General features: G+C 44.2%; 1 protein-coding gene and 1 pseudogene across 1 annotated transcript; one reads left to right on the plus strand and one right to left on the minus strand.

Moving 5' to 3' along the window:
• Positions 1-38159: 38159 nt before the first annotated feature.
• Positions 38160-39422, minus strand: LOC123065245 (ERI1 exoribonuclease 2-like; annotated as a pseudogene).
• Position 39423: 1 nt separating this feature from the next.
• On the plus strand, positions 39424-40352 carry LOC123065246 (signaling peptide TAXIMIN 2). The gene is made up of 2 exons (XM_044488587.1): positions 39424-39854; positions 40015-40352. Exons 1-2 carry the CDS (start codon positions 39730-39732, stop codon positions 40136-40138), a joined length of 249 nt encoding a protein of 82 aa, XP_044344522.1. The 5' UTR covers positions 39424-39729; the 3' UTR covers positions 40139-40352.
• Positions 40353-72089: the final 31737 nt, after the last annotated feature.

Here is a 72089-nt window from a genome sequence, read left to right on the forward strand (position 1 = left end):
AAACAAGTGAAACCCACTAATGGACTCTGGCGCATCGCACACGATGCATGTTTGTCCGCTACTCCAAGCAACATGCAACAAATAGTGATTCTAGAAGTAACCCGCTGAAAATAGTGAAAGCCACGCGAAAAACCACACTTGCTCGCTATACCCTTTGGAAAACCGCTCAAAAATAAACCACCCTACCTCGTCAACCTTTTTTTTACTTTTACCTTTTCCTTTTTTCTCTTCAACTTTTTATTATCGCCATTTTTAATTCATAAAGTTTTTACTTGACTTCTTAATTGATTAATAGTTTGGTATTTTTTGTATTATTAAACTTCAAGGACATTTTGTGAAATGCCTGAACATTTTAGATAGTCATTAAACCTTTCAAAATTCATTTTTTATATTCACACAGATTTGTCTAATTTGATGAATATTTTTTTAACCTCATGAAGGCTTTTATAATTCCTAAACATTTCAAATTCAGAAACATTGTTAAATCTGCGGAATTGTGCATCAATAGTTCCTGGACATTTTTAAAATCCATGATATATTTTTAATCTTATTAAAAAAACTCATGAACATTCTAGTAATCCACGAACATTTTTTAACGTACATTTATTTTTCAGTTTGGCGAAAATACTACTAGTTGATTTTGTTTCATTGAACCAACAAATTTTTATTTTTCAGAGGAGCGAGCGTCACAATAGAAAAAATAACAACCAGAGTTTGCAAAGAGAACACTATTGGGCCGGCCCGCCGGAAGTTATAGGAGCATTCCTGGGCTAAAGGCACTGAATAAAGTGTTCCTGAATTCTAAAAAATGCATACGCACTAATTAGCGAAATTGAGCGGCGGGCTCTCACATATGCATGCATGCAGTGTTGTGGTCTAGAATTTTGACATGACAGATAGTAATGACATATTCACGTGAGCAAGAGATTTCTTGTCTGATGAGTGTGCATGTGCGCTTATTTTGGGTTTTCAAATTTTTAAAAAGTCATATCTTTCAAACCGTGCATCCAAATTCAGATCCGTCTTCACCGCTGGATTCCTCGCGGCGAAATCTTTGAAACTAGATTCCCCATGAGTATGTTTTGACGTAAAAAAAATTGATGCCAACTTTGGTGCTATATGGTGCAACTTTAGTACTGCATTATGCAACTTTAGTACTGAATGGTGCAACTTTTTTTACAAACTTAGTTTTTGTAGCTGCATGATCCAATTTTCTATGAGGTTGCAACCTACCAACCATGAGAATGTAATGTGCAACTAGTCTACTGCCCCGGCCAACAACCTAGTAGTCGATGTGCAACCCTCATCCTTACTCGTGGATGTGTAGTTTTTCATGCTTTGCACACCCTGCCCACCCCCCTACCAGTGCTATGTGCAACTTAGTCTGTTGTTCACGCCAACAACTTATTAGTCGATGTGCAACTCCTTTCCCTCCCTTGTTGTGGATATGTAGTTTCAGTTGGCGGAAGCAATATACGGAGTTGCACAAGTCCGCCAGGCAGTTGGCCGGGCCAACATACGAAGTTGCACATCTCACATGCAGGATAGTTTGATGGTTAAAACTCCACATTCATGAGGATAGTGAAAAGTTACACATAGACAGGACGCTAAAGTTGTACATCTCACTAGCAGGGGTGGTTTGGCCTAGGTGCTAGCAGGAAAACTACACGTTCATGTGATACAAGAAAAAGTTGCACATCACTATTAGAAAGTTGACTGTAGCAGTATCCTAAGTTGCACATCCACTGGTAGATAGGTGGCTGATGCAGCAAACAGTGAGAACACTCAAACACGGTTGTGGGGGGTGCACACGCGCGGCGACTACCAGGCATGCAGTTGGCCAGGGCACTGGGGTAGCAGATGAAATTGCATATTTCACTGTTAGAGAGTAGTTGGGGTGGTGCCACTAGTGAAAACTGCATGGCCTAGGCAACAAATGAAGTTACACATCTCACTAGAAGGAGGCAATTTGGGAGTGGAGGTATCATAAAGGAAAACTGCACGTGTACGGTGTACGAGAAAAGTTGCACATACCTCTCAGGTAGTTGTACATCGACGACTAGTCTGTTGCACAAAACGGGGTCAAAATTGCACACAAAAAAATTCATCAAAACATACTCATATGGGATCTAGTTTCGAAGAGCACGCTACGAGAGTTCCAAAAGTGAAAACGGATCTTAATTCCGACGCACGGTTTAAAAGTTATGGCTTTTCATAAATTTAGCAAATTAAATTAATGCGTTCACATGGATGGTTTTATAATTCACTTTCCTTTTCCCTGTTTAGGTGATTCTTTTTCTAATATGAAATGAAATTTTATTATAGAGGAGTATTAATTAAGGGATCAAATTAGATCAGAGGACCAAATTCTTTCGTTTTAGGCCGGCCGCTTCGAACAGTCAGGGAGCAGCCGGCCGGTGCATAGACCTGTCTTAAAGTGTTTCCTACCTTCACCATGTGTTTCTCAAAAAAAAAATGTTGCGCCATGTTTGGCTGATTGTGGCCTTTTTATGTGCCTTTTCTCCATCGATTTTGGTAAGGTTTTAGAACCTTTCGTGTATGTATTTTTCCTATATATATTTTTGCCAGTATTTCTTTTTTTGCGTGTTTGTTTCATTTTCTCTTTTTTTACTCTTAGTTTTTATTTCATTTTTTATTATATAAATTCATGTATATTTATAAAAATCCTGAATTGTTTTTCAAATTTGCATCTTCCTACATTCTCCCTCAAAGCATTAGAATAAAAAAGGCACCAGCCAGCGAACGACATGCAAGCAAGCAGCAGCAGCTAGTGCTGCTTGAGCCCGGTCCAACAACCCTCGCCAGAGTGCGACACCTGTATTAGTGCGTGGAGCAGGAGTGATCGCTGAGTAAGACATCGGTATCCGAAAAAATTCACAGAGAATGAACATAATTATCGATATGGAAAAATTTCATGGAGAAGCAACATAATTAAAATAAAGCTTCTACCAGTAGTATAACAATCCGGAGACTGATTACAATAAGAATAGCCCAATAGTGACTTTTGAGTTGGTGACCAATTCACACCTAAAATAGACTAGAATCAGCTGAGCTAATTACACTCTGCTCTAATGACTGACACAATTGACATAAATAATCACTATTATTAAAGGAAAGTTGCTAGGTTTGCCTCACCTACTCCTGGGTTTTTTCCTTCCCACGCCCCCTCTCTCTTGGTTTCCTCTAGATTTTTTTAGTAATTTAAACCGATGTTGCACAAAACAAATCCAACGTACATAAAGTAACTTGAAATAATCTAAATCAAAACGATACTTTATTTCTTTGTCATACTCATTCTCTCCTCTTAGTTCGCTTGCTATTTTTTCACGGTCGCTGATATATACCCCAAAAAAGATTGGTAATCAATTCAGGGATAAGAATCAATCAGAAGACGGTAATCTTCATAAAGATTGGTAATCAATTCACGGATAAGAATCAATCACAAGATGGTAATCAATCTCTATAAACCAAAACTACACAGATCATGCACAATGACAAAGAATACTCGGGATCAACTTCCTAAACTGAAGGCACCCGGTTTTCCAGGATTACTAATCTCTCACACTTTGTCACTATGTCCTTCCAAACAAAGCGACGGCCCACACTTTCCTAACACACCATCATTCCCTCCTAAAAAACTCTTTTTTCTCGAATATGCATGAGTGTGCATATCATATATTAAAGAAGAAAGGCGCAGAACACCTCCACTAGTCATTTACAACGCATCCGTTAAGCTACTCCCCACCAATGGACATGCAACTCCACTCCACCCTACCGTTAAGCTACTCCCCACCAATGTTCCACCGGATTAGACCTGCAGACACAGTCTACGTTCCCTTTGATGAGTCCAGCCCGTGACCAAGCCCCGCCTTCTGAGGAGATTTTATGCAAGAGAGCACCAATCGATGGTGAGGCACCGTCGAACACCACCGCATTTCTGTGCTTCCACAATTCTCGCATCGTCAGCAGCAGGAGTGTGTGGAGGTCCTTTTTGGTTATGGTGGGTAATCCTTGTTTGCTGCAAAGCCAATGCTGGAGGGAATCCTACGGAGTAGGTGTCCAGTCCGGCTTCCCCAATGCCCGACAGAACTCCGCCCACACCGTTCTGGTGAAGACACATGTTAGCAACACATGCCCTATTGTTTCTTCCTCTTGATCACAGAGTGGGCATTTGTCTTGATGCGGTAATCCTCTCCTGGCAAGTCGATCGGACGTCCAACATCTATTGCGGAGAGCGAGCCAATTGAAGAATTTGCATTGTGCCGGAGCTCGCGATTTCCAAGTCAGGTCCATAGTGGGTATGATCTCTCTGCCCCAGAACCTGGCTGCATATGCGGATCTCACAGTGAACTTTCCACTCGTCTCCCAAGACCAAGAGAAGCTGTCCGGAGCGTTGTTCGTTGGTTCCCAATTCTGAACCCTCTGCCAAAGCTGTAGGAATTCCTGTAAAGCATCCGCACCCAAGTTGGGGCCAATATACGTGGCCCACATCCCGTTCTCCACCACCTGCCCAAGCATGCTTGTCCTTCGACCACGGTGTGGCACCAAGTCATAGATAGCTGGTGCAATCTCCTGTATCCTCCTCCCGTCCAGCAATCGATCTTCCTAGAAGCGAGTGTTCATTCCATTCTGTGCATTGCATCTAGTGGCCGCCTGGAAGAGTTTCATCGACTTGTCAGGCACTTTGATTGAGAACTCTGTCCGTCCTTTGTAGCCATGGCCACCTGGCCAGCATAGCCACGTTCAGCCATCTCATATTGGACAGGCCTAGGCCTCCTGCCCATTTTGGAGCGCACACAGCCTCCCATGCCACTACGTAGTTACCACCATTTGCTTCCGCTTTCCGACACCACAAAAATCCTCGGCACACCTTGTTCATTACCGCGATCATCTTCATAGGGAGATCCAAAACCATCATAGCATGTATGTGCATTGCGCACAAGACAGAATGAACCAATTTGGCATATGAGAAGCCTTCCACTTCGGCAACCGGTTCGCCATCTGATCTACAAGATATTGAAGTTGTGTAGCTGATTGCTTTCTTAAGGACAGCGGTAATCCAAGATATCGAACCGGGAAAGAGCCCACCGGGCACCCAAGCTCAGCGCTAGCCATATTGATGCTTTGGTCCGAGCATCGTATCGACAATAGCACTGATTTTCTCATATTAATGTGTAGTCCTGACGCCTCCCCAAACAGATCAAAGATGCATTTACAAATCACAAGGTCCATTGGCTCCAGCTTTACAAACAAGACCACATCATCTGCAAAAATAGAGATCCTTTTCATCATTCCAGTTGTCACCAGAGGTCGCAAGAGCCCTCTGCCCGCGGCCCAATCAAACAATCTTTGCAATGGCTCCATAGTCAGTATAAAAAGCATCGGTGATACGGGGTCACATTGGCGCAAGCCATTGCAGTTGTAGATGGTGTCGCCAGGCTCGCCGTTTAGCATGACCCTTGTGGTCGATGTGGCCAGAATTCCACACACCCATGCTCTCCACCTTGGACCAAAACCGAGCTGCTCCATTACCTCCAGAAGAAACGACCATTGAGCCGGGTCAAATGCCTTACAGATATCGAGCTTCAAGAGGACCGTAGGGTTTTTCAACACATGCAAACTCCTAGCCATACTCTGCACTAACATGAAATTATCGTGGAGCGATCTTCCTTTGACAAAAGCACTTTCATGATTCCCGACCAGATTCGGCAACTCCGCTGAAAGGATCGAGATGGACCTAGAGGGGGGGGGTGAATAGGTACAATTACAAATTTTAATTGTTACTTAGCAATTTTAGGCAATAAAGCGGAATATGAAGTTTAGCCTAACAATTGCAAGTGTGATGTTATGAGCTAAGCAAGGTAAACAAGTAACACAAGTGGAGAGTAAGCAAGCACAATATGATATAGGTAAAGACAAAGAGACAAGTAACCACAAGTAGGAAGTTAGGGTTAGGGATAACCGCAACTCCGAGAGACGAGGATGTATGCCGTTGTTCACTTCCTTGGAGGGAAGCTATGTCACCATTAGAGAGGTGGATGTTACCATGAAGGCACACCAACACCACAAAGGCTCACCCTATTCTCCCTTTGAGACAACACCACGGAGGCGTTTCTCAACCACTAGTGGTAGACCTTGGGGTGGTCTCCAAACCCTCACAAACATTTCCGGGGGTAATCACAATGGTTGATTCCTCTCCGAAAGACTCCTACCGCCTAGGAGTCTCCAACCTCCAAGAGTAACAAGAACGTTGGGAAATGCTCAAGAACTTGCTCAAATCATGAATTCCTTTGGTGAGAAGAAGGGGAAGGAGTGGATCTATTACTTGATTGGAGAACTTCTCTCAAATGTTCCGAAATCCTTTGGGGATCTAGGATTTGGTGTAGGGAAGCAAGAGAGGGAGTGAGATGTGTTCTTAGAAAGCTCAAAGTGAATGGTCAACCTTATCCCGTGGGAGGGAGGAGGCTATATATAGTGATAGTGTAAAATAGACCGTTGAGCCACACAGTGTGCTGGAGCTGTCGGACGTCCGGTGGCTAGCTACCGGACGCCCGGTGACTCAGATTGGACCGGACGTCCAGCCGGGCCGCTGGTCGTCCGGTCGCTGGGAGGCCTACCAGGCCACAGAAGGGGCATGAGCCGCACAGCTAGCGGACGTCCGAAGGACGCCGGTCATCCGGTGGCCAGACATCCGGTGAGGTCGGAAATCCGTTAATAAGCGTTCTGTTGGGTCAGTACCGGACATCCGGAGAGAACAGCCATCCGGTGACCGGTCATCTATTGAGACCGGACATCCGCTAATTTGTATTCTGTGAAGATGCACCTGACACCCGGGGAGAGTCGGATGCCCGGTCGGCTGTGAGAGATCGGACGTCTGGTGATAGCTGAACCTACTAGCTTAGCATCATACCAGTTTTTGTGCACAAGGTAGAGGATGAAACAGAGATGTTGTGAGAGGACATTTTTGTGGGTTTTGAGCAAGTTCTTTCACGAAATACAATGATCCTCTCTTAATAGTGCGGGATGCCTATACTCAAGAACAAATCGAAAAAGGAGCCGAAGCTTTTGTCTTTGTCTTGTATCTCTGCTCTTGAGTGATATATATATATATATATATTCATGATCCACACACGGTCCTTGGGACATAATCCTGAGATGTACTTGATAAACATGATTAGTCCCAATATGCATGTTGTCATCAACATCAAAATACGATTAAGGGCATGATTGCACTTTCAATCTCCCCCTTTTTGGTAGTTGATGACAACATACATGCACTTCTCAATATGTAAAAAAAGACTTTGAATATCGAAAGGATTTGTGTGGAGCTCCCCCTAAACATGTGCATAAACAAAAATAAGCATGAAGAGAGCTCCCCCTCAATATAACACGACCAAATCTCATAAACAAGATAACAAGATAACATAAAACCAGAATAGGCTCCGTAATGGTTCATCACTCATAGCATAGTACATAATAAGATAGTACATAATATCATAGCATTACATAGATAAGTGCTACTCCCTCTTGGCATCAAATACCCAAAAGGGATCATAACATCATCACATAGCATCATCATCATCATCATCATCATCATCATCATCATCATCATGAGCACCACTGCCACCAGCCTCGTCAAAGAAATCAACCCACTCAGGACCCGAGGGAAAACCAAAGTCAGAAGGTGGTTCGTTAGGAAGACGTTCATCGTCACTCACATCGTAAACTCCGGAGTCTCTCAGACGAGCCTTCAGAGCATTCTTGGAGGTGACCATGCGAGTGACACCGTCGTGATTTTGGGAGAAATGAAAGGTAAACACCTTCATCATGGCAGAGTGAGCCTTCCCAAGAAATCAAGCTATGCGCCCAAAGGCTGCAGATCCGGAAGTAGTAGAACGAGCAGGAGGAGGAACACTAGAAGCAGTCCGACGAGCAGGAGCAGAGTCCTTGGAGACCCAATCATCCGCCATGTGAGGTGGAATGACCCACCACTCATGTAAGTGAGTGTGGGCAATGGGAAACGGAGCTACACTCTCAATGAAAGCCTGAAGAAAGGGAGCATGAGGAAAAGCCCGCTTGTGCTGAAAACAAGCGAGACGAATCTTATGCCACAAAAAATGAGGGACATTGATCTTCCCCTTTGGAGACGCATAGAGGCGATGCATGAGATCAATGTAGTAGCTATTGCAAGAGCCCTTGTCACCCATCTTGGGATAAACGGTGTGAATGACACACTGATAGATGATGTAGAAAGGTGAGCGCCAGATGGAAACTTGGTTCAGGCCCTTTTGTTTCTCATCATTAGTCATTTCACCCAAAGGTTTGAGAAGATCCGCACAGACACCAATGCCCTTGGGCCTATGGTTTGGATCATCCTTATGGATTTTGAAACCGGTGTCAGGGAAACCAAGGGCAGCAACAAATTGAGAATAAGATGTCGTGAATACGGTGTCGGAGGTCATCCAAGTGACAGTGTTACTTGGACCAAAGTAACAGGTGTCATAGAATTGACGAATGGCAGCTTGGTTAAAATCATGCTAAAATGAAAATGGAGCAGCAAGATTAGATGACTCGATGAGCTCAATAGCCCCCGAATATTTCAACGGTTGTGCACGAATATGCTGTAAGTCAATGCAAAAAATGCAAATATAGACCCTTAGGAATGATAATAGTGGTAAAAATGGCTGCCTGGACATTAGTGCGAAAACGAGCGTCTTGGGAGTTGCTAACAACAGAGAATTGGTCAATATCAGGACGAAGGTTAAGATAGGAAGCTATGGGAACCTCATTGAACCTTTTAATTTCGCGGTCGAGAGGAAGTGGAGGTTCAAGTGAGATGCGTCGGGCATCACCTTGAGGTTGCACCGAAGGAGGGGGAGGCATGAAGGTGGGCCGTCGAGTTCCCGGCTTGGGGGCAGTGGTGCGAACAGCAACAAACTTGGCCCACTCCGTAGACTCTAGCTCATCTTCATAGTCGGATTCCTCTGTTGAGGAGTCGCTAGCAGAGCTGTGAGGGTGGGCGGGGCGCTTTCGAGGACGGCCCCGCTCTTGCGAATCATCGGAGCCACCACAACGAGACAGACGAGATGGCCCACTAGTGACCTGCTTGCGTGCGGAGTGCTTGGTTCTTGGCATCTTGACCTAGAGGAGGAAGAAAACCCAAATCACCGATCCACCATCATAGATCGAAGAGAAGTTCGATTGATGAGGGGAGAAATAAGAGGAGGTGCTACCTCGGAAGGACGAACGAGAAGAGGAGGGGATCCACAGGGCGGCGCCGGAGGCCCGACGGCGACCGGGATGACCCAGCCTGCGAAGAAACGGCGAGGAGCACGGCCAGTGCATGACCACAGCGAGGAGAGTGAGTGGCGGCGGCGGAGAAGAGATGGGGAACGGGCGATGTTAGGTTTAGGAACTGCTCAAAAATGCACTCCGCTTTATATATGCGGGCCAGAATTTGACCGGACGACCGGTGTGGAAGAAACGTCTGGGGCCTGAGAAGACCGACCAGATACACCAGTTTGCGGACGACCGGCAAAAAATGGACGTCCGACGCGATAGGACAGGGGCGAAATTAACGGAAGTCCGGACTCACAGGACGTCCAGTATGAGGACAACAGAAGAGATTTTACGGACATCCGGCAAAAACGGACATCCGATGGCAGGTAGCACAGGAATTTTTCTTTTAAGAGGAATAAGATGCAAATATTTGTGCTAATGACAATGATAGGGAGATGATGATTTCAGTACGTATTAAGACGCAAGGACACAATATGAAGCAATAAGTATCCTATGCCAACAACAATAACACATATCGCTCAGACAATGTTCTAACGGGAAGAGTGGTGGCTGATGCCACCATGTGTGAGTATATGTGACATGGCACCGCAAAGATTTGAACTTTGGGTGCATAATCACTACTCCATCATTGAAAGCACCATAGTTAGAATAACATGATAGCTTTGAGAGTGTTTGTTCTTTTTATGCATTACATATGGTGAGAGTACTCATGAGTTGAGTGTCTCCCCTAAATATATGCCTACATCAAGACAAAACATGATGAAGATGCATGAATGGGTACTAGATTTCACATAATGTTGTCAAGCTCCAAGATACCAAGTTCACGCCTAAGTTGACAAAACCTTGCTTCATCCAATGGCTTGGTGAAAATGTCTACAAGTTGAATATCTGTACCAACATGATCAATATGAATGTCTCCCTTCTCCACATGATCTCTCAAGAAATGATACCTAATATCAATGTGCTTCGTGCGGGTATGATCTTTGGGATTCTCAGCAATATTGATGGCACTTTCATTATCACACAGAAGAGGCACATGTCTATAGGTGATACCGTAATCCTTCAAAGTTTGCCTCATCCGTAGTAACTGAGTTGCACAATTGGCGGTTGCAATGTATTCAGCTTCAGCGGTGGAGAGGGCAACACAGTTTTGCTTCTTTGAGGACCAACTTACCAAGGAGCATCCAAGAAATTGACATGCACCGGAGGTGGACTTCCGTACCACTTTGTCTCCAGCCCAATCCGCATTTGTGTACCCAATGAGATCAAACTTAGCATCCTTGGGGTACCATAGACCCAACTTTTGGGGTGTGAACAAGGTATCTAAGAATATGCTTAACCGCCTTTATGATGACTTTCCCTAGGGGAAGCTTGAAATCTAGCACACATGCACACACTGAACATGATTTCTGGTCTAGATGCACAAAGATAAAGCAATGAACCAATCATAGAGCAGTAAATAGATGGGTCAAAAGGGATACCATTCGTGTCTTCAGTGAGTACAATTTTGGTTGGCATGGGTGTCTTACATGGACTAGCATCAGACATGCCAAACTTCTCTAGGATATCCTTGAGGTATTTTGCTTGAGACAAGAAAATTCCTTCTTGAAATTGTTGAATTTGAAATCCGAGAAAGAACTTCAAATCCGTACTGAGTGAGATTTCAAAATTCGTGGTCATGGAGGCTGCAAACTTCTTGCACAGATGAATGTTAGGAGAACCAAAAATGATATCATCTACATAGATTTGGCATAAGATCAAATCACCCTTGTCCCTCTTAGTAAAAAGAGTGGGATCGATCACCCCTCTCACAAAACCATCATCGAGTAAAAACTTCTTAAGATGATCATACCAAGCACGAGGTGCTTGTTTGAGGCCATACAAAGCCTTATGAAGTTTATAGATAGTCTTTGTGATCGAGATCAACGAACCCAGGTGGTTGTGATACATATATTCTTCTTGTAGAGGACTGTTAAGGAAAGCACTCTTCACATCCATCTGATGAAATGTAAAACATTGAAAGTAGCATAAGCAAGTAAGATGCGAATAGATTCAAGACGGGCAACGGGGGCAAAGGTCTCTCCAAAGACCAAACCTTCAACTTGTGAGTACCCTTGTGCCACTAACCTTTCCTTGTTACAGATGATTACACCATTCTCATCTTGCTTGTTCTTGAAAATCCATTTTGTTCCAATGACATTGTGCTCTGTAGTTGGCCTCTCGACTAATGACCACACTTGGTTACGTTTAAAACTGTTCAACTCTTCTTGCATAGCAATGAGCCAATTTTTGTCCATCGGTGCATCTTGTACCTTGAGAGGCTCAACACTAGACAAAAACGAGAAGTGAGCACAAAAGTTTGTCAAATGTTTACGAGTGACTCTACCTTCCGATATTCCAGTGAGAATCTTGTCAACGTCAACACAACCGGCCACACGAGGCATGATGGAGGTTAGGGTTTCACGAGGTTCAACTTCATGCTCATCATCCACGTCCTCAACATATGAATCATTAATGTGTGGTGGAAGATCTTCTTCTTGCATTTGTTGAGGTTCATGATCAATGATTGCACTTTCTTGTTCTTGCCCTTGATGATGATCTTGTTCTTGAAGATTGTAATGAGGAGGAACTTGATCATCTTCTTGTACTTGGACTAAGGGCCTTGGTTGAGCAATAGGATCTTGAGGAGGTATGAATGTTGAAGTAGTTTGATGATGTGTGAAGTTCCATCTTCTTCTTCATCATCATGAGGTTCTTGTTCCATGTGGAAGAAGTGCACCAACACCCATGGTCAAAATATCTTGAGAGGAATCTTCTTCACCTATATCACTTAGATCAACTTGCTCCCCATGGAAGCCATTAAATTCATCAAACACCACGTCACAAGTTTCTACAATACATCCATTGGATTTCTTGTAGACTCTATAGTCGTGAGAGTTTGATCCATAGCCAACAAATATACCCTCAATTGTTTTGGATTGAAAATTTTCTAACTGTTCTCTTCTGTTGAGAATGAAACATTTGCACCCAAATACCCGAAAATACTTGACATTTGGCTTGTTCCCAGTTAGGAGCTCGTATGGAGTCTTCTCCAATATAGTGCGGAGGAAGGGCCGGTTTGATGCATGACATGCAGTGTTGACAGGCTCGGCCCAAAAACTATGTGGTGACTTGTATTCATCCAACATAGACCTTGCCATCTCCACAAGTGTACGGTTCTTCATTTCGGCTACACCATTTTGCTGAGGAGTGTATGGAGCTGAATATTGATGCTCAATCCCTTCATCACTAAGAAATTCCTCCAAGGTGTAGTTCTTGAACTCAGAACCATTATCACTCTTTATTGCCAAGATAACTTTATCAAACTTGCATTGTGCTTGCTTGGCAAAATCAATGAAGGTGATCTTCATCTTGTCCTTGGATTTGAGGAAAAACACCCATGTATATCTTGAGTAATCATCAACAATGACAAGCCCATACTTTTTCCCACCAAGACTATCCTAGGAAGGAGACCCAAAAAGATCCACATGAAGGAGCTCCAAAGGCCTTGAAGTAGACACAGTATTCTTGGGTGGGTGCTTTGATTGATGTTGCTTCCCGGCTATGCATGCACTACACACACGATCTTTCTCAAAAGAGACATTGGTTAGTCCAAAGATGTGATTACCCTTTAAGAGATCTTGAAGATTTCTCGTGCCGGCATGGGCTAGCCGGCGATGCCATAGCCACCCCTTGTCGGCCTTGGCCATTAGACAAGTTGCATGGAATGTGCTCTCTTTCGAGAAATCAGCCGTGTAAAGGTTGCCATTCAACTATCCAACAAAGGCCACTTCCAGAGTATCTCTCTTAAAGACTTTCACATCCGTTAGTCCAAAGAGTATATCATAACCAATAGAAGCTAATTGGCGAACAGAAAGCAAATGATATTTAAGAGATTGAACAAGCATGACATTTGCTAGAGACATGTCATTTGTGATAGCCAGCTTGCCCAACCTGAGTACCTGTCCTTTTGAACCTCCACCAAACATAATGCTCATAAATGGTTGGATAACTTCCATGAAATCATAGAGCAATTTGCTATCTCCGGTCATATGATTGGTACATCCACTATCAATCACCCATTTTACTCCACCGGAGAAGGAAACCTACACACAATTATGACTTGGTTAGAGGCACCCATTTTGCAATGGGACCTCTCAAGTTAGTCACAATGGTCTTAGGGACCCAAATAGCATAGAATCGGAATGCATTTCGAGGACCAACAAATTTAGCATAAACTTCTCCATCCTTAGTCTTACAAAGTACATAGGATGGAGGCTCGAACTCTTTTGGCTTGTTGAGAGTGGGCATGCCCCTTGTGGCCTTCCCACTAACAACCTTACCTTTCTCCTTGTGCCCTTCTCATACAAATGTTTCCTTTAGAGGGGTTGTGCACTTTTGAGAGGATGGCTTCTTCTTGCTTGTGCTTGGGTCAAACCCGAGCCCTTCTTTGGCAAACACCTCATTGTGTTGGCTCAACACCTCATTAAGGTTCTTTTGTCCTTGAGCACATGTCATGGGACCTTTCTCAATTTGAGATTTGAGAAAGCTATTCCCCTCAAGAATAGATGCTAGATCACTACTAGAGTTAGTAGTGCAAGCCTCAACATTAATAATAGGAGAAGAGTAGGCCTTGGCTAGAGTTTCAAGATAAGTAAGCTTGAGTGTCTCAAAACTCTATGTAAGAAGGGTGAGCTCTTCTTCCTTAGTCTTGAGTGACACAGATAGGAGCTCACAATCCTTAGAGAGAGAAGCATGAGACTTCACAAGCTTACTCTTATCATTTATCAACTCTTCAGAAGAGTCCTTAGCCTTTTTCAAGGAGGCAAGATATTTAGCATGAACATCAATGTTTGCACCAATTTTTAAGCATAGTTCATCATTTCGTGCTTCCTCATATTGGACTTTCCGCTCAAGGATTTCATATTTTTCCTTTTCCTCGGTGACGAGGGTTTCGAGTTCCTTAATGGTGATGGTGTGCTTACTCACCATCTCCATACGCATACGAAGCATAGTGAGCTTCTTTCCTTTGAGGGAGCACATGAACTTATTAAGTTTAGCAAGCATAGGATCATCTAGATCATCATCCTCATAACTATCCTCCACATCAAGATACTCATCACTAGGAGTAGAAGGAGTGAAAAGAGGAGGGTTTGATTGTGAGGTTACCTTGACCTTGTCAGAAGAGCTTCAGTCCTCTCCATCTTCTACCACGACCTTTGCCATTAGGCACTTGTGAGCGTTGCCCTTGTAGTCTTTCATGTAGTTGTAGGTGACCACATCACCACTCTTGTTCACTAGCCTCAAAGTGTTTTGAGAATCTTGAGCAACTCCGGCAACACCACTAACATCATCCAGATCGGATTCTTCATGAGCAACCGTTGATTTCCCATCTCTCTTCTTGAGCTTGGAGTTCAAAGGATTTGGCAACTTCTTCTTGGGAAAGGTCTTGGGGAACCTTGTTTTATCTTCTCTCTTCTCATAAGGGCACTCGTTGGAGAAGTGGTTGGTTTCTTCACAGTTGTAGCATTTCTTCACTTTCTTCTTCTGGAACCTTCCTTTGAATTTTCCCGCGCTATTTTTTTTGACAAAGAGAGCAATGTCTTCATATGACGGGCTCTCATCTGAGTCAATGTCATCACCATCCTCATCTTCATCATCATCATCTTCTTCTTCTTCTTCTTCTTCTTCTTCTTCTTCTTCTTCTTCACTTTGCTCTTCTTCACATACATGCTTGGCCTTCAATGCAAGATTGATCTTTGATATTGAGGTACCATGCATGGCAAGATGTTTTGTGGCATTTTCCTTTGACTCTTCAAATAGTTGGAAAGTGGATATGATGTCATATGGAGTCATTTCCTTGAATCCATGGTGTTGTATTATGTCCCACACCATTTGGGTGATGATATGGAGCAAGAGCATGAAGCAACTTATCCACAAGGAATCGCTTAGTCAAGTTGAATCCATCTTGAGTATTGTCACATTCACATGACTCAATGTCGGCGGTGAGAGTCATGAGATGCTCAAGTAGTTGCTTGGGAGATTCACCTTTCTCCATACAAAAGTTTTGCAATTGACCCTTGGCAATTTCATATTGAGCAAGCCGGAGAGTGGAAGTACCGGTCTTGGTCCTCACAATGCTATCCCATAATTCCTTAGCACTTGCGATATGTATATATGGTCTCCTTTGCTTATCAGTCATACCTCTTCTTATGCACATGGTTGCTGTGTCGTTGAGATTCTAGTCATAAACCTCTCTTGGTGTAAGATTCTTCGGGTCAACAGCTTGGTAGCCATACTCCAAGATCTCCGACATCTCATCATTTCCATATCGAAGATGATACTGCATAGCAACTCTCCACAAAGCAAAATCGGTAGTGTCATAAAGTAAAGGAGGCTTGCCTTGAGGGTTATACTTAGGTTTCTCTATTTGAGGTCTTGCATAAAGCCAAGGAACACTAGAGTGTTCATTACTAGGAGGTTGTTGGCCAAGTGAGGGAGTAGGCACAACTAGCCTCGAGGTTGCACCACCAGAAAGTGGTGCAAGCATCGTGGTTAGTGTGGCTATCCTCATTTGGACCAAGGCCTCAAGAGAGGCATCATGCTCCTCCTTTTTCTTAGCAAGAGCTCGTTCCAGATCCTCTAAAGTGAAGTACTTGGCTTCCGTGGAAGCCCCACCCGTACTCTTCGGATCTGCAACAAGGGGAGTCCCATCGGGGTTCATCTCGCTCTAGGGTGGTTAAGCCACAAGAATAGAGCACGAGGCTATGATACCAATTGAAAGGATCGAGATGGACCTAGAGGGGGGTGAATAGGTACAATTACAAATTTTAATGGTTACTTAGCAATTTTAAGCAATAAAGCGGAATATGAAGTTTAGCCTAACAATTGCAACTGTGATGTTATGAGCTAAGCAAGGTAAACAAGTAACACAAGTAGGAGAGTAAGCAAGCACAATATGATATAGGTAAAGACAAAGAGACAAGTAACCACAAGTAGGAAGTTAGGGTTAGGGATAACCGCAACTCCGAGAGACAAGGATGAATGCCGATGTTCACTTCCTTGGAGGGAAGCAATGTCACTGTTAGAGAGGTGGATGTTACCACGAAGGCACACCAACGCCACGAAGGCTCACCCTATTCTCCCTTTGAGACAACACCACGGAGGTGTCTCTCAACCACTAGCGGTAGACCTTGGGGTGGTATCCAAACCCTAACAAACTTTTCCGGGGGTGATCACAATGGTTGATTCCTCTCTGAAAGACTCCTACCGCCTAGGAGTCTCCAACCTCCAAGAGTAACAAGAACGTTGGGAAATGCTCAAGAACTTGCTCAAATAACGAATTCCTTTGGTGAGAATAAGGGCAAGGGGTGGATCTATCACTTGATTGGAGAACTTCTCTCAAATGTTCCTAAATCCTTTGGGGATCTAGGATTTGGTGTAGGGAAGCAAGAGAGGGAGTGAGATGTGTTCTTAGAAAGCTCAAAGTGAATGGTCAACCTTATCCCATGGGAGGGAGGAGGCTATATATAGTGATAGTGTAAAACAGACCGTTGAGCCACACAGTGTGTTGGAGCTGTCGGACGTCCGGTGGCTATTGGACGCGTGGTGACTCAGATTGGACCGGATGTCCGGTCGTTGGGAGGCCTACCAGGCCACAGAAGGGGCATGAGCTGCACGGCCAGCGGACGTCCGAAGGACGCCGGTCATCTGGTGGCCGGACATCCGGTGAGGTCGGAAATCCGTTAATAAGCGTTCTGTTGGGTCAGTACCGGACATCCGGAGAGAACAGCCATCCGGTGACCGGTTGTCCGTTGAGACCGGACATCCGCTAATTTTTATTCTGTGAAGATGCACCGTACACTCGGGGAGAGCCGGATGCCCGGTCGGCTGTGAGAGATCGAACGTCCGTAGATCTTCGGACGTTTGGTGATTGCTGAACCTACTAGGTTAGCATCATACCCGTTTTTGTGCACAAGGTAGAGGATGAAATAGAGATGTTGTGAGAGGATATTTTTGTGGGTTTTGAGCAAGTTCTTTCACGAAATCCGATGATCCCCTCTTAATAGTGCGAGATCCCTATACTCAAGAACAAACCGACAAAGGAGCCGAAGCTTTTGTCTTTGTCTTGTATCTCTAATTCATGATCCACACACGGTCCTTGAGACATAATCCTGAGATGTACTTGATAAACACGATTAGTCCAAATATGCATGTTGTCATCAACATCAAAATACAATTAAGGGCATGAATGCACTTTCATCCGCCACAAGCCTTGATGCTAGCACCTTCTCAAAGATCTTAACTGCCCCATGCACAAGGTTGATTGGCCGAAAGTCTCCCACATCCAGTGCCACTCCTTCTTAGGTAGTAGGGTCACTAGAGATTTGTTGATTGCCGCCATGCCTCTTACATCCCCATTATAGAAGCAGCTCATCGCCGCCATGAAATCATCCCGTATGATGTGCTAGTAGATGGCGTAGAATCGTCCCGTAAATCCGTCCGGCCTTGTGCTTTATCTTGAGGCATGTATTTGATCATCTTTTCCACTTCCTTTGCCGTGAACGGCTCCTCCAAATGCGCCAGATTGAGAGGCGACAACTCAAGTGCCTCCAAGTTGAGCGCGTGCCTCCGCACCGCGCATGATCCAAAAGCTACGGAATAGTAATCATCAACTGCCGAAGCCACCTCCTCTTGGCCTGTGAATAGATTTCCATTGTGGCGCACAATTTGTAGCATGTTTTTTCTCTGCCGGTGACTTGCCTGCTGATGAAACAGGCATGTACTCCATCTCCTTCTTTCAGTTGCAGCATGTGCAATCGCTGCCTAGCAATAGTTCGTTCAAGAGAGCATAGCCCCAAGAGCTTTCTTTTCAAGCATTTATGGAGCTCCATCTCCGCAGCCGACAGTACTCGAGAGTCCATGGCAATATCCAGTCTGTTAATCACCTCAAGAGCTATGCATATTTGCAATTTCACGTTACCGATCCACCGATCGCTCCATTTCTGTAGAGAAGTAGCCGTGTCCCTTAGCTTGTTTTGCAGCATAATGTAAACATTTGAAGCCATCGGTGTGGAATTCCATGCCGCCTGCACAATCTCCATAAAGCCCTCTGCTTTGACCCAGAAAGGTTCAAACTTGAACCTTTTACATGTGAAAACCTCCATGTTCATGTCCAACAGCAGCGGGCAATGATCTGATATGGCCGTCCCAGAGCTGAGAGAAAACAAATGGGGAACGCCTCATCCCACTCATTCGAAATGAAGACATGGTCTATCTTTTCAAGAGTTGCATGCTACCTTTCGTTCGACCAAGTATAGCGCCGACCATTGAGATATAACTCCTTTAATTCAAGCATGTTTAGCTTCGCACGGAATCTGCCCATCATTCTTCGGTTGATCATCACATCACTCTTGTCCTCCTTATTTACCAGTAGGTTGAAGTCCCCTGCCACGAGCCATGGCCCAGCGTGCAAGTCCCTGATGTCCGCCAATTCCTGCAAAAATTCCACCTTATCTCGCTCATCCCGAGGGCCATATACACAAGTGAGCCACCATTCCTGCTCACCCAGCGACTTAATGATTGTCGTGAGCGTGTTGTCCGCATAGTGGTGGTTGGACAGTTGGGTGGCAGTTTCATCCAACGCCACCAAGATCCCACGACGAGTCCCTGCAGCCGGCAAGTAAAAGAACTTCCCAAATTTCTTACCCAAGCATTGATGCACAACTGCCAACGACACGCCCTGAAGTTTTGTTTGTTGCAAACACACAATGGCCGGGTTCGCCGCTACCACTACTTGATATACTGCACTTCTCCTAGCCGGAGCATTAAGACCAGGCACATTCCACACGATCACTTTCAAAGGTTGTGAACTCATTTGGAAATCCTACATGAACCACCGTACCACCGCGGAGCCGCTACACCACAAGGGCCCCCTCAGCTAGCGGCATTACCGGCGACTACCACCCGAATAGGGCAAGCAGGGCTGCTATATGCGCGTCTGAGGGTGTGCGGGAGAACAAGTCCACAAACATGCGAAGGGCCTCCTCCGAAATCACCTCACCCTCATGAGCCAAGCATAATTTCCTGATGAGCACCTGCCGCTGCCTTGTAGTCGCGTGCTTTGCGAGCCTCGCACTGCGCCTCGCTGGCGTCGATAACCCACAAGTATAGGGGATAATTGTAGCCTCTTTCGATAAGTAAGAGTGTCGAACCCAACGAGGAGCTAAAGGTAGAACAAATACTCTCTCAAGTCCTATCTGCCACTCATACGACTCTACGCACGCTTAGTGTTCGCTTAACCTAGAACAAGTATGAAACTAGAAGTACTTTGTAGGTGTTGTTGGATAGGTTTTCAAGAATATAAAGAACACGTAAATAAAAAGTAGGGGCTGTTTAGATAAAGATGCAATAAAGTAAATATAGTGAGTGTGGAAAAGTGATGGTAGGAGTTGTGAAATTATCCCTAAGCAATTGACTACTTTACTAGACCGATAGCAAGTTTTATGTGGGAGAGGTATAAGATAACATACTTTCTCTTCTTGGATATATGCACTTATGATTGGAACTCTAGCAAGCATCCGCAACTACTAAAGATCATTAAGGTAAAACCCAACCATAGCATTAAAGCATCAAGTCTCCTTTATCCCATATTCCACAAGCCCCTTACTCGGGTTTATGCTTCTCACTCAAGCAACCCACTATAAGCGAATCATGAACATATTGCAACACCCTACAGTGGGAATCCCTTACGCTTGCGCGACATAGAGGGAACAATAGGACAGCAACATAACCACAAGCAAATTAAACCAATCATAGCAATTCATCAATCACCGGAAGGACAACGAAAATCTACTCAGACATCATAGGATGGCAACACATCATTGGATAATAATATGAAGCATAAAGCACCATGTTCAAGTAGAGGGTACAATGGGTTGCGGGAGAGTGGACCACTGAATATAGACGGGGGAAGGTGATGGAGATGTTGGTGAAGATGATGGAGATGTTGGTGTATATCGCGGTGATGATGATGGCCCCCGGCGGCGTTCCGGCGCCACCGGAAGCAAGGGGGGAGAGCCCCCCCTTCTTCTTCTTCTTCCTTGACCTTCTCCCTAGATGGGAGAAGGGTTTCCCCTCTGGTCCTTGGTTCCCATGGCGTGGGAGGGGCGAGAGCCCCTCCAAGATTGGATCTGTCTCTCTGTCTCTGTCTATTTTTGCGTTCTCAGATTCTGCCCCTTCACCGTTTCTTTTATATCTGGAGATCCGTAACTCCGATTGGGGTGAATATTTTGCCCAGATTTTTCTCATAAAATTAGCTTTCTTGCAGCAAAAGAAGAGTGTCAACCGCCTTATGGGGTGCCCACGAGGGTCCATGGCGCGCCTGCCCCCTGGGGCGCCCCCCTGTCTCGTGGGCCGCTCGGGCACCGTCTCGCGTTGATTCTTCTTCCCAAAAATCACAAATATTTCAAAATAATTCTCCGTCCGTTTTTATCCCGTTTGGACTCCGTTTGATATTGGGTTTGTGCGAAACATAAAACATGCAACAAACAGGAACTGGCACTGGACACTGGATCAATATGTTAGTCCCAAAAGTAGTATAAAAAGTTACCAAAAGTATATGAAAGTTGAATAATATTGGCATGGAACAATCACAAATTATAGATACGACGGAGACGTATCAGGCGTCGCGTCCACCCTCCTCTTCTTCCTAGGGTTTCCACCTTTACTCACCAGCACCTAGCTCACTGGCCTCGACAGAATTGGCGAGAGCGAGACCCTCAGCTGCTCGCACATCGCTGCCACATTGGCTTGCAAGGTAACAGCTACATCCTGTAGCACTGGCGTGCCTGGCACCACGTCTGTAGCATGAGCATGCGCATACCCATCCTTAGGCCTCTCCTCCTCTGGTTGCACTTCCAGCATGTTGTATGCTTGCGCCTAGGGAGAGACGTGCATGGGCGTGTCCTATCCTCAACTCTCTCCTCCTTCAGTTGCACTTCTAGCATGCCGTATGCATGCGTGCTAAGAAGACGCGTGCATGGGCGCGTCCCATCTGCATGCAGATCGCAGTTTTCTGATAAGCTCACTTGGAACAACTCCCATGCCCTGTTTTGTCCTGTGGTGGGCCCAAAGGAAAAGGTATTCCCATCCTCCTTGGTTAGACCCAGCAGATCCACCACATACGAGCTGACCTGAATAGCCCCACCGTGACTCGGTCCACCGCAAGGCCTCGGATCTCGGGATCCATTGTCGTCTACGGTCATGCGATTCGAATCCGCAACTCCAATCATCGAGCGCCACCTGGAAAGTTGCACCAAAGCCGGGGAAATGGCATGTCCTGCCGCCTGCGGTCTTGGTCGGGGAGCCATGCACGATCCCACAAGCGGACAAGGGGTGGCAGGACAAGCCGAACTTTCCACCCCATCCGCTTGACTGGCCGCCACCCAGGGCTGCACGTGTTCGCTAGCGAGCGGCTGGAAGCCCCAAACGACCTCCCTTTGGCAGGGCCCAACTTCCAAAGCAGGCCCAGCAACGACAGCCATGCAACTTCTGCTGACGTGCCCACCAGTCGGATCTGAGGCGGTTTCAATCCGTGCCTGCCTGCCCGACGGTGGCGCTGCCGTCGAAGACCCAGCTGTGCTTGCCATGGCCCGACCGGAGCCACCACGTCCGGGGCCACCATGGCCATGATCTCCACCACCCCAAGGCCCACCTCTAGCCACGCCAGAGCGCCGGTCGTCATCTCCCGTGGGTGGCGAGGGCCGCGGTGGCGGTGGCGGCAGCGATGCATCCACAGCATCAGAATCCAGCAGAATAGGCTCCACAAGGACAACAATGTCAATCGAATACCAAAGGGTGCTCGCACACTTGCCAACTGCTGCATGGCTGGCCGCCGTGCCCGCCCACATAATCCGGCGTGGCTCGTCAAAAAGGCATCCGGTGCTATTGAATTTGCCTCAGCCGGTCCGTGCGCAGCCAGACTCGGAAGTCCGCCATGTTGAGACGACGCGTAGTGCTATCATCCATGCCCACCACATAGCCAAGACCACACAGATCACACATGCCGTCCTCTGGCACTAGGCATGCACATGCACACCTTGCAGCGAGACATGGACGAGGAACGACAAATGCGCCGCCATGGCCTGCGCCTGCCGGAGCCAACTGCGGAGCTTTAGCTCGAACCAGGAGGAAGACACCCTGCCCGCATGCACCATGCGTTCTCAGATGGCCCCGTCATGACAGAGCACCAAGAAGTCCTCAGGGTAGAATGACCGGATTGACATGTCCTCTGGGCCGATGCCGAACTCAGCATGGAGTGCCTCCGTAGCCGAGGACAGGTCCATCGTGGGGCAAGTACCAGTGACGGTGACAAGCACGGCACAGAAGATCTCCGCCTCCATCCATCGGATGTCGTCCGACACCTCCAAGAATCACGCCTCCACCAGCTCAACATGAACACGCTCCCCCAATGCTTGGGCCACGCCAGTCGGGTTCAAGGTGACAGAGAACTCCGGGCTGGAAAGAGGCTAGGTGCCATCGGACATGCACGTGCCATAGATGCAGACGGAGCCCTTACCACATCATTCCACAGCCAAACAGCGCCTGGCGGCGGGGGAGGGGGGGGGGTAGGACAGTGGTAGAGCACCTCAGCGAGACAGGGGACAAGGAGGCCGGCGCCTCGGCAGCAGCGACAACCCTGGGCCGAAGGGCCGGCGGGGGATGCAGCTGCTCAACCGGCCACAGGCTGCGGGGCCGAGTGCAACCAAGTGAGATGTGGCCTTCCCCACGACACCGAACAAAGAAGCTTGGATTCCGGCACTGTGCCGAGATGTGGCCGTCATCCTTCCAAAGTTGTAGCATCACCCAAATAGAGCCGCCAGCACCCTGGACTCTGGCGGTGGGCGGGGCGCGACCAGCGCGCGGTGGGCATGGCAGCGCCGCGAGGGAGGGGTACAGCGGACAGGCGGACCCCTCGGACGGCGGCCCCTCTTGGTTTGCCATCCACCCTCCACCGAAGACGGGCGAGGAGGCCCTGTCCCACCACCCTAGACGAGCGGGCCAAAGGTCGTGCCCACCACCAGAGTGGCAAGGATGGACCGGAGCTGCAGGCGAGGGGGGGGGGGGAGGGGGCTGAACAAGGAAAGAGGGCCCCTACCGCTACGCCGTTGAAGAGGCGGGAGAGGAGAGCTCAGACGAGGATGAGCCGGAGAGCGAGACCCGCGAGGCCATGGCGCGGGGGAGGAGGGAGTGGTCTCCAGCTCCTAAGTGGGGCACAACGCGAGCAGTGGCCGCCGGCGCGGAGCGCAGCGAGAGCGGAGGATCCTAAAAAACTCCATTCTTCCCCTTCTCCACTACACGCACACATCATCACGGGAGGGTGTCTGAGGAGCCTAGGGACATTCATACCGAATTTCACCCGGATAAGCAGACTTATATATGTCGCAACCATCTTACCTCCGTCACTACACCGTATCACGGCAACAACTCCCCAGCCTAGTTGCCTCGCAGTTTGTTGGACGCGGCACTGAGTTGGCATGGTAAGAGCATCTCCAACAGCCGCGCTTTGCGCCGCGCGCAAAAACCTAGTTTGCCGCGCGCCGTTCGGCTGGTTTTGCGCGGCCGCCAGCGCTGGCTCCAAAAGCCACGCTAAAATGCAGCGCGCGCGCCTGATACGTCCATTCTGCATCATGCTTTTATATCAATATTTATTGCATTATGGGCTGTTATTTCACGTTATGTCACAATACTTATGGCTATTCTCTCTTATTTTACAAGGTTTACATGAAGAGGGAGAATGCCGGCAGCTAGAATTCTGGGCTGGAAAAGGAGCAAATATTGGAGGCCTATTCTGCGCAACTCCAAAAGTCCTGAAACTCCACGGAATATCTTAAAAGAAATAAAGAAAAATCGTCGCCAAAGATGAAGGCCAGGGGGCCCACACCCTGCTCACGAGGGTGGGGGGCGCCCCTAGGCGCCCCCTACCTCGTGGGCCCCTGGTGGCTCTCCGACGCCCATCTTCTCCTATATGAAGTCTTTTGATGAGAAAAAAATAGAAGGCAACCTTTCGGGACGAGACTTCGCCGCCACGAGGCGGAACCTTGGCAGAACCAATCTAGGGCTTCGGTAGAGCTGTTCTGCCGGGGACACTTCCCTCCGGGAGGGGGAAATCATCACCATCGTCATCACCAACGCTCCTCTCATCGGGAGAGGGCAATCTCCATCAACATCTTCACCAGCACCATCTCATCTCCAAACCCTAGTTCATCTCTTGTATCCAATTCTTGTCTCCAAGTCCGGGATTGGTGCTAGTAGGTTGCTAGTAGTGTTGATTACTCCTTGTAGTTGATGCTAGTTGGTTTATTTGGTGGAAGATCATATGTTCAGATCCTTTATGCACATTATTACCCCTCTGATTATGAACATGAATATGCTTTGTGAGTAGTTACGTTTGTTCCTGAGGACAAGGGAGAAGTCTTGCTATTAGTAGTCATGTGAATTTGGTATTCGTTCGATATTTGATAAGATGTATGTTGTCTAACCTCTAGTGGTGTTATGTGAACGTCGACTACATAACACTTCACCATTATTTGGGCCTAGAGGAAGGCATTGGGAAGTAATAAGTAGATGATGGTTTGCTAGAGTGACAGAAGCTTAAACCCTAGTTTATGCGTTGCTTCGTAAGGGACTGATTTGGATCCATATGTTTCATGCTATGGTTAGGTTTACCTTAATACTTTTGTTGTAGTTACGGATGCTTGCAATAGAGGTTAATCATAAGTGGGATGCTTGTTCAAGTAAGAACAACACCCAAGCACCGGTCCACCCACATATCAAATTATCAAAGTACCGGACGCGAATCATATGAACGTGATGAAAACTAGCTTGACGATATTCCCATGTGTCCTCGGGAGCGCTTTTCCTATTATAAGAGTTTGTCCAGGCTTGTCCTTTGCTACAAAAAGGATTGGGCCACCTTGCTGCACTTTATTTACTTTTGTTACTTGTTGCTCGCTACAATTTATCCTATCACAAAACTATTTGTTACCACTTTTTTCAGTACTTGCAGAGAATACCTTGCTGAAAACCGCTTATCATTTCCTTCTGCTCCTCGTTGGGTTCGACACTCTTACTTATCGAAAGGACTACGATAGATCCCCTATACTTGTGGGTCATCAAGACTCTTTTCTGGCGCCGTTGCCGGGGAGTGAAGCGCCTTTGGTAGGTGGAATTTGGTAAGGAAAAATTTATAGTGTGCTGAAATTTTCTGTCACTTGTTACTATGGAAAGTAATTGTCTGAGGGGCTTGTTCGGGGTATCTTCACCCCGTCCAGTAGAGCAAAGAGTTGCTCCTCAACCTACTGAACCTACTGAACCTATTGAAAATGAAACTCCTTTTGAAATTCCTTCGGGTTTGATGGAAAAACTGCTAGCTAACACTTTTACAGGAGATGGAACAAAGCATCCTGATGAACATCTACGCTATGTGGATGATGTTTGTGGACTATTTAAGCTTGCAGGTATACCCGATGATGTTGTTAAGAAGAAGGCTTTCCCTTTATCTTTGAAGGGAGATGCATTGACATGGTATAGGCTATGTGATGATATGGGATCATGGAACTATAAAAGATTGAAATTGGAATTTCATCAAAAGTATTTCCCTATGCATCTTGTTCATCGTGATCGTAATTATATATATAATTTTTGGCGTCGCGAAGGAGAAAGCATCGCTCAAGCTTGGGGGAGGCTTAAATCAATGTTATATTCATGCCCCAATCATGAGCTCTCAAGAGAAGTAATTATGCAAAGTTTTTATGCTCGGCTTTCTGATAACAATCGCACCATGCTCGATACTTCTTGTGTTGGCTCTTTTATGATGAAGACTATTGAATTTAGATGGAATTTATTGGATAGAATTAAATGCAACTCTGAAGATTGGGACCTCGACGAAGGTAAGGAGTCAGATATGACACCTAATTTTGATTGTGTTAAATCTTTTATGGATACCGATATTTTCCGTAAGTTTAGCACTAAATATGGACTTGACTCTGAGATAGTAGCTTCTTTCTGTGAATCTTTTGCTACTTATGTTGATCTCCCCAAGGAGAAGTGGTTTAAATATCATCCTCCCATAGAAGTAAAAGTAGCTGCACCTATTAAAGTTAAAGAAAAGACTGTCACTTATAATGATCCTATTGTTCCCACTTCTTATGTTGAGAAACCACCTTTCCCTGTTAGAATGAAGGATCATGCTAAAGCTTCAACTGTTGTTCATAAGAGCAATATTAGAACTTATACACCTCCTGAGCAAGTCAAAGTAGAACCTATTATTGCTATTGTTAAAGATCTCTTGTCTGATAATATTGATGGGCATGTTATTCAATTCTGTGGTGAAAGTGCTAGAATTGCTAAACCTTGTGCTAGAGATAAACATAGACCTGTGGTAGGCGTGCCTGTTATTTCTGTTAAAATAGGAGATCATTGTTATCATGGCTTATGTGATATGGGTGCTAGTGCTAGTGTTATACCCATTGACTTATACAAAGAAATTATGCATGATATTGCACCTGTTGAGTTAGAAGATATTGATGTTACAATTAAAATTGCTAATAGAGATACTATATCTGCAATGGGAATTGTTAGAGATGTTGAAGTCTGGTGTGGAAAAACCAAATATCCCGCTGATTTTCTTGTTCTTGGTTCTCCACAAGATAGCTTGTGTCCCGTTATATTTGGTAGACCCTTCTTGAATACTGTTAATGCTAAGATAGACTGCGAAAAGAATGTTGTTACTATTGGCTTGGATGATATGGTTCATGACTTTAATTTCTCTAAATTTAGTAAACAACATCGTGAGGAAGAATTGCCTAGTAAGGATGAATTTATTGGTCTTGCTTCTATTGCCGTACCTCCTAGTGATCCTTTAGAACACTATTTGCTAGACCATGAAAATGATATGTTCATGAATGAAAGAAGGGAAATAGATGAAGTATTCTTTAAACAGGAACCTATTCTGCAACACAATTTGCTTGTTGAAATCCTAGGGGATCCTCCTCCACCCAAGGGTGATCCCGTGTTTGAGCTTAAACCATTGCCTGATAATCTTAAATATGCTTATCTTGCTGAAAGAAAATATATCCTGTCATTATTATGCTAACCTTTCAAAGCATGAAGAAGAAAGATTATTGAAAACTGTGAAGAAGCATCGTGCCTATTGGATATACTCTGGATGATCTTAAGGGCATCAGTCCCACTCTATGTCAACATAAAATAAATTTGGAAGCGGATGCCAAACCAGTTTGTGACCCTCAATGACGTTTGAATCCTAAAATGAAAGAAGTGGTAAGAAAGGAAATACTCAAGCTTCTGGAGGCAGGTATAATTTATCCCGTTGCTGATAGTCAGTGGGTAAGTCCTGTCCATTGTGTCCCTAAGAAGGGAGGTATTACTGTTGTCCCTTATGATAAAGATGAATTGATTTCGCAAAGAATTATCACAGGTTATAGGATGGTAATTGATTTCCGCAAATTAAATAAGGCTACTAAGAAAGATCATTACCCCTTACCTTTTATTGATCAAATGCTAGAAAGATTATGCAAACATACACATTATTGCTTTCTAGATGGTTATTCTGGTTTCTCTCAAATACATGTGTCGGCTAAAGGTCAATCAAAGACTACTTTTACTTATAGACGTATGCCTTTCGGTTTATGTAATGCACCTGCTACCTTTCAAAGATGCATGATGGCTATATTCTCTGACTTTTGCGAGAAAATTTGTGAGGTTTTCATGGACGACTTTTCTGTCTATGCATGGTTCCTCTTTTGATGATTGCTTGAGCAATCTTGCTCGAGTTTTGCAGAGATGTGAAGAAACTAATCTTGTCTTGAATTGGGAAAAGTGCCACTTTATGGTTAACGAAGGTATTGTCTTGGGGCACAAAGTTTCTGAAAGAGGTATTGAAGTTGATAAAGCCAAGGTTGATGCTATTGAAAAGATGCCATGTCCCAAGGACATCAAAGGTATAAGAAGCTTCCTTGGTCACGCCGGATTTTATAGGAGGTTCATTAAGGACTTCTCAAAAATTTCTCGGCCTTTGACTAATTTAATACAAAAAGAGGTACCATTTGTCTTTGATGATGATTGTGTAGAATCATTTGAAATACTTAAGAAAGCATTGGTCTCTGCACCTGTTGTTCAGCCACCTAATTGGATTTTACCCTTTGAATTTATGTGTGATGCTAGTGATTATGCTGTAGGTGCTGTTCTAGGGCAAAGAGTTGATAAGAAATTAAATGTTATCCATTATGCTAGCAAGACTCTAGACAATGCTCAAAGAAATTATGCTACTACCGAAAAAGAACTTTTAGCAGTTGTATTTGCTTGTGATAAATTTAGACCCTATATTGTTGATTCTAAAGTAACTATTCACACTAATCATGCTGCTATTAAGTATCTTATGGAAAATAAATATGCAAAACCTAGACTTATTAGATGGGTTCTCTTGCTGCAAGAATTTGATTTGCATATTGTTGATAGAAAAGGAGCTGAGAACCCCGTTGCAGATAATTTATCTAGGTTAGAGAATGTTCTTGATGACCCACTACCTATTGATGATAGCTTTCCTGATGAACAATTAAATTTCATAAGCACTTCTCGTAGCACTCCATGGTATGCTGATTATGCTAATTATATTGTTGCTAAATTTATACCACCTAGCTTCACATACCAACAAAAGAAAAAGTTTTTCTATGATTTGCGACATTACTTTTGGGATGACCCACATCTTTATAAAGAAGGAGTAGATGGTGTTATTAGACGTTGTGTACCTGAGCATGAACAGGAACATATCCTATGCAAGTGTCACTCCGAAGCTTATGGAGGACACCACGCCGGAGATAGAACTGCACATAAGGTATTGCAATTTGGTTTTTATTGGCCTACTCTCTTCAAGGATGCCCGTAAGTTTGTTTTGTCTTGCGATAAATGCCAAATAATTGGTAATATTAGTAGACGTCAAGAAATGCCTATGAATTATTCACTTGTTATTGAACCATTTGATGTTTGGGGCTTCGATTATATGGGACCTTTTCCTGCCTCTAATGGATATACACATATTTTAGTTGTTGTTGATTACGTTACTAAGTGGGTAGAAGCTATTCCAACCAGTAGTGCTGATCATAACACTTCTATTAAAATGCTTAAAGAAGTTATTTTTCCGAGGTTTGGAGTCCCTAGATATTTAATGACTGATGGTGGTTCATACTTTATTCATGGTGCTTTCCGTAAGATGCTTGCTAAATATGATGTTAATCATAGAATCGCATCTCCATATCACCCACAGTCTAGTGGTCAAGTAGAATTGAGCAATAGAGAGCTCAAATTAATTTTGCAAAAGACTGTCAATAGGTCTAGAAAGAATTGGTCCAAGAAACTCAATGACGCATTATGGGCCTATAGAACTGCATATAAGAATCCTATGGGTATGTCTCCATATAAAATGGTTTATGGAAAAGCATGTCACTTACCTCTCGAACTAGAACATAAGGCATATTGGGCTATTAAAGAGCTCAACTATGATTTCAAACTTGCCGGTGAGAAGAGGTTATTTGATATGAGCTCACTTGATGAATGGAGAACCCAAGCTTATGAAAATGCCAAGTTGTTTAAAGAAAAAGTTAAAAGATGGCATGACAAAAGGATACAAAAGCGTGAGTTTAATGTAGGTGATTATGTATTGCTATACAACTCTCATTTAAGATTTTTTTGCAGGAAAACTTCTCTCCAAATGGGAAGGTCCCTACGTTATCGAGGAGGTCTATCATTCCGGTGCCATAAAAATCAACAACTTTGCAGGCACAAATCCGAAGGTGGTAAACGGTCAAAGGATCAAACACTATATCTCAGGTAATCCTATAAATGTTGAAACTAATATTATTGAAACCGTAACCCCGGAGGAATACATAAGGGACACTTTCCAGACCGTTCCAGACTCTGAAAAGGAATAGGTATGTGGTACGGTAAGTAAACCGACCCCAAAACAATTTTTAAGGCAATATTTCTCCGTTTTGGAATATTTAGAAAAATAGAAAAATAAGTAGCAGTCTGGGGAGGACACGAGGCCTCCACGAGGGCACCTCATGAGCACCTCATGTGCCCTCCGGACTCCGTTTCCTTGCACGATACATATTTTGGTTGGTAAAAATTCATTATATATACTCCCGAAGGTTTTGACTCTCGTATCACGCAAATCTCCTCTGTTTTCGTTTCGAGCTGTTGCTGTTGCAGATTAGAGCAAGATGTCTTCCCAAGATTCAGAGGGAGAGAGCTATATGGCTGATTATATTGCAAATCCAAAAGTATATGGGGATGTGGAGCATTATGGCTGGACCACGGAGGAAGAAGAAGACTATGATCCAAAGAGGAAGGAGGAAACGAGTTCTGATGAAGAGGACGATCCACTACCTCAACCTGGTGATATGCATGTGGAGTTCAAGAAGTCAAGCCTCCATAAAGTCCAATCTATCCTGCCTCATTTTTTGCAGGACAGCAAGGCAGCATTATGCAAAAAGATAATGAAACTTGAGCTCGAGAATGAGGATCTGAGGGAGGAAAATTTTAGCCTCAGACGCAAGCTAGAGAAGAAAAATGCGACAACTCCATCATCAACAACACCTCCACCATCAACAACAAAGAAGGAGATATAATCACATGGGTATGGGCACTCCCCTTGGCAACTGCCAAGCTTGGGGGAGGTGCCTAGGTATCGTATCACCATCACAACTCTTATCTTTACCGTTTTTCTTAGTTCGATCCTTTTAGTAGTATCTTGATTTAGTAGAATAAAGTCATGGCATGATCTAGTTTTGAGTTTTTCTTTATGATCCTTCTTTGTAATCGAGTCCGTGAGCTATATAATAAAGATTAGTTTTGAGTCAAGGGCTTGATTATTTTGCCATGATATTGGGTGATTAGAAGAAAAAGAATAAAAAGAATCAAAGAGTTCATATTGATCTTATTGAAAGTAATGGCTTCACATAGAAAGAGTATGATGATTAAAAGTTGTTGGGAGTTGGCAAATATAGCTTTGGTCATCGTTGCAATTAATAGGAAGTAATAAGGAAAGAGAGGTTTCACATATAGATATATTATCATTGACATCTTTTATGATTGGGAGCACTCATTAAAGTATGACATGTTAAAGAGTTGAGGTTGGACAAGGAAGACAACATAATGAGTTATGTTTTCTTACATCTGAGATAAAGTATGTTGTCATGGATCCTCTACCGTGTTGAGCTTGCCTTTCCCCCTCATGCTAGCCAAATTCTCAGCACCAAGTAGAAATACTACTTGTGCTTCCAAATACCCTTAAACCAGTTTTGCCATGAGAGTCCACCATATCTACCTATGAATTGAGTAAGATCCTTCAAGTAAGTTGTCATCGGTGCAAGCAATAAAAATTGCTCTCTAAATATGCATGACTTATTAGTGCAGAGAAATAAGCTTTGTACGAACTTGTTGTGGACGTAATAAAAGCGACGGACTACATAATAAAGGTCCACATACAAGGGGCAATGTAAAGTGACGTTCTTTTTGCATTAAGATTTTGTGCATCAACCCTAAACGCGCATGACAACCTCTGCTTCCCTCTGCGAAGGGCCTATCTTTTATTATTATCCTCTACCTTATGCAGGAGTCACGGTGATCTTCACCTTTCCTTTTTCATTTTATCCTTTGGCAAGCTCAGCATGTTGGAAAGAACATGATATATATATATATATATATATATATATATATATATATCTAATTGGATGTGGGGGAGCATGAATTATTATTGTTGACATTACCCTTGAGGTAAAAGGTTGTGGGGCAAAACTATAAGCCCCTATCTTTCTCTGTGTCTGATTAAAACTTCGTAACCACAAGTATTGCGTGAGTGTTAGCAATTATGAAGGACTAAGTGATAGTTGAGTATGTGGACTTGCTTTTAAGCTGTGACATAAACTCTTTCCGATGTTATGATAAATTGCAATTGCTTCAATGACTGAGATTATAATTGTTGGTGCTCAATAAGGTTTCTGATTCATACTTTGGCTTTGTGAAAAGATCATCACTTGAACATAAGTAATCATATGACAAAATCTATATATGTTGTTGTTATGAAATAATCATGATGCCTTCATGTCCGTATTTTATTTTTATCGACGCCTCTACCTCTAAACATGAGGACATATTTATTGTTATCAGATTTTCGCTTGAGGACAAGCGAGGTCTAAGCTTGGGGGAGTTGATACGTCCATTCTGCATCATGCTTTTATATCAATACTTATTGCATTATGGGCTGTTATTTCACGTTATGTCACAATACTTATGGCTATTCTCTCTTATTTTACAAGGTTTACATGAAGAGGGAGAATGCCGGCAGCTGGAATTCTGGGCTGGAAAAGGAGCAAATATTGGAGGCCTATTATGCGCAACTCCAAAAGTCCTGAAACTCCACGGAATATCTTAAAATAAAGAAAGAAAAATCGTCGCCAAAGATGAAGGCCAGGGGGCCCATACCCTGCTCACGAGGGTGGGGGGCGCGCCCCCTACCTCGTGGGCCCCCTGGTGGCTCTCCGACGCCCATCTTCTCGTATATGAAGTCTTTCGATGAGAAAAAAATAGAAGGCAACCTTTCGGGACGAGACTCCGCCGCCATGAGGCGGAACCTTGGCGGAACCAATCTAGGGCTCCGGCAGAGCTGTTCTGCCGGGGACACTTCCCTCCGGGAGGGGGAAATCATCACCATCGTCATCACCAACGCTCCTCTCATCGGAAGAGGGCAATCTCCATCAACATCTTCACCAGCACCATCTCATCTCCAAACCCTAGTTCATCTCTTGTATCCAATTCTTGTCTCCAAGTCCTGGATTGGTGCTAGTAGGTTGCTAGTAGTGTTGATTACTCCTTGTAGTTGATGCTAGTTGGTTTATTTGGTGGAAGATCATATGTTCAGACCCTTTATGCACATTATTACCCCTCTGATTATGAACATGAATATGCTTTGTGAGTAGTTACGTTTGTTCCTAAGGACAAGGGAGAAGTCTTGCTATTAGTAGTCATGTAAATTTGGTATTCGTTCGATATTTTGATAAGATGTATGTTGTCTAACCTCTAGTGGTGTTATGTGAACGTCGACTACATAACACTTCACCATTATTTGGGCCTAGAGGAAGGCATTGGGAAGTAATAAGTAGATGATGGGTTGCTAGAGTGACAGAAGCTTAAACCCTAGTTTATGCGTTGCTTCGTAAGGGACTGATTTGGATCCATATATTTCATGCTATGGTTAGGTTTACCTTAATACTTTTGTTGTAGTTGCGGATGCTTGCAATAGAGGTTAATCATAAGTGGGATGCTTGTTCAAGTAAGAACAGCACCCAAGCACCGGTCCACCCACATATCAAATTATCAAAGTACCGAACGCGAATCATATGAGCGTGATGAAAACTAGCTTGACGGAGCGCTTTTCCTATTATAAGAGTTTTTCCAGGCTTGTCCTTTGCTACAAAAAGGATTGGGCCACCTTGCTGCATTGTATTTACTTTTGTTACTTGTTGCTCGCTACAATTTATCCTATCACGAAACTATCTGTTACCACTTATTTCAGTACTTGCAGAGAATACCTTGCTGAAAACCGCTTATCATTTCCTTCTGCTCCTCGTTGGGTTCGACACTCTTACTTATCGAAAGGACTAAGATAGATCCCCTGTACTTGTGGGTCATCAGCGCCGCTCCAACAGCGTGCAAAAAATGCAGCCCGCGTGACTCGCCTGGGAATTGCATATATGGCATTTTGGACACAAAATGAATTTGAAACATTCAAAATGAAATGAACATGACATATAAAATTTCACACAAACAAGTTGATGAATAAAAGTTCATGCCCACAAGTTCAAAATCATGCCCACAAGTTCATCCAACCAAGTTCAAAATGCAAACCAAGTTCAAGACACAAATGAAAGACACATCAATCCTCTTCCTCGTCTTTGTCCTAATCTTCCGAAGACGATTCTTCCGCCTCTGAAAATGAATCTTCCTCCCTCTCCTCATCATGCACCACATCACGTGAAGCTCCGACGGTGTTGGCAAGATCTTCAACGGCATCTTTATTGGAATGTGTGTGAGAATGCACATCGAAAGACATTCCGCCCATGGCGGCCGGAGGTGCACCCATGCCTCCCATGAGAGAAGCAAAACTCATGCCTCCCATGGCGGCCATAGCGTTGGGGGGGGGGGGTGCTCCAAAGACACCCATGCCTCCCATGGCGGCCGGAGATGCACCCATGCCTCCCATGGCACCTAAACCGCCCATGGTACCTCCAAAGCCACCCATGCCACCCATGGCGCCAAGGCCACCGCCACCCATGGCGCCAAGGCCACCGCCAATGCCACCGCCACCCATTGCGCGAATCATGGCTCTTTTTTGGATCAACACTTCTTCACGGAAAAGATTGACAAACTCCTTTTGCGCCTCATTTAGGTTAGATGTGTCCAAGAAGAACAAGTGCTTCTCCCATTCCAACAACTTGGCTCGCTCCTCCATGGCCAACTTCCTCTCATCCAATGCCACTTTCCTCTCCTCGGCGGCCACCCTCCTCTCCTCGGCCTCCAACCTCCTCTCCTCGGCCGCGGCATCTTGGTTCCTTGCCATTTTCCTCACCTTGTTGGCTTCTTTTCTTGCCTTCACAATAGCTTCCATAGCATTTTTGAGCTCATCATCTCCTTTCCTCTTCTTCTTTTCGGTTTTGTCTTTCTTGCACCCATCCCGCCGTTTTGGCTTCGAGTATGAAACCGAGTTGGGTGTGGGGCTTCTCTTGCCTTCATCACTTGATGCATCATCCTCCTCCTCATCATCATCATCATTCAACTCAATTGTTCGCTTGCGTTTGTTGCTCAAATGCAAATCATCCAAATCTTCACGCTTCTTCCATTTCTCATCATCCTTCAACAATTTGTAGCAATGAGGCAAGGTAAAGACCCTTCCTTTCTTGATCTTCCCCTTCTTGGTTTTCCTCTCCTCTTCTTTGAACAAGTTTTGTGCAATGTTGTACTACAAGAAAACAAAGCAAGTTAGCACTTCGAACACCGACAACAAGTATGATGAACATGTATGAAATGTCACTTACTCTATCGTCCTCATTTGTGCCACTTGGGTTCAACTTGTCAACCGCCCTTTGTGCGGCCGCCCACTTTTGACAATCCGAGTTGATTGTCGACCATCGGGACTGAAGTGATCTCTCGGAGCGGTCAATTCCACTCACGTTGTGAGCATCAAAGTGTTCTTTCATCCGCCCCCAATAAGCATATCTACTTTGATCACCTCCAACGGATGGATCCCTCGACACTTGCAACCAAGTTTTGCATAGTAAGATGTCATCGGTGTTGGTGTAATTGCCCGCTCTTCCTTTCGGCGTGTCGACAATGCCCTCACCCTCCTCATCCACCTCGAACTCATGGTCTTTGAAATGGATGTCATTGGTTTGAGACCAATGCGAATTGTTGGAGCCAACACCCATAGTTGACATGTATGCATCATCGTTGAGACTACAAAGTTTTTTGAACAATGCAAATAAGCTATCTATATGAATGCATTGAAAAAATAACAAGAAAAGAAAAGTTGGAAAAAATTTCTACCTTGGGGGCATTTCGTCGAACATGTTGTGCGCGTCGGCCGCCGGCTCAACGAATGAGCTCGCCGGCGCTTCGGTAGCCGCCGCGCCTGTCGCACGCCCTGCAAGCTTCTTCCTCATCGCCTTCGAGGTGCCGGAGCCGTCCGCCGCCTTGTTCTTCTTCGCCGATGTCTTGCCCTTCTTTGGCCGCTCTGCAATGGGGAGCTTCGAGGAGGGGGCGGCGGCTCGGGCCGGCGCCGGCGCGACGCCACCGGCCGCCGAGGTCATCCGCGGCGGCATGAAGAGGCCACGCGCGAGGCCGATGGTTGGCGGAGCTCCGGCGGAGGCGAGGCCAACGCCCCCCGCGCTAGGGTTTGCGGCGGCGGCGGCAGCGGAGGAGGGGTCGCGGCTATAGGATGGGGTGAGCGGGGTGCCGGCGCGTGCGTCCATGGGTGCAGTTCGTCTGCCCCGGCGCGCGCGGGGCGTAGGAGGCGGAGAGGAGAGAGTGCGGCGCGAGCACTCAAGTGTGCCGCGCGCGGAAGCGGGCGCCCCAAATACACAGCGCGAGATAGCGAAACCGACCGCGCGCCCAACTCCTTATACCGCACACGCGGTTATTGCGCGCCCGCTGGAGCCACCCGCCGGGTTGCGCACGCGCTAAAATGGCCAAATTTGCGACGCGACACTTGTTTAGCGCGACTGTTGGAGATGCTCTAAGGCAAGCTCGACGGTACCACGTGCATTGTCCCATCGATGCTTGTGCGTGTTGGCAAGCAAGCCCGCCGCGCCAAGGTGGCAATCTTCTTTTGACTCTGAATATGTTTACGGTCTGCAGTTCTATGTCCAAGTTAACTACAACTTACAACATGTGCTATTACAATTAATGTGCATCCTCACATGATGAACCATGCATATTTCTTTGACATGCACTATTACATTTTTTTGGTTGATATTAATGTAGTTGGGCGATGTTTTTGAATAGCTACCGAGCGCGCTGAACTAATCGAAGAGCCTCCAACAAAGAAACCAAGGCTTGAAGAGCCTCCGACATGACACATGTTATGTCTTGGCATGCTGCCACGATGGAACCCCTCTGTGATGAACTATATATTTTTGTATATGGTATAACAACATGCCGCCTATGAAGGCCGGATGAATGAGCTCCACTAGTTCTCGTCCAGACAAAATTAATAAAGGATAAATTATAGATGCTTGTTGATGTTGAACTAAGAATTATTCTTGTTCATAATTATCACTCTTCTGTATTATTTATTTTCACTAAACAAGTGGCTTCATTGTTCATCTAACACTTTTGAAGATCTCTATGAAAACGAATATGCGACAGATAGCGAGAATGGTTTTTCTACCATGCTCGGGATATCCCATGCATGCAGAGTGCCCACTGTACTATCTATGATAATCACACCACCCTATGACCCCACCTAGATTCTTTCTTTCCTCGTATTAATCCATACATTTTAAGTTGAGTCCAAAATTTTAAAACCACGTAGCTTTTGAATGAAAATTTTGATCTCTGATTTGTTTACATATTTGGAGTCCTGTTAAGAGATGTTTTAAACAAGATTAATCATGAATATGTTTCAATAATTTTTTAAATACGATTTTTGATCAAAACTATATACAATGTTGTAGATTGCATCATTGTGTTTCTCAATAGAAACAAATTGCCATGAAAAAAGTTTCGCAAACTATATAATAGAGTTTCACACCATGTTTCATGGAGTTTTACCATCTTTCATCAGATTTCATTATGTTTCAAATATTAAATTTTAAAAATTATCAAAATATATTCAAGAGGGATCTTGTTTAGAAGTCCTCGTCAGCAGGAACATAAATATTAAAACGAAAGCTAAATCGGGCTTTTTGTTTATAAGATAAAGTGATTTCAAACTTCGAACTGACATGAAAAAGCATGGGTTTGTGGTCTGTGGGCCGGATGGCAGAGAGTAGATGCATAGACCATATGATTAAGTGACATGATATGACTAGATGGGTGAAATACAGATAGAAGAGATGTGCCTGCATCTCCATCTAAATCAAATGGCTGACCCATGCACGGGAATTGCTTTTCTTAAAGGATAGCTATGTCTGATTCTAGATTGCTCTATTCTGCATATAGTAAAATGAAGAGCATATATAAATTATTATTTGAAGAGTTTGTACATGGTTTGTTTCGTCAAACATCGTTGGCAACGACCGTATTATGCTAGTCCATATAGAATCTCAGACTCATGTCGTGGCTCGTTCAGTTGCTACACACTAACAGCACACGGCTCCCATTGACGCACGCAAAGAAGCACTTCCCCTGCATCGGTCCTGGCACCGACACCACACCTCCTCTGGCCGCCACCCGCTGGCCGCAGTGCGCAGTAGCAGAAGCACGCCACAGACGAGCCACCGCAGGTGCTTACGTGAGGCTGCGGCGGCTGCTGCTGCCGGATGGGCGGCGGCGCCAGCGCTGAGGAGCCACCGAAAGGGCTTATGTGAGGCGGCTGCTGCTGGATCGGCCGTGGCAGCGCCAGCGAGCCAGTAATGCTCATCTTGACCCCGCGCAGCATGAGCTCGACAAGAAGCCGCGCCGTGTTGCGCGCGTCGTCCAGCCCGCAGTGCAGGCGGCCCTCCCAGTCCAGTCCCGCCGCCCGGACCGCCTCCTGCAGGTTGACCCGCCCTCCGCCGCCGAGCGCCGCCTGGAAGGGGACCCTCAGGTTGATCCAGCGATCGAAGTAGGAGGGCTTCTCGATGCCCTTAAGCGGCACTCGAACTTGAGCATGGTGCGGCAATCCCAGTCTCCCCATGTAACGACCGCCAAGCGGCCGCCGGATCGCTTGGTCCCTGCCCCCGTCGTCGCCGCCCTCAGCCAGGCGTCGTGCAGCCGGAGCGCCTGGCCGAGATCCACGCCGCCGTCGACGTCCTCCTGCTGGATGCCGGTGAGGTCCCTGCAGAACTGGGTCAGCACAGGGTGGTGCTTCGGGCGGATGTAGCGGCGAAACGCGGACTCGAGGCGGCCGGTGGCGGCGTCGACGAGGACCGCGGGGAACTCGATGATCTCCTGCGGGTAGATCCGCGCGTCTTTCTGGCACGTCGCCTCGAAGTCCACTACCAAGAAGTAGTCGAAATCTTGCTGCAGTTCATGGCCCTGCCCCTGTGCGTACGGCACTGTGCACGCCGCCATGTCCGCCGCGTGCTCTGAGCAGGAGCGGATCGCCTCGCAAACTCGAGACCGGGGAAACTCGGGATTGAATCAGTATGCGGAAGTAAAAACCAGGGCGGCGATCTCCGCCTCTTAAAGCCACGCACCGGAGTAAACACTGTAGGAGGCGAAATCGGATTCATTTTGTTTTCGTAATCGTGCGTGCAGGCACACCCGGATCCCAGGCGGACCTGGCAACCGACCTCGTGATGAGCTTCTGCGCTTTGGTAAGAACAGTTAAGCATATAACATACCAAAGGCTGTGGTTGGCGGGGAAAAAAAGGACTGCCACGCACGCTGCCCGTTCGGTTCCGCTCCACTCTCCGGAGTGGAGCTCCCCCGCCCCGCACGTATTCGGTGCTGGCAGTTCGAGTTCAATTCACAGCGTTATTTACCAACCGTTTGGTTTCGGTTTCGGACTTGCTTCCAACTTCCCAGTTCGCACACGCACCTACGAAGGGCGCTACGTAGGAACAACCGGCTGGAGGAGCCGGAGATCGATCAATGGAGGCGGATGACCGCGACGACGACGGCTGGCAGTGCCGGCCGCTGGGGCTCCTGATCGGCCTGCCGTTCGCCGCCCTCGCGTTAGTGCTCTCGCTCGCCGGCGCCGTCGTCTGGATCCTCGGGTGCGTGCGCGTCTCTTCCTGGCTACTCCCTCGACCCTCATGCATGCCAGCCCGAACTTCTGGGTGCTTGCGACATTGGCTTAGACTTTGGTTTCTCTGCGTCGACTTTTGTCACCACCATAACGTGAGTGTGTCTCTGAACTCCTTTTTCTCTTTGTAGGTCGGCGCTGAGCTGCGTGTGCCCGTGCTGCGTGTGCTGCGCGGCGGCGGCGAACCTGGCGGTGGGCCTCGTCCAGATGCCCGTCAAGGTCATCCGCTGGTTTATCAGGCAGATCCCCTGCTAGGCTCGTCAATTGTCCTTCTGGAGTAGTAAATGTTGTTATCTTCTTTTCAGTTTTATATGCATGCTTGCTGAACGAGAGGCCAGAGATATGATATCATCGTGTTTCTGCTTCCCACGTCTCACCTAATAAATAAAGCGACGCCGTAGAGGCAAAACATGTTCTTTCTCGAGACAGTTTAGGACGATGCTTTTCATGACCCTGACACAACTTATGTATGTACATTTTGATAACAAGTATTTTCGGACGGAGGAAGTATGTATCTTGAAAAATCGATGACTATGTTATGTAGATTCGTATATGAATCTGGATGGTTAAAAGGGGAAACGAACTAGTATCTACCTTCAAAAATCGATGACTATGTTCTGTAGATTCCTATATGAATCTGGATGGTTAAAAGGGGAAATGAACGATTGCAAAAGTTAACATGAGCTCCGGTCTTTTAGGGTGCAACACATTTTGTAGTCTTGGCATCTATAACCGGACCTCTCAAACGTCTAATCAGGCAACTTGGTCACTGTCCGGACAGGTGAAAGGAGGACAAAAGTCACCCAACCACAACCCTCACTTTGTGCGGACATGTCCCATAAATCCACAAATCCCTATACCCAACTCATATGTGTGGAGGATATGGGATGTTCGGTAGCCCTTCATGTAGGATGCGGCCTACCTCGTACCACTTTTGTCTTTCTTTCTTCATGCCCATCAATCATATGCATTTGACTGGACAATTAGGAAGGTTGTAGAGGAGATGGTTGCATGCATGCATAAATGAAGACTCAAAACGGACACGTCCGGTCACTGACGGTGCACATCCACGGATGTTTGGGGATCAAAATTAACCAATCATGGTTATATATACTCTTACAATCTTTGGGTTGGCCTCAAGAGGTCCACCTTGACGAGGCGGTGTTGATGAAATTAAACACATTAAGGCGTGGTAGAAAGGTGGCCAACCAGCTATGTCACGTGGCGCATACTGGTTGGCCGTGGTGAAAAAGTTTTTGATTTTTTTAGATTGTTTTTTTATGAAAGTTAGGCTTTTTTATTTTTTGGATAAAAGTTTTTCTAGACTTTTTCTTTTCTTTTGATGGACATGATGTCCACTGAGAATGTTTTTTTAAATTTAAAATGAAGATGTGCACAACTTTCTCTTAAGCGGCCCGCTAATGCAGGCCCCAACCACTGGTTACTTGGAAGCTATTTCGCATAGAAGGCCCAGCTAGAGGATTTGGCGGCCTCTCACATGAAGCCGGCTGTTTGGAACAACTGGGAACCATCGAAGCACAATTTTTTTGCGTGACCCATCGTAACAGGACTGGGTGTAGATGACCAACATGTTGCAAAGGAGAGGATGGCTAAATTGAGGGCTACCCCAGTTATGCAAAAGAGAGCCGGAGACCGCGGTCCACGTCATTTTAAGTGCAGATACACACCGTGCATTTAGGCGGAGATCAAAGCTCGGATGGGATTCATTCAGGTTAACACCGATGCATGGACAATTTCGGATCCGTTAAGGCTTGGTGGCACCACATGGTTAACGTCCACGCCAACGTTAAGAAAGACATCGCTTCCCTTGTCATGTTGGTATCATGGGTGATTTGGAACAAGAGAAATGCAAGGTTTTATAGAAATGTGTCAAGGCCGAGGCAACACTTTGAGGGTTGGCGGGTGCCAAGCGTTTGAGTTCTTTAATGTCGCAAGAGTAGACTAGATGCTCCAGACCGTCTTTTTGTCGGTCTTTGTTATATCTCTAAACCTGTCTTAATCAATGCGTTGAGGCAAAGATTTTGCCTTTGTCTCGACGAAGAAGGGGCATGGCGTTTTGGCTCCTGAGAGCATTTGCTCCCTGGTGAACAGCACCTTTAAAAAAGTGATAAACTGTTTTTTATTCTGAATTTTTTATGGATATTTGTGTTGTGTCGCAAGCAGGCTTGACAAATTTCATGTGAAGCCAAGCATTATTGTGTCGTCGGTGAAAAAAACACAAATTTAGTATGACATTTTTGGGTAACATTTGATGCTCAATTTGTTTTTTTACAAGCCAAAATGTTTAACCTTTTGCCTAAAACTTTGCAAGTAGCATTTGGGTGTGATTATAAATACATAAAAGAATGTTGGATTTTTTTTGACATTTTAAAAATTATTTTTCGCGCACAGGAGCATGTGCTCACGGGAGCCAAATTGAATTTCAGATGAGTAAGGCCCTTTTGGAACAACGATATTTTACATGAACTTAATAGGAATAGAATCGTACATGAAACTTTTTAGTGCTGCCCTTTGGATTGTATGTTTAGTTCTGAAATTTCCTATCAGATCCTTTACTCCATATTTTTGAGGATTCTAACATTTTTCTAAAACTCCATGTTTTCGATTTGCCTTGCATCTTCTTTCTCTCTCCTAGAAAACATTTTGATGCGGAGCATCCTACGGACATCACCATGTCAAGAGTCTGTTTGGCAAGTGACACATGCCACATCTACTTCACATACACAAAGGTGAATCATCTCCTTTACACGTGCTCACTTGACCCCTTCGAGGATAATATACTACTTGACACTCCACTCATGTGCATGCATAGGTATTGCCGGAGCTTCACGGACGACGAGGAGGAGTGCAAGCGCCAAGGAACACCTACACCATCTGCGGGGGAAGTGTGGAAGCGAAGACGGAAGAAGAAGGAGCTGCGGAGTCTACAGCGACCGGACGACCGGAAGCCACCGGACGTCCGACCCTCTTCAGCGCATGGACGACCGGCGTCCACCAGGCGTCCGGCACGCCCACACCCAAGCCAGCCAGAAGTACCCCGGGCGACTCGTGCTACAGCCGCCGGATGACTGACGAACACCGGACGTCCGACAAGTCCCAGGCACCGGACGTCCGACACTTACTGGAAATCTGGTGCCACCTATCCCGAAGCAAAACGACGGACTTCCAACACCCGCCGGACGTCCGGTCCCTCACGAGCCGACGGACGTCCGACAATGACCAGAAGTCTGGTAACTGCCAGTGCGCAGCTGCGGGCCTTTGGCCTTGTATCCCTTCCCACTTACCCTTTCGCCCACTTAGACTATAAATACCCCCTACCTCCTCTTAGCTAGGGTTAGCAAATATGATAGCTCATTTGTATGTGAGCTTTTCTCCTACCTATCTCTACTCTTGAGAGAGAGAGAGACCACTACTCCATTGGAGGCCAAGACCTCCATCTAGGAGAAGATCCTGCAGGATATTGATAACCCACAAGTATAGGGGATTGTTTGTATCTTTCTTCCATAAATAAGAGTGTCGAACCCAACGAGGAGCTAAAGGCAGAACAAATATTCCCTCAAGTTCTATCGACCATCGATACAACTCTACGCAAACTTGACGTTTGCTTTACCTAGAACAAGTATGAAACTAGAAGTACTTTGTAGGTGTAGTAGGAAAGGTTTGCAAGATAATAAAGAACGGGAAGATAAAAGTTAGGTGATGTTAAATAAAAGTGCAAAAAGTAAATAAAGCGAGTGTGGAAAAGTGGTGGTAGGATTTGCGGAATTGTCCCTAGGCAATCGATAACAAGTACCGGTTATCATTCTTGTAATTTTATATGAGGGAGAGGCATGAGCTAACATACTTTCTCTACTTGGACCATATGCACTTATGCACTACAAAAAAATACACTTCGGTGATGATACGTGTTTGTCACAGTAGGTCGCATTTTTTGTCATGCTGTACATCCATGACGATTTTATGACAGAATCAAAATAGTCATACATGTGCTGTCGTAGAAGTGTTCCATGACATTACCAAAATTATCATCATCGCGCGTCACAGAAGTGCTTTCATCAAGGGTGACCGACACGTGGCATCCATCGTAACGGAACGCCGTTAAGCTATTAGGTCCGGTTTTGGATCCGATAACCCGTTAACATCCCAGACCAATGGGTATTTTCCACGTGTAAAATCATCATTGGCTGAAGGAAACAGGTGTCAGCTCCCCGTTGGCACAGGTGTCACTCATCCAATGGGCGAGATGCGCTTATGAAATGTTGACACGTGGACCGGCCCAAAAGTGGCCCATAAAGTTTAAATGGGCCAGCCCAACTAAAGGCCCACAAGATTTTGCGGTCCATAATGGGCCAGCCTAGCAAAAGTCCCATGAGATTTTGCAGACCATAATGGGCCGGGCCAGCTAAAGGCCCACAAGTTTTTGCAGGCCATAATAGGCCGACCCAGCTAAAGGCCCGCAAGATTTTGCATCCATAATGGGCCGGCCCAACTAAAGGACCACAAGACTTTGCGGACCATAATGGGCCGGCCCAGCTAAAGGCCGACGAGATTCTGCCGACCATAATGGGCCGACCCAGCTGAAGGCCCAAAAGATTTTGATGACACTAGTAGGCCGGCCCATTAACAGGCTGCCATGTTTTGGGCCAAATGTCGGCTCATATTTGATCCGGTCCATTAACAGCCTGCCACGTCCGGGCCTAATAAAGGCCCATATGAGATCCGGCCTGTTAAAAGCCTACCACGTTCTGGGCCAAATTACGGCCCAGATCAGGTCCGACCCTTTGAGAGGCTTTGGGCTAAATTATGGCCCATATCAGATTCGGCCCGTCAGCTGGACGCTATGCTTTTGGGCCCACTTGATAAAGGGCCATTTATTAATTCGGCCTGATATTAGTTTCGTCCTATTAAAGGCCCGTTTAACATTTCGGCCCTATATATATTTTGGCCTGTTAAAAGCCCGTCATATAGTTGGGCTTAACTACGACCCCGTTTGCATCCGGCCTGCTCACAACCAATAATCTGATTGGGCAAAATAAGGACCAGACAATTTTGGCCTGTTATAAGGCCATGATTTGATTGGCACAATCATGGGCCGGGGTCTATTTCGGCCTGCCGCCGGCCCGTGAGCTGTTCGGCACGTTTCAGGCCCAACCTACTTTTCAGCCTAAAAGCCCATTGAGTTTTCTTGGGAAAATAGGGCCAGCGGTTTACTCGGCCTATTAAAGGCCCGAATCTACTAGTGGGCCAGTTTACATTTAGGCCTGTTAACGGACCAAGATGATGGGGCCCATGATGCGGACCATACATAGTGATTTACATGACGGCCCGATTATGTACCGTAATTTTACAGTTTGGCTGGTTTACTGCGAAGACGGGATATAAATACAGTAAAATAACTACATCATCGTGAATAAGAAAAAAAACCTAGACTATACAATAAAGAAATTACGACATATTACATCCACTGGGTATCAAAGTTCGCCACTATGATAATAAAACACAAGCAGGCAGCAGATTACATACACTGGGCATCAAAGATCGCCAGCAGTGCAATTAAACATGCCGATAAAATAATATACAAAACCTACAACACTTCAATAGAGTTCAAGAAAGGTTAGCCCTGCTCGGGAGCTGTAGTGCAAGCAGCTGAGCAAGCTGATGAGACTGCACTTGTTTGACACTTATATCCTCCTCACTCTGAAAGATAAACAAGCAGACAGATGACAGGTTTTGCACATATAAGTATTAGTGCTGACAATTCATCACATTTCTTACTGACGAATAAAGTGACAAAGTTTAAAATAACATTAACACAATATGGTATTGTTCAGGCCAAGACATGGCAGGAAATGACATTGTGAAGGAGTTGGCAGCTTCACGACACCACTGGATTACAGATCAAGAACTCATAAGTATCAATGGTTAGTGTGCTGTCAATTTATCCCATTTCTGATTGGCAAAATAAGATCACTTGCTTTGTATAGTTTAATTTACATGGCATGAAGAAGGAACTTGGTTGTACAACTGAAAACTTAAATTGAGAAGGACAAACTTTTGTTTATGAACTACATAATAAACTTTAAACATGCAATTTGATGCAAACACCAAAAATAAACAGCCGTTGCAGTCATGCCTAACCAAATATACACAACAAAGTTTGAAGGCTTGAGAAGGACAAACTTACATTATTGCTGAAGGCAGGCTCTATAAAGCCCTTGTCCATTCTGATGGGGGGGGGGGGCAATTCAAGAAGTTTACCATAGAATCTTCTTCATAAGCATTGCCTTTATTCTACATTTCGTTAAGAGTAAATATAGATGTGACAATATAAGAAAAAAATGGAGAATATTTAAGATAAGATGAAGAGTGATGCTACATAACCAAGTAGCTATAAATGTAAGTACAGTGATACAGGCAAAAGGTACAGCCAAGAGCAATGCAGAGTTAAACTTCTTCAGTACCATCGGTGTTATCCAACCTTATGGTAAGAGTAAATATAGATCTTATGTGTAGAAAATGGAGGGCAAAGGAAAATAAGCCGCAGAGTGATGGTAAATGAACAACTACCTGTCAATATAAGTACACTGATAAAGAACAACAGGTACTTACAAGAACAATGCAGAGCTAAAAAATTTCATTGGCATTGGATATATTCTACACTAATGTAACCATTCATACAGATCAGATAATTTGGAGCGAACAATTGATAAGCAAGCTATCATGCATACTGCTGTCACATAATGAACCAGATATGTATGCAAGTACAGTGATACAGGACAACAGGTACTAACAAGAGCAAAGCAGCGGGCAGCATATTTGCGATATCCTGTCGTTCTTTTCAAAACAAAATTCTTTTTCGAGCAGATTTCTTGCAAAAAAGATCCATAAGGCACATGCGGAAAAGTAGAAGTTCAAATTGTCATGCGACATCATAGACAGTACCTCATCCTCGGAACGAGACCAGTGCATAACAAGGTTTTTCCATTCAATGTCTTCTAAATTTAGCATAGGAGACTTCACCGGAAATTCTTTTATAGACTTGCTGTCAAAGTGTGATTTCCTCAAGTAACACCGATACTGCTGCAATGCTTCCTTGAAAAGCGCAAGCAAGCTTTGCTCGTCATGACTATCCAGATTGACCCTCGCCTAGTTACAACAATGTAATGTAAATCATTGATGTGTTCAATCAGCAGAAAATAGGAAAATAATCACCATGAATAATAGCACTTACACGTAAGTGGAACAGGAAGATGTGAAAATGGTGTTTGTCTTCACTATAATCTTCACATGATGGGAATATATGCATGTAGTCCCTAACAACATTGAAAACATTGTCTTTTAAACTAGGAATAACTGGAATGGGGTTCCAATCTACAAGAATTGGCCATCTCTGGAGTTGGGATAGGTCTTCGGCCGGTGGACTTGCTGTACTTTTTGCTAGAGTGGGATTTTTCTGTGGTACGGCTGGTGCTATGGCAACTGAAATCGACATACCTTTTGCTGGAGTGTAGGTCCTGTGTGGTGGGGCTAGTGGTGTGGCCAGTGAAGTATGGGTATAGTCTGCTGGAGTCGGTCCTACATTTTGTGTCACTGGTTGTACATCCAATATAAGTGGGGTGCTGTCTGACTTCTCTGGCACAACCACGTTTTCCAAGGACTTTGCTGGTGCTCCTTCAGGTTCGGCAATCACCCTCTTCCTTTTTTATGTCTGATGCACAAGAACAACATTTGAGTGGAAAAACATGTGATGACCCACAAGTATAGGGGATCTATCATAGTCCTTTCGATAAGTAAGAGTGTCGAACCCAACGAGGAGCAGAAGGAAATGATAAGCGGTTTTCAGTAAGGTTTTCTCTGCAAGCACTGAAATAGTAGGTGATAGATAGTTTTGTGATAAGATAAATAGTAACGAGCAAAAAGTAAATAAAGTAAATAAAGAGCAGCAAGGTGTCCCAATCCTTTATGTAGCAAAGGATAAGCCTGGACAAATTCTAATAATGAAGAAGGAGCTCCCGAGGACACATTGGGAATTATCGTCAAGCTAGTTTTCATCACGTTCATAAGATTCGCGTTCGGTACTTTGATAATTTGATATGTGGGTGGACCGGTACTTGGGTACTTCCCTAACATGGACAAGCATCCCACTTATGATTAACCCCTATTGCAAGCATCCGCAACTACAAAAAGGAGTATTAAGGTAAACCTAACCACAACATTAAACATATGGGTCCATATCAACCCCTAACGAAGCAACGCATAAACTAGGGTTTAAGCTTCTGTCACTCTAGCAACCCATCATCTACTTATTACTTCCCTATGCCTTCCTCTAGGCCCAAATAATGGTGAAGTGTCATGTAGTCGACGTTCACATAACACCACTAGAGGAGAGACAACATACATCTCATCAAAATATCGAACGAATACCAAATTCACATGACTACTAATAGCAAGACTTCACCCATGTCCTCAGGAACAAACGTAACTACTCACAAAGCATATTCATGTTCATAATCAGAGGGGTAATAATATGCATAAAGGATCTGAACATATGATCTTCCACCAAGTAAACCAAATAGCATCAACTACAAGGAGTAATCAACACTACTAGCAACCCACAGGTACCAATTTGTGGTTTTGATACAAGATTGGATACAAGAGATGAACTAGGGTTTTCAGATGAGATGGTGCTGGTGAAGATGTTGATGGAGATTGACCCCCTCCCGATGAGAGGATCATTGGTGATGACGTTGGTGATGATTTCCCCCTCCCGGAGGGAAGTGTCCCCGGCAGAACAGCTCCGCCAGAGCCCTAGATTGATTCCGCCAAGGTTCCGCCTCGTGACGGCGGAGTTTCATCCCGTAAGCTTACCCATGATTTTTTCCAGGGGAAAACCCTTCATATAGCAGAAGATGGACGTCGGAGGCCCACCAGGGAGCCCAGGAGATAGGGGGCGCGCCTAGGGGGGGGCGCCCCCTGTCTCCTGGACAGGGTGTGGGCCCCCTGGCCTGTTTCTTTTGCCCAAAAATTCTTATTAAATCTACAAAGTTGTTTCGTGGAGTCTCTGGTCTTTTGGAGTTGTGCAGAATAGGTTTTCAACGTTTGCTCCTTTTCCAGCCAGAATTCCAGCTGCCGGCGTTCCCCCTCTTCATGGTAAACCTTGTAAAATAAGGGAGAATAGCCATAAGTATTGAGATATAATGTGTAATAACAGCCCATAATGCAATAAATATTGATATAAAAGCATGATGCAAAATGGACGTATCAACTCCCCCAAGCTTAGACCTCGCTTGTCCTCAAGCGGAAGCCGAAATCGAAAAATATGTCCACATGTTTAGAGATAGAGGTGTCGATAAAAATAAAATACGGACATGAGGGCATCATGATCATTCTAATAACAGCAACATATATGGATTTTGTCATATGATTTCCTATGTTCAAGTAATAAGCAATTCACAATGTCAAGTATGGTTCAAAAACTTCATTGGGAACTAACAAACTATAATCTCAGTCATTGAAGCAATTGCAATTTATCGTAACATCAGAAAGAGTCAATAATAGAGCTTTTCAGCAAGCTCACATACTCAACTATCTCGTAGTCCCCTATAATTGTTAACACTCACGCAATACTTGTGGTTATAGAGTTTCAGCCGGACACTGAGAAAGATAGGGGCTTATTGTGTTGCCTCCCAACATATTCACCTTTAGGTGATGTCAACAATAATAGCCTATGCCAACTTACATCCAATTGGATATATGTATCATGATCTTTCAAACACGAGGAGCTTGCCAAAGGATAAAATGAAAAAGGGAAAGGTGAGAATCACCTTGACTCAAGCATAAAGTAAAACATAAAGTAAAAGATAGGCCCTTCGCAGAGGGAAGCAGAGGTTGTCATGTGCGTTTAGGGTTGATGCACGAAATCTTAATGCAAAAGAACGTCACTTTATATTGCCCCTTGTATGTGGACCTTTATTATGCAATCCGTCGCTTTTATTACTTCCACAACAAGTTCGTACAAAGCTTATTTTCTCTGCACTAATAAGTCATACATATTTAGAGAGCAATTTTTATTGCTTGCACCGATGACAACTTACTTGAAGGATCTTACTCAATCCATAGGTAGGTATGGTGGACTCTCATGGCAAAACTGGGTTTAAGGATATTTGGAAGCACAAGTAGTATCTCTACTTGGTGCAAGGAATTTGGCTAGCATGAGGGGGAAAGGCAAGCTCAACATGTTTGGAAGGTCAATGACAATATACTTTAACTGAGATGTCGGAAAACATAAACCATTACGTTGTCTTCCTTGTCCAACGTCAACTCTTTTAGCATGTCATACTTAATGAGTGCTTCACAATCATAAAAGATGTCCAAGATAATATATTTATATGTGAACCCCTCTTTCCTTATCACTTCCTATTAATTGCAACGATGACCAAGGCTACGTTCATCAACTCTCAACAATTTTTATGCCTCATACTTTCTATGTGTGAAGTTATCACTATCCATAAGATCAATATGAACTCTTTTGTTCTTTCTACTTTTTCAAGATCATAGCAACATAGCAAAGCCCTTGACTCAACACTAATCTTTATTATAGATAGCACACGGACTCGATTACAAAAAGAGATCACAAAGAAAACTCAAAACTACTTGATATCAAAACTTCAACTACTAATAGATCAAGATACTACTAAAAGGATCGAACTAAATAAAGCGGTAAAGATAGGAGTGTGATGGTGATACGATACCGGGGCACCTCCCCCAAGCTTGGCAGTTGCCAAGGGGAGTGCCCATACCAATGTGATTATTCTTCGGAGGTGATGGAGGTGGTGATGATGACGGTGGATAATCGCACATCGAGCGTAAAAGCTCCTCCAACTTACGGATAATGCCCTTGAGCCCAGCAATATGATCTTTCAACAAAATATTCTCCTCTGTGAGGTACTTGTTCTGTATGCGGGCTAACTCAATCATCTTGAAAGCTTCAATCTCTGTTGGAGTGAAAAGGTTAGGTAAAGGTTGAGGGATGTCTTCTTCTTTCACCACCGGAGCTTGAGCCTCCATGGCCTTCTTGATCCCTTCATCCTTGTTGATCTCCTCTGGTTCCTCTCTTTTCAACTCTATCTTCAATAGCCAAGCATCCTTGTCTTCGTTGTTGGAGGAGGGATAAGTCATGGTGCTCTAAATCTGCAACGGAAACAACTCGAAACAAAAACAGAGGATATTTGCGTGATACGGTGGTCAAAACCTTCGGGAGTATATATAATGAATTTTTACCGACCAAAATACGTAACATACTAGAAAACAGAGTCCGGGAGGCACACAAGGTGCCCACGAGACAGGGGGCGCGCCCTACATAGGGGGGCGCGCCCTCCTCTCTCGTGGGAGCCTCGTGTCCCTTTCGGACTATTTCTTTCTTCCTAAAATCCTTAAATAATCCAAAACTGATAGAAATTGCCATTATAGTTGTTTTGGAGTCGGTTTACTTACCGTACCACATACCTATGCCTTTTCGGAGTCTGGAACATTCTGGAAAGTGTCTTTTATGTATTCCTCAGGGGTTATGGTTTCAGTAATATTAGTTTCAACATTGATAGGATTACCTGAAATATAATGTTTAATTCTTTGACCATTTACCACCCTCGGGTTTGTGCCTTCGAAGTTGTTGATTTTATAGCACCAGAATGATAGACCTCCTCGATAACGTAGGGACCTTCCCATTTGGAGAGAAGTTTTCCTGCAAAAAATCTTAAACGAGAGTTGAACAATAACACATAATCTCCTACGTTAAACTCACGCTTCTGTATCCTCTCATCATGCCAGCGTTTGACTTTTTCTTTGAAAAGCTTAGCATTCTCATATGCTTGGGTTCTCCATTCATCAAGTGAGCTAATATCAAATAACCTCTTCTCACCGGCAAGTTTGAAGTCATAATTGAGCTCTTTAATAGCCCAATATGCTTTATGTTCAAGTTCAAGAGGTAAATGACATGCTTTTCCATAAACCATCTTATATGGAGACATACCCATAGGATTTTTGTATGCAGTTCTATAGGCCCATAATGCATCATCAAGTTTTTTGGACCAATTCTTTCTAGATCTATTCACAGTCTTTTGCAAAATTAATTTGAGCTCTCTATTGCTCAACTCTACTTGACCACTAGACTGCGGGTGATAAGGAGATGCGATTCTATGATTGACATCATACTTAGCAAGCATCTTACGGAAAGCACCATGAATAAAGTGTGAACCACCATCAGTCATAAGATATCTAGGGACTCCAAACCTCGGAAAAATAACTTCTTTAAGCATTTTAATAGAAGTGTTATGATCAACACTACTAGTTGGAATAGCTTCTACCCACTTAGTAACGTAATCAACAGCAACTAAAATATGTGTATAACCATTGGAGGCAGGAAAAGGTCCCATATAATCAAAGCCCCAAACATCAAACGGTTCAATAACAAGAGAATAATTCATAGGCATTTCTTGACGTCTACTAATGTTACCTATTCTTTGACATTCATCACAAGATACGACAAACTTACGAGCATCTTTGAAAAGAGTAGGCCAATAAAAACCAGATTGTAGTACCTTGTGTGCAGTTCTATCTCCAGCGTGGTGTCCTCCATAGGATTCAGAGTGACACTTGCGTAGGATTTGTTCCTGTTCATGCTCAGGCACACAACGTCTAATAATACCATCTACTCCTTCTTTATAAAGGTGTGGATCATCCCAGAAGTAATGTCTTAAATCATAAAAGAACTTTTTCTTTTGCTGGTATGTGAAACTAGGAGGTATATATTTAGCAACAATGTAATTAGCATAATCAGCATACCAAGGAGCAGTACGAGAAGCATTGACAACCGCTAATTGTTCATCAGGAAAACTATCATTAATAGGCAGTGGGTCATCAAGAACATTCTCTAGCCTAGACAAGTTGTCTGCAACGGGGTTCTCAGCTCCCTTTCTATCAATAATATGCAAGTCAAATTCTTGGAGCAAGAGAACCCATCTAATGAGTCTAGGCTTAGCATCTTTCTTTTCCATAAGATATTTAATAGCAGCATGATCAGTGTGAATAGTAACTTTGGAATCAACAATATAAGGTCTAAACTTATCACATGCAAACACAACTGCTAAGAATTCTTTTTCAGTGGTAGCATAATTTCTCTGGGCAGTATCAAGAGTCTTACTAGCATAATGGATAACATTCAATTTCTTATCGACTCTTTGCCCTAAAACAGCACCTACAGCATAATCACTAGCATCGCACATAATTTCAAAAGGTAAATTCCAATCAGGTGGCTGAACAATAGGTGCAGTGATCAAAGCCTTCTTAAGTGTTTCAAATGCTTCTACACAATCATCATCAAAGACAAAAGGAATATCTTTTTGCAATAAATTAGTCAGAGGCCTAGAGATTTTAGAAAAGTCCTTAATGAACCTCCTATAAAAACCGGCATGACCAAGGAAACTTCTTATACCTTTTATGTCCTTGGGACATGGCATCTTTTCAATAGCATCAACTTTGGCTTTATCAACTTCAATACCTCTCTCGGAGATCTTGTGCCCCAAGACAATGCCTTCATTAACCATAAAGTGACACTTTTCCCAATTCAGGACGAGACTAGTGTCTTCGCATCTCTGCAAAACTCGATCAAGGTTGCTCAAACAATCATCAAAAGAGGATCCATAGACGGAGAAGTCATCCATGAATACCTCACAAATCTTTTCACAAAAATCAGAAAATATAGCCATCATGCATCTTTGAAAGGTAGCAGGTGCATTACATAAACCAAAAGGCATACGTCTATAAGCAAAAGTACCAAAAGGGCAAGTAAAAGTAGTTTTAGATTGATCCCCCGCTGAAACAGGTATCTGAGAGAAGCCAGAATAACCATCTAGAAAGCAAAAATGTGTGTGTTTGGATAGCCTTTCTAGCATTTGATCAATAAAAGGTAAAGGGTAATGATCTTTCTTAGTGGCTTTATTTAACTTACGGAAATCAATTACCATCCTATAACCTGTAATAATTCTTTGCGGGATCAATTCATCTTTATCATTAGGAACAACGGTAATACCTCCCTTTTTGGGGACACAATGGACAGGGCTTACCCATTCACTATCAGCAACGGGATAAATAATACCTGCCTCAAGGAGTTTTAGTATCTCCTTTCTTACCACTTCCTTCATTTTGGGATTTAATCGTCTTTGAGGATCTCTAACTGGTTTGGCATCTTTCTCCACTGAGATTTTGTGTTGACATAATGTGGGACTAATGCCCTTAAGATCATCCAGAGTATATCCAATAGCAGCTCGGTGCTTCTTCAGAGTTTTCAATAATCTTTCTTCTTCTTTCTCTGAAAGGTTAGCACTAATAATAACAGGATATATTTCTTTTTCATCAAGATAAGCATACTTAAGATTATCAGGTAATGGTTTGAGTTCAAACACGGGATCACCCTTGGGTGGAGGGGGATCCCCAAGAATTTCAACGGGAAGGTTATGTTTCAGCATAGGTTCTTGTTTAAGGAACACTTCATCTATTTCTTCCCTTTCCTTCATAAACATATCATTTTCATGGTCTAGCAAATATTGTTCTAACGGATCAGTTGGAGGAACAGCAATGGAAGCAAGACCAATAATTTCATCCTTACTAGATGGTTCCTCTTCACGGTGTTGTCTACGAAATTTAGAAAAGTTGAACTCATGAGACATATCACCTAGACCAATAGTAACTACATCCTTTTCGCAATCTATCCTAGCATTAACGGTGTTCAAGAAGGGTCTACCAAATATAATGGGACAAAAGCTATCTTGTGGGGAGCCAAGAACAAGAAAATCAGCAGGATATTTAGTTTTCCCACACAAGACTTCAACATCTCTAACAATTCCCATTGGTGAAATAGTATCTCTATTGGCAAGTTTAATTGTGACATCAATATCTTCTAACTCAGCAGGTGCAATATCGTGCTTAATTTCTTGTATAAGTCAATAGGTATTGCACTAGCACTAGCACCCATATCACATAAGCCATGATAACAATGATCTCCTATTTTAACAGAAATAACAGGCATGCCTACCACAGGTCTATGTTTATCTTTAGCACAAGGTTTGGCAATTCTAGCAGTTTCATCACAGAAATAAATAACATGCCCATCAATATTATCAGACAAGAGATCTTTAACAATAGCAACATTAGGTTCAACTTTGATTTGCTCAGGAGGTGTATAAGTTCTAACATTGCTCTTACGAACAACAGTCGAAGCTTTAGCATGATCTTTTATCCTAACAGGAAAAGGAGGTTTTTCAACATAAGCAGTAGGAATAATAGGATCACTATATGTAATAGTCTTCTCTTCGACTGTAATAGGTGCAACTACTTTCACTTCAACGGGAGGATTATATTTAAACCACTTCTCTTTAGGGAGATCAACATGAGTAGCAAAAGTTTCACAAAAGTAGCTACTATCTTAGAGTCAAGTCCATACTTAGAGCTAAATCCACGGAAAGCATCGGTATCCATAAAAGATTTAACACAATCAAACTTAGGTGTCATACCTGACTCCTTACCATTGTCGGAACCCCAATCTTCAGAGTTGCGTTTAATTCTTTCCAATAAGTCCCATTTGAAATCAATAGTCTTCAGCATATAGGAACCAACACAGGAAGTATCAAGCAGGTTGCGATTATCAAGAGAAAGCCGAGCATAAAAATTCTGAATAATCATTTCCCGAGAGAGCTCATGATTGGGGCATGAATACAACATTGACTTAAGCCTCCCCCAAGCTTGAGCGATGCTTTCTCCTTCGCGAGGCCAGAAATTATATATGTAATTACGATCACGATGAACAAGATGCATAGGATAGAACTTCTGGTGAAATTCCAACTTCAATCGCTTATAATTCCAATATCTCGTATCATCACATAGCCTATACCATGTTATTGCATCTCCCTTCAAAGATAAAGGGAAGACCTTCCTTTTGACAACATCATCGGGAATACCTGCAAGCTTAAATAATCCACAAACTTCATCCACAAAGATGAGGTGTAAGTCGGGATGCAATGTTCCGTCTCCTGCAAAAGGATTAGCTAGCAGTTTTTCTATCATACCCGAAGGAATCTCAAAGTGAATATTTTCATAAGGTTCAGTAGGTTGAGGAGCATCTCTTTGCTCTTCTGGTTGGGGTGAAGATACCCCAAACAAGCCCCTCAAAGGATTAGTTTCCATAGTGACAAGTAACAGAAAATTTCAGCACACTATATAAATGTTTCCTTACCAAGTTCCACTCACCAAGAGCGCTACGCTCCCCGGCAACGGCGCCAGAAAAGAGTCTTGATGACCCACAAGTATAGGGGATCTATCGTAGTCCTTTCGATAAGTAAGAGTGTCGAACCCAACGAGGAGCAGAAGGAAATGATAAGCGGTTTTCAGTAAGGTTTTCTCTGCAAGCACTGAAATAGTAGGTGATAGATAGTTTTGTGATAAGATAAATAGTAACGAGCAAAAAGTAAATAAAGTAAATAAAGTGCAGCAAGGTGGCCCAATCCTTTATGTAGCAAAGGATAAGCCTGGACAAATTCTAATAATGAAGAAGGAGCTCCCGAGGACACATTGGGAATTATCGTCAAGCTAGTTTTCATCACGTTCATAAGATTCGCGTTCGGTACTTTGATAATTTGATATGTGGGTGGACCGGTACTTGGGTACTGCCCTAACATGGACAAGCATCCCACTTATGATTAACCCCTATTGCAAGCATCCGCAACTACAAAAAGGAGTATTAAGGTAAACCTAACCACAACATTAAACATATGGGTCCATATCAACCCCTAACGAAGCAACGCATAAACTAGGGTTTAAGCTTCTGTCACTCTAGCAACCCATCATCTACTTATTACTTCCCTATGCCTTCCTCTAGGCCCAAATAATGGTGAAGTGTCATGTAGTCGACGTTCACATAACACCACTAGAGGAGAGACAACATACATCTCATCAAAATATCGAACGAATACCAAATTCACATGACTACTAATAGCAAGACTTCACCCATGTCCTCAGGAACAAACGTAACTACTCACAAAGCATATTCATGTTCATAATCAGAGGGGTAATAATATGCATAAAGGATCTGAACATATGATCTTCCACCAAGTAAACCAAATAGCATCAACTACAAGGAGTAATCAACACTACTAGCAACCCACAGGTACCAATTTGTGGTTTTGATACAAGATTGGATACAAGAGATGAACTAGGGTTTTGAGATGAGATGGTGCTGGTGAAGATGTTGATGGATATTGACCCCCTCCCGATGAGAGGATCGTTGGTGATGACGTTGGTGATGATTTCCCCCTCCCGGAGGGAAGTGTCCCCGGCAGAACAGCTCCGCCAGAGCCCTTGATTGATTCCGCCAAGGTTCCACCTCGTGGCGGCGGAGTTTCGTCCCGTAAGCTTGCCCATGATTTTTTCCAGGGGAAAACCCTTCATATAGCAGAAGATGGACGTCGGAGGCCCACCAGGGAGCCCAGGAGATAAGGGCGCGCCCTAGGGGGGGCGCCCCTGTCTCCTGGACAGGGTGTGGGCCCCCTGGCCTATTTCTTTTGCCCAGAAATTCTTATTAAATCTAAAAAGTTGTTTCGTGGAGTCTCAGGTCTTTTGGAGTTGTGCAGAATAGGTTTCCAATGTTTGCTCCTTTTCCAGCCAGAATTCCAGCTGCCGGCATTCCCCCTCTTCATGGTAAACCTTGTAAAATAAGGGAGAATAGCCATAAGTATTTAGATATAATGTGTAATAACAGCCCATAATGCAATAAATATTGATATAAAAGCATGATGCAAAATGGACGTATCAACATGGTATGATGATAGATGGAATATGTATTGATAATGGATGGGCATGGCATCTCGACATATATGATGACTAAACTAAGTAGATGGCGGTGCAACAAAGTAGAAGAAATGCAAGACAACATATGGAAGATACGTGCAATCAATAAAACCTTGCCAAATTAGAACATGCACCTTGATGGGTGAACAAGACAGGCCATCTGCCTTTGACTCCTCGAGGTTAGAATAGTCATTAGGATCATATTCTGAACAAGAATCTATAGGTGGGGAGCGTATGAGTTTCATTGCATCTAGAATGGCACTCAATGCCTTGGTGCCAATTTTGTAAGTCATTGCAGTGTTCCACAATATTCTTCTGATGTGCGAATTCTGATATTCACTGTAATTACGTATAATATCGGAGAACCATGAAAACATAAATAGTTGTGAGATTATCTTTGTAATGCAGATGATATTCTAATATAGGGGCTCCCTTGTAAACACTTGTGTGCTATCACTGGATTCTGATGAGAGAGCTCATGTGTGCTGTAATATGGTGCGTGCATTTATATAATCTGGCACAAGTACACACAAAAATAGGCTCCAGAAGTAAGGATAGTTGGTAGATGATAGGTTCATAATATACTGTATAGAGAGTTTATTGCCAAACCATGATAACAAGAGCACACAACAACTAGGCAGATCATAGTGTACATAAAAGGGGTACACCATAACCATGATATATAAATCGGGAAAGTGGAACTGGCTTGAAAATACGGTGTTGTATTGCCACTAGTAATTGAAAGCCTATTGATCACGTACAGGTCAGCTCTATTAGTTGTTGACTGCAAATGTCCCTGCTCCCCTTCCTGACAAGGAACATACTGTACGTACTAAATACAGAATAAACAAAGAGGAACATGTTAAAGAACATAAGAGGAAGCATATTCTTGAGGTTTTGCTTCATTGCATACAATGTTGGTTGCCCACTCATGATGAATCACAACGCCCAAAGAAATGCAATTCCATGCTGTCTCTCTATATGTGGCAATTTTGAACAAGATTCATTAGGATCATATTCTGAACAAGAGTCAACAGGTGGGGAGCGTATGAGTTTCATTGCATCCAGAATGGCACTCGATGCCTTGGTGCCAATTTTGTAAGTCATTGCAGTGTTTAGCTTCTAGAGTGGACTGCTGCTAGTGCGACACAAAGCAGCTACACAGATAATAATGTAGATATAACGGGAAAACCTTAAGCATCAGAGTAAAATCAGCAAAGTGGAACTTACTGGAATATATGTGCTAGTATTGCCGGTACGGCTAGAAAGGCTTCGGATACCAGCTCTCTTCAACTGAAGGTGCGGTACTGTTAATATCAGTGTAACTCTCAAAGGCGACACAACTCCCCGCATTTCCTTGCTATTCTTATAGGATTCAAATGGGCAGGACACTACAAATCCTATTCCCATGTTTACAAAATCCTACGAATCAAAGAGGCCCGAAGAGTTCAAAGTGTCCATCACAACCGACTGTATAGACCTCTACACTGCAAATGTCCCTGCTCATCTTCAGTACAAGGAACATACTGTACTACTATCATACTCCCTCCGTTCCAAAATACAAGTCTTGGTAGAGATTTCCACTATGGATCACACACAGATGTATCCAGATACATTTTAGAGTGTAGATTCACTATTTTGCTCCATGTTTAGTCCATGGTGGAATCTATACAAAGACTTGTATTTAGGAACGGAGAGAGTACTTATTAAAGAAGAACGGAAGAGGAACATGCTAAAGAAGAGCAAGCAGATTTTGGATAATAAAATGTTCGTTGCACAGTGCCCACACATGATGAATCAGAGCACATTAAGAATGCAACTCCCTGCTGTCTCTCGACCATTTCAGGCGGTTGGATGAAGATCCTACGTCTCCTAACCCTTCTTCTTCCTCATCCCTGATTCTTCCCATACAGAACACCACACGGGCCGCCGGCCGAACCACCGGCCCCCATTGCATGTGTTCCTCCACCACCCCCACCCCCACCCTCGCCCCCAGCCGCGTCGAGTTTTCTTTGTTCAGCGAGGCCCCACCACCGCCCCCACAACCACCGGCCCCACCCGAGCCCCTTCGTTCGCACCGGCGAACTCTGACGATCTCTAAAAAATCGACTGACCCAATTTTGAAATTTAGTCTACTGTGATTTAACTAGTGTGGAATATAAAAGGGGAAAACCATAAGCATTGGGAGTATAGTGTTGAGCGTGCCATGGTGGATCTGAAGGTGCAAACCGGACAAAGGCAACTTCGCAACCAATGTTTGCTTTCAGCTAGCAAGTAAGTGATGGACAAGAAATCAGAGTAAAGCAGTGGCGATCTATTTTCTTGCTGCGATATATAAGTTCAGCAGATACAAAAGAGTACCGCCTCTGGTGCGGCGCCGTGTATGCATCTGCTGAGAATTTGACGGTGCTGCGGTAGCGATGGCTGTCGGTGGCATGGAAGCATATCTAGGAGGGTAGAAGGGGCGGCAGGGCGCGGTGGACGAGATGGTCGTAGGAGCGGTGCCGGCAAGGTGGACGACGGCGGGGATGAAGTTAGAGGACGACATGCAATGATCCCAGTCCGAAGCCGTGGATGAGAGAGGTCGATCTCTTGTAATGGACGGTGGCATCAAGGTATCAGCTTCGGCATGGTGGAGGAGAACGACGGTGGATGGGGTGGCGGACGGAGGAGGCTGGGGTGGAGAGGGTGTTTTGGCACTCATGGAGTACGAATGGGGAAATGGAGGTAGAGAGGAAGGGGGGAACCATGTCTTCAGGGCGCGCTTGTCTCAAATGCGAGGAAATTTACAAACTTAGCCACCGTTTCAAGTTTCCTACATCACAACAATATTAGTCGGTTGGGTATAGGACGGTAATCTCGCATACACCGAATATTTGCCAACGAGAGTTTGTTTTTGGCGCCCACCGTGTATGAATCAGGGAGGGAGTCGATTTCGGCAGAGGACACACTGTGTTTTGGCACCCACCATGTATGAATCCGGGTGAGAGGCGGTTACGTCACGTTTGAGTGAAATTACAAACCTATCCCTATCGAAACCTATAGAAATCGAGCACATAGGCTTAATGTGGCAGGGATAGGCAGTATAGTAATTTCCATCTCGCAGATTTTAGTTTCGGGCGGTTACTGCGACTTTCCCCGTTTCATTCAAATTTTGCAGAGTGCATGTTTACCATGCCAACTCAATTCGAATCCCGTCTGTATTCTATTTTTTTTCGAGCGGGATCCATTTTCGATTGGAATAAAATTCTATATCCATCATTTTTTATATATACTTTCAATAGCACAACACCATTTATACATAAATATGGTTTACAGATGGCATGATCTCAGATTCATAAGGTTGTATCCATCAATTTGGATTTTCAAATATTTGAAACCACTTTATGTTGAAATCCAATGTATCTCGCTAACTGTCTCCAATTAATGTGTGTTTCATGCGGGGTTTTTTACTTCTCAAACATGTATAATGTGTTTCACACACGCAACATATAGCGTAATCCCGTTTAGACATTAATTGCATATAAACCATGCATTGTTTCTAATTAAAGAATCTATGGATCACCAATATTGATAAACTATATAACATTACACATGTGCCCAAATTCAAATGAATATGCATGTTTGATACACCAATTTGCGTTATGATATAATCGATGTCGTGATCTCCAGTTTAAATATTTGAATCCCCTTTAATCCAGATATTCGTCTCATATAGCTATCACTCATGCTTATATAGGACTATCTCTCTAGACCTATACGCGTTCATCGTCTCTCAGGTATCTCTCGTGCTACCTGCAAAGGTGTCCCGTCTTTCGATGAGATGATGGATATCGCTTTGGTGGAAGTCGACTTTGATGATCCGACTACGAACGTGCGAGGACGTCGCGCCTTAGCAATCGCTAAACCAACTCCGAGAGGTTATTGACCACGCCGGAGCACGATCAACCTGACCACGAGGGTCTATTTCCTGCGAGCAAACGAAGAACAAGCAAGAAACTGAGATTGCAATCTGGATATTGCAAATATAAGATGAAAGCTTTATTGATCAAGGTGGGGTTCTGTGACGCCTTTGTCTGGTCGTTGAACACAAACGAAGTACGCGAAGTTGCAGCTATGGCGAACTTTACTCTAAACAAAACCCAAAGTCTAAACGACACCCTAAGGGCTGTATATATGGAGGAAGAGGGGGAATTTCATGGCCCTTGGGGAAGGGGTCCGAAACCAACCCTATCTCTTGTTTCCTCACACATACGGACTCTAAAAACAACCTATACTCATGTATTTCAAAAATACATGGGTCTGGCCCAATAATAAGGTGACGCAGCACCTAGAATAGCCTCTGGACGAAAGTTATGAAGTAGCATCTTGTATATTTCGTCCAAGGCTTCATGCACTCATTATGGTGGCTTCAACGTCCTGAAATCATCACTTGTAACTCCGTTCTTGTTCCCCTTGCGCATGCCATCATCTCCATGCTTGTTCTTGCTCCAATGTTCATCCTTCTCCAAGCTAGGCCCTTCATTTGTAAGCAAAACAAATGTATCCAATTTAGGCAGCATCATATTCTCATGAACATTAGAATCATTAACAAGAAACGAAAGTACCTGGTAATTTAATTGGCGTGCACGAGCTCTAGTAATTGGTCCAATATGTATAGCAGCAGGGGCTATGGGTGTAACAATGGTATTGATGTCCTGATCATCCTCCCCTTCTTGAAATGAAGTCGTCCTCGACGGAAGCTCATCTTCCTCACCCAAATAAGGCTTCAAATCTGCAATGTTAAAAGTGGGACTAACCCCAAAATCTGCAGGCAACTCAAGTTTATATGCATTATCATTTATTTTCTCTAACACCTTAAAAGGACCATCAGCACGTGGAATTAGCTTTGATTTGTGCAAATCAGGAAATCTATCCTTACGCCAATGTAACCAAACAAGATCTCCAGGTGCAAACACAACATGTTTTCTACCCTTATCTCCAACAAGTTTATATTTAGCATTCGTACGCTCAATGTTTTCCTTAGTTAACTCATGCATTTTTAAAATCAATTCAGCATGTTGTTTAGCATCAAAATTAACCTTCTCCGAAGATGGAAGAGGCAACAAATCAATAGGTGCACGAGGTAGGAAACCATACACAATTTCAAAAGGGCACATCTTAGTAGTAGAATGCAATGAACGATTATAAGCAAATTCAATATGAGGCAAGCATTCTTCCCACATTTTCTTATTATTCTTCAAAACAGCCCTAAGCATAGTAGACAATGTTCTATTGACTACTTCAGTTTGTCCATCAGTTTGGGGGTGACAAGTAGTACTAAAAAGCAGTTTAGTCCCCAACTTAGCCCATAAACATCTCCAAAAGTTGCTAAGAAATTTAGTATCACGATCTAAAACAATATTATTTGGCACACCATGCAAGCGAATAATTTCACGAAAGAACAAATCAGCAACATTAACAGCATCATCGCTTTTATGACATGGTATAAAGTGTGCCATTTTCGAGAATCTATCCACGATAACAAATATGCTATCCCTTCCCTTCTTTGTTCGAGGTAAACCTAAAACAAAGTCCATAGATATATCCTCCCAAGGAACACTAGGTACAGGCAAAGGCATATATAAACCATGAGGATTGAGTCATGACTTAGCTTTTTGACATGTAGTGCAGCGAGCAGCAAAGCGCTCAACATCCCGTCTCATCTTTGACCAAAAGAAATGTGTAGCAAGTACGTCCTCCGTCTTCTTCATGCCAAAGTGTCCCATTAGTCCTCCTGCATGCACCTCCTGCAACAACAAAAGACGAACGGAGCTAGCTGGAATGCATAGCTTGTTAGCACGGAACACAAATCCATCATTAACGACGAACTTATTCCATGTTCTTCCTGCTTTACAATTCTGCAATACATCTTTAAAATCAGCATCATGCACATATTGATCTTTGATGGTCTCTAAACCAAATATTTTGAAGTCAAGTTGTGAAAGCATAGTATAGCGACGAGACAATGCATCAACAATAACATTTTCTTTACCCTTCTTGTGTTTAATGAAATAAGGGAAAGTCTTAATGAATTCAACCCATTTAGCATGTCTACGATTCAGTTTAGCTTGACTTTTAATATGTCTCAAAGATTCATGATCAGAATGTATAACAAATTCTTTGGGACATAAATAATGTTGCCATGTTTCTAAAGTCCGAACAAGAGCATATAATTCTTTATCATAAGTAGAATAATTCAGACTAGGCCCACTCAAATTTTCAGAAAAGTATGCAACAGGTTTGCCATCTTGTAATAACACACCTCCTAATCCAATTCCACTAGCATCACATTCAAGCTCAAATGTCTTATTAAAATCAGGAAGTTGGAGTAAAGGAGCATGTGTCAACTTATCTTTCAACACCGTGAAAGCTTCTTCCTGTGCGGTACCCCAAACAAAAGGCACACCCTTCTTTGTAAGCTCATTGAGAGGTGTAGCAATGGTGCTAAAATCTCTCACAAAACGCCTATAGAATCCAGCAAGGCCAAGAAAACTCCTCACTTGTGTGACCGTTTTGGGCTGCGGCCAACTCTCAATAGCTTCAATCTTGGCTTTATCAACTTCAATTCCCTGTGGAGTAACAACATAGCCAAGAAAAGACACTCGGTCGGTGCAAAAGGTGCACTTCCCAAGGTTACCAAACAAACGTGCATCACGTAGAGCAATAAAAACAGCACGTAAATGTTCCAAATGTTCCTCCAAAGATCTGCTATAAATCAATATGTCATCAAAGTAAACTACCACAAATCGTCCAATGAAAGCACGTAAAACTTCGTTCATTAATCTCATGAAAGTACTAGGTGCATTAGTTAACCCAAAAGGCATGACTAACCACTCATATAATCCAAACTTAGTTTTAAATGTTGTTTTCCATTCATCTCCCAATTTCATATGAATTTGATGGTATCCACTATGCAAATCAACTTTGGAGAATATTGTAGAGCCACTCAATTCATCAAGCATATCATCTAGCCTAGGAATAGGATGACGATAACGAATAGTAATATTATTAATGCCTCTACAATCAACACACATACGTGATGTACCATCCTTTTTCGGCACTAGAATAATAGGAACAACACAAGGACTAAGGGATTCACGTATATAACCTTTGTCGAGCAGCTCCTTTACTTGACGCATAATCTCCTTCGTCTCCTCTGGATTGGTACGGTATGGTGCACGGTTGGGTAATGATGCACCGGGAATTAAGTCAATCTGATGCTCAATCCCTCGAATGGGAGGTAATCCCGGTGGCACGTCTTGTGGAAAGACGTCAGTGAACTCCTGCAAAATGTTAGTGACAGCAGGAGGCAAAGAGGAAGGCACGTCCTCGAATGAAAATAATGCCTCTTTGCACACAAAAGCATAGCAAACAGATTTGCTGAAATCTAGCTCATCAATATCAGATTTGGTGGCAAATAAACATGCACTTTTCAATTTAATTTCAGAAGCAACACTAGATGGTTTATTATTAGGCTTCATTTGTTGCTCAAATTCTTTTGCCACAATCTGATTTTCACTCTTATTCTTCTCCTGTTTTGCTTTATTAGCTCTATTAATATCATCTTTCAAAATGGAATCAGGAGTCATAGGAAGCAAAGTAATATTTTTATCCTTATGAACAAGAGTATACTGATTGTTTCTACCATGGTGTACAAATTTTTATCAAATTGCCATGGTCGACCAAGTAATAAGGAACATGCTTGCATAGGTACCACATCACAATCAACATAATCAGCATATGTAGAGATACTAAAATGCACACGAACAGTACGTGTTACCTTAACCTTGCCGCTGTTGTTGAACCATTGGATGTAGTAAGGATGTGGATGTGGTCTTGTGGTGAGAGATAGCTTCTCCACCATCTCCATGCTAGCCAAGTTGTTGCAGCTCCCTCCATCTATGATGACGCGCACAGAACGTTCCTTCACAACTCCCTTTGTGTGGAACAAATTATGCCTCTGATTTTGCTCAGCTTGTGTGACCTGCACACTCAAAACACGTTGAGCAACTAAACATTCATAGCTGTCAGCGTCTTCAGGAGCCATGTATTGCGTCTCATGATCAGAATCATCTCCACCGTGTTCTTCACGTGTAATAAGAGCCAAAGTCTCCTCATCATAGTCACTAGCGGACTCATACCCACCATCCTCAGTAGCAATCATCACACGCTGAGATTTGCATTCTCTCGCATAATGACCTCTTCCCTTACAACGACGACAAATAATATCACTTGTGTGCCCGGTTGATGCCATGGAAGAAGAAGAGCTCTGTGTAGGCTTGACAGGTGCGCTCTTGGCAGATAGCGGTGGTTGTGCCTGCTTTCTTGTATCACGGCTAGAGGTGGCACCTAATGGAGGTGCCGGTGCAGTTGAAGTAGAAGATGCACGCGGTGTCCATGATGAAGGTCGGCCTGCAGAAAAGTTAGTTCGCGCCAATGCTTGTCGATCCTGCACTTCACGTTCAGCTTTACAAGCAAGATGGAATAAATGAGTGATATTAGTATACTCCTTATACTCTAGAATGGTATGAATCTCTCTATTTAATCCACCCATAAAACGTGCAAGCATAGCTTCATTTTCCTCAACAATACCACATCGAATCATGCCAGTTTGTAATTCCTGATAATATTCTTCTACAGAATTTTTCCCTTGTCTTAAACTTTGCAATTTTTGAAGCAATTCACGTTGATAATATGGTGGAACCCAACGAGTATGCATAGCAGTTTCCAAAGCAGCCCAGGTAGTTGGAATAGGATATAATCTACAATGTTCAGACCACCAAACACATGCAAAACTAGTGAAAGCACAAACAACAGCAACAACTCTCCTCGGGATATTGTAAACATGTAAAACGTTGTTCAGTTTCGAACTCCCAAGTAAGATATATATCAGGAACATATCTACCCTCAAATGGTGGAATATTTAATTTCAGTTTAGGAATATGGTCATTATCTCGTACATGAGGTGGTGGTGCAGGCCTACCGTTGCGAATAAATACCTGAGGTCGACCTGCTGGTGGTGGTGCTGGTGGCTGCACGTAGTTCTGATTTTGATCAACCTCATCCTCGTAATAGTCCTCCACCTCTGGAGTAGCAGCAGGAGCTACAGAAGCACCAACAACAGTAGCAGCGGCACCAGAATTTTGTCCTGGCTCAATAGGAACACACTGTGCTCGCCCTACTGTATCACGGCGTAGAATAGGTTGTGGGAGATGTTTGAGTAATTCATCGAACTTGGCATCCAACTTGGTGTCAATTGTCTTCTCAATGTCATCCATCCTCTCCAATGCCTTTCCAAAGCTGGCCATCACGTCTTCCACCTGTTGACCCAACATTTGATGAAACTTATCATGAAGCTCCTTGTTCGTCATGTTCTCCCAGTCAATCTCGTCGGCTTGTGTTCCTGCCATAGTTAGCAGCAATAGAAACAAACAAGAATATGATCCTACAGACTACTGGAATATGGTGGTGGTGGGGTGTCACAAATCCGTCAAGCGAATCTCAAATTCTTACCAGTTCTTACCCAGCAGCAGGAGGTGATCGGCAACCGTTGTAGTCAAACTCTCAAAGCTTGGATAAAGCGATTACCAGGGAGAGTCAAACGCACGACATAGATGTTTGTGGAGCTGGGAAGGCTTATAATATGGTAGCAAAAAGGGTCAGCAATAATCAATTCAGAGATGCAAAGTTGAATAAACACTCAACTACAGTACTGTGCTGGTCCTAGGTTAGACCGTGCTAGAGACGCGAGCCTAGAACACTAACAAAATCACGGCGCTGCACGTAAACAAGGGAAAAGCACACTCTGGAATATTTTTTCGCTCTTTTTTTGCTTGTTTTTTTTTGCGCTCCTCTTTTTTTTGCGAAAAATCACTATAATGGCAAGTGTCTCAAAACTCTTCCCAGGTCAAATGGACAGGATGGGCACGAAATTTTTTTGACAATTTTTTTTCGGAAATCAGGGCAGCGACGACGAAAAAGTGCGACAAAAAATCACTATGATGGCGAATGTCTCAAAACACTCCCTGGGACCTAAAAATAGGATAGGGAAAAATATTTTCGGTCGCCGAAATTTTGGCCTAAAAACTGCCCGGGGGTCTCCAGACTTTTTTTTTGAAACCTACTCAGGCAAGGAAACACAAATCAGAAACTAGATGGATCTCGAAAACAAACCTAATATGAAAACAACTCAGATTGGTGGTGGAAATATGGTGGTAGGATATGGCAGCGGTGGTGGTATATGGTAGCGGTGGTATATGGACACGAATCGGTGGTGGTATATGGATACAGATCGGTGGTGGTATATGGATACGGATTCAGAGTGGTGGCGGAGAAGCGGTGGTGGTAGATGGCAGGTGCGATGATGATGGTGCGGCGGCGGCTTGACAACTTATGACCAGAACTCGAAACTCTAAAAGACTAGACTCTAAGACTAGCAACTAGACACGACAATGCAACCACAAATTCAACAACGCAAATACAGAAAAGTTTATGCAATGGCTCAGACTAGTTCGGATATGATGAACTAACCCTAATATTTTTGTGGCTTTTTCGTGGACTATAGGTATGAAGAACAGACTCGATCTAAACTACGAAAACTGTAAAATCTCACCGAGCAACCTGGAAATCTGATACCACTTGATAGAGGCAAAGGTGTCCCGTCTTTCAATGAGATGATGGATATCGCTTTGGTGGAAGTCGACTTTGACGATCCGACTACGAACGTGCGACGACGTCGCGCCTTAGCAATCGCTAAACCAACTCCGAGAGGTTATAGACCACGCCGGAGCATGATCAACCTGACCACGAGGGTCTATTTCCTGCGAGCAAACAAAGAACAAGCAAGAAACTGAGATTGCAATCTGGATATTGCGAATATAAGATGAAAGCTTTATTGATCAAGGTGGGGTTCTGTGGCGCCTTTGTCTGGTCGTTGAACACAAACGAAGTACGCGAAGTTGCAGCTATGGCGAACTTTAATCTAAACAAAACCCAAAGTCTAAACGACACCCTAAGGGCTGTATATATGGAGGAAGAGGGGGGAATTTCGTGGCACTTGGGGAAGGGGTTCAAAACCAACCCTATCTCTTGTTTCCCCACACATACGGACTCTAAAAACAGCCTATACTCAAGTATTTCAAAAATACATGGGCCTGGCCCAATAATAAGGTGACAATGCACCTAGAATAGCCTCTGGATGAAAGTTATCAAGTAGCATCTTGTATATTTCGTCCAAGGCTTCATGCACTCATTATGGTGGCTTCAACGTCCTGAAATCATCACGTGTAACTCCGTTCCTGTTCCCCTTGCGCATGCCATCATCTCCATGCTTGTTGTTGCTCCAATTTTCATCCTTCTGCAAGCTAGGCCCTTCATTCGTAAGCAAAACAAATGTATCCAATTTAGGCAACATCATATTCTCATGAACATTAGAATCATTACCAAGAAACGAAAGTACCTGGTAATTTAATTGGCGTGCGCGAGCTCTAGTAATTGGTCCAGTATGTATAGCAGTAGGGGCTATGGGTGTAACAATGGTATTGATGTCCTCAACAGTATGTCGAGAGTGATCTTTTATCTTTGTAACACACTGACGGTACTATCTCCCTCGACCTTCATCACTCTATCTCTCCCTAAGTATATCTCGCTCCCTGCTATGTGTCTCTAACTATGATTCTCCATGTGGAATCTCTTTCTCTCACACTGATACGTCTCCAACGTATCTAAATTTTTTGATTGTTCCATGCTATTATATTACCCATTTTAGATGTTTATGGGTTTTACTTTACAATTTTATATCATTTTTGGGACTAACCTACTAACCGGAGGCCCAGCCCGAATTGCTGTTTTCTTTGCCTATTTCAGTGTTTCAAAGAAAAGGAATATCAAACGGAGTCCAAACGGGATGAAACCTTCGGGAGCGATCTTTTTGGAACAAATGCAAACCAGGAGACTTGGAGTGGATGTCAAGAAGTGATCGAGGCGGCCACGAGGGTGCCCGGCGCGCCCTAAGGGGGTGGGCACGGCCCCCACCCTCGTGGGCCCCCCGTGGCTCCACCGACCTACTTCTTCCTCCTATATATATCCACGTACCCTGAAAACATCCAGGAGCACCACGAAAACCTAATTCCATCGCCACAACCTTCTGTATGCACGAGATCCCATCTTGGAGCCTTCGCCGGCGCTCCGCCCGGAGGGGGAATCGGCCATGGAGGGCCTCTACATCATCTCCAAGGCCTCTCCGATGAGTTGTGAGTAGTTTACCACAGACCTTCGAGTCCATAGTTATTAGCTAGATGGCTTCTTCTCTCTCTTTGAATCTCAATACAAAGTTCTCCTCGATCTTCCTGGAGATCTATTCGGTGTAACTCTTTTTGCGGTGTGTTTGTCGAGATCCTTTGAATTGTGGGTTTATGATCAAGTTTATCTATGAGAAATATTTGAATCTTCTCTGAATTCTTTTATGTGTGATTGGTTATCTTTGCAAGTCTCTTCGAATTATCAGCTTGGTTTGGCCTACTAGATTGATCTTTTTTGCAATGGGAGAAGTGCTTAGCTTTGGGTTCAATCTTGCGATGTCCTTTTCCAGTGACAGCAGGGGCAGCAAGGCATGTATTGTATTGTTGCCATCGAGGATAAAAAGATGGGGTTTATGTCATATTGCATGAGTTTATCCCTCTACATCATGTCATCTTTCTTAATGCATTACTCTGTTCTTCATGAACTTAATTGTAACACCCCGGATGTATCTTTCCATCTTTGTAACTCCAACTCTTGCCATTTTCGGCTATGTGATATGATATTCCCTCCGTGGTTGGGTTTTGTCTTTCGTGTTTGCATTTTATTCTTGTCATGCATATTATATCATGTCATCACGTGCATCTCATTTGCATACGTGTTCGTCTCATGCATCCGAGCATTTTCCCCGTTGTCCGTTTCGTATTCCGACACTCCCACATGCATCGGCGCACCCCTCTTGTCTTCTTTCGTTGTGCGGGTGTTGAACATTCTCGGAATGGACCAAGCCTTGCCAAGTGGCCCAGGTATAGCACCGGTAGACCACCTGTCAAGTTTCAGGACGTTTGGAGCTCGTTTGGTACTCCAACGGTTAACCGCACTCCCGCAAAGGCCTCTTTTAAGTTGCAGCCCAACACCCCTCCAAAACAGCCCAATAACCCATCTAACTCCCCTCCATGCTCTCGGTCGTTCGATCACAATCATGTGGGCGAAAAACTACACCTCATTTGGACACTCCTAGCTCACTCTACCTCTATTTATAGACCCCTCACCCGAATTCCGGATGAAACCCTAAGAAATCGCCCTCCGCCACCGCCGGACACGTCCGATCTGGACCAGACGCGTCCGCGACCGGCCCGCAGCCAATCCGGAGCCGCCACCTGTCCCGCGCCGCCGCCTCCGCCATCGGGCCCGCCCGGCCCGCAGCCGGCCCGCGCGGCCCGCGCGTCGCCGCCGCCGCCGTCCCGCGGGCGCCCGAGGCCGCCGCCGCCGCCCCGCGCCTCCGCTCGCCGCCTCCGGTCACCGCCGCCGTCGCCCGAGGCCGCGCCGCCGCCCCGCGCCTCCGGTCGCCGCCTCCGGTCGCCGCCGCCGTCGCCCGAGGCCGCGCCGCCGCCGCCGGCGCTCTCCTCCCGCGGCCTCCTCTCCTCCGACTCCGGCCTCCTCTGCCGCCGCGCCGTCCTCTCCGGCCAGATCCGACCAGATCCGACCTGGAGATCTCGAGCAGGTTGACTTTTCCCCCCTCCAAAACTGCTAAGTCTTTATCTACTGCAGAAATCATCGCATCTTCATCACATCACATCTTCGCACCCGTAGATCCGTTTCGTGCGTATAATATGTAAAATTGTTCATCTCAAAGAGTACATCATTTCATTCCATTGCGTAATTTGCATTTGAGGTCATATGGATGCCCGAAATGCTGTTAGAAGAGGGCTTCATTTCTGTAGTTGCAGATTCTTATCAGAACGAGCTCTTTTGTCATTTTTGCCATGATTGATGTGTGCATCCTTTGAGGGTGATGCCTAAAGGTTTTTTGAACTAGGCTATGTTTTCTTTACAGAGGTGCTTACCATGTATTTTTGTGATCAATGTGGTGACTAGCACAAGCATGCAAACTAGGCTTCGTGTTAACTCTGTTTTTAGTTCCTGCTCTGCTGTAAAATTGTTGCCATGTAAACATGTTGCTTCAGATAAATCCATGCATAATTTGAGATACTTCAGTAAGGGTGTTTTG

The sequence above is a fragment of the Triticum aestivum genome, chromosome 3B, assembly GCF_018294505.1.
Source record: "Triticum aestivum cultivar Chinese Spring chromosome 3B, IWGSC CS RefSeq v2.1, whole genome shotgun sequence".
In the NCBI taxonomy this organism is placed as follows: Eukaryota; Viridiplantae; Streptophyta; class Magnoliopsida; order Poales; family Poaceae; genus Triticum; species Triticum aestivum.

What these genes read in the sequence shown, in the direction of transcription:
- LOC123065246 (XM_044488587.1), top strand. Translation starts at nt 39,730, where the DNA reads ATGGAGGCGGATGACCGCGACGACGACGGCTGGCAGTGCCGGCCGCTG. An exon ending in GCCGTCGTCTGGATCCTCGG is followed by an intron (nt 39,855 to 40,014) that starts GTGCGTGCGCGT and finishes TTCTCTTTGTAG; the next exon opens with GTCGGCGCTGAGCTGCGTGT.